The sequence below is a fragment of the Vitis riparia genome, chromosome 19 (assembly GCF_004353265.1).
Source record: "Vitis riparia cultivar Riparia Gloire de Montpellier isolate 1030 chromosome 19, EGFV_Vit.rip_1.0, whole genome shotgun sequence".
NCBI lineage: Eukaryota > Viridiplantae > Streptophyta > Magnoliopsida > Vitales > Vitaceae > Vitis > Vitis riparia.
In genome coordinates, this window is record NC_048449.1 from 18,968,129 (window position 1) to 19,040,217 (window position 72,089).

The 72,089-nt window shown below is 33.5% G+C and overlaps 3 protein-coding genes across 5 annotated transcripts; 1 reads left to right on the forward strand and 2 right to left on the reverse strand.

The window, feature by feature from the left end:
- The first annotated feature begins 262 nt into the window (after positions 1 to 262).
- Positions 263 to 8,912, forward strand: LOC117909494 (protein root UVB sensitive 1, chloroplastic). The gene is made up of 7 exons (XM_034823535.1): positions 263 to 1,402; positions 1,490 to 1,765; positions 3,832 to 3,888; positions 4,120 to 4,318; positions 5,140 to 5,255; positions 5,534 to 5,710; positions 8,128 to 8,912. The coding sequence occupies exons 1-7, from the start codon at positions 629 to 631 to the stop codon at positions 8,410 to 8,412; spliced, it is 1,884 nt and encodes a 627-aa protein (XP_034679426.1). The 5' UTR covers positions 263 to 628; the 3' UTR covers positions 8,413 to 8,912.
- Positions 8,913 to 30,145: 21,233 nt separating this feature from the next.
- LOC117908599 (NAC domain-containing protein 21/22-like) lies at positions 30,146 to 35,073 on the reverse strand. Its single transcript, XM_034822251.1, has 3 exons — positions 34,762 to 35,073; positions 31,681 to 31,955; positions 30,146 to 30,791 (listed from the first exon to the last, which is right to left on the reverse strand). Exons 1-3 carry the CDS (start codon positions 34,925 to 34,927, stop codon positions 30,330 to 30,332), a joined length of 903 nt encoding a protein of 300 aa, XP_034678142.1. The 5' UTR covers positions 34,928 to 35,073; the 3' UTR covers positions 30,146 to 30,329.
- Positions 35,074 to 48,431: 13,358 nt separating this feature from the next.
- On the reverse strand, positions 48,432 to 71,957 carry LOC117909415 (protein RRNAD1). 3 transcript variants are annotated; one of them, XM_034823461.1, is made up of 12 exons: positions 71,690 to 71,957; positions 71,528 to 71,611; positions 69,385 to 69,459; positions 68,856 to 68,936; positions 60,613 to 60,752; positions 59,586 to 59,846; positions 54,139 to 54,313; positions 53,056 to 53,139; positions 51,651 to 51,771; positions 51,075 to 51,280; positions 49,598 to 49,831; positions 48,432 to 48,859 (listed from the first exon to the last, which is right to left on the reverse strand). In XM_034823461.1, the coding sequence occupies exons 1-11, from the start codon at positions 71,915 to 71,917 to the stop codon at positions 49,646 to 49,648; spliced, it is 1,641 nt and encodes a 546-aa protein (XP_034679352.1). In that variant the 5' UTR covers positions 71,918 to 71,957; the 3' UTR covers positions 48,432 to 48,859; positions 49,598 to 49,645. The 3 variants fall into 3 exon arrangements, with proteins under 3 accessions (XP_034679352.1, XP_034679351.1, XP_034679353.1); XM_034823460.1 differs by having other exon boundaries at positions 48,432 to 48,921; XM_034823462.1 differs by lacking the exon at positions 48,432 to 48,859 and having other exon boundaries at positions 49,743 to 49,831; positions 51,651 to 51,722.
- Between the last annotated feature and the right edge of the window lie 132 nt (positions 71,958 to 72,089).

The following is a 72,089-nucleotide window of genomic DNA, read 5'->3' on the forward strand; positions in this document are numbered from 1 at the left end:
ACTAGAAGCTAAAAATGAATAAAGGCAAATGGTGAGATGGAGGGGCAAAAATTACTCATGGAAGCTTCGGTTTCTAACTATTATATAGTCGAGTTTGTCGGAGGATTGTCATGGTCAAACTCCACTGTAATTTCTCTTCTAAGAGACGACAAATTAGGGCTTTATTATCACATCCAACTAGAGCATAATTCTCCCAAACTTCCTCCATAACAAGTAAAAGAAAACCACTGAATTTAACATGGCCGGCAAATCTAATCTCTCGAAAAGAAGCTACTCTCCCTTTCTCATAAGGCAACTATTCAAAACGGCGCCGTTTCTATGTCCCGAAATAGGCATTTCATTGGATTTTTCTGGGTCCTGCCTCCTAAGCCGAAGTTGGGTTCTCTCAGCTGCTGGGTTTTCGTTCTTTCTGTCAACCACCTGCTGCTCTCTGCAATCCTTGTGTTGCGTCCCTTGTTTGTTTCTTAGGAATTTCAGAAGATTAATTTTTCCTACAGATAGTCACTGCAACAAATTGAAATTATAATTTTAATTTCCCCTATTTTCATTTTCCTCCCCGTTTTTTGGATTCTCAAACAACCAGATAGTAGAACTTAGCTCTGGTGGTGGACATGAGCCCTAGAAAATAATGGGCAGCAGTAGTCAATTGCTCCTTTCAGCGACTTGCTTTTCCACTCCTTTCAGCAATGATGGGTTTTTGTGCTGCAACAGCAATAGACTTGCAGCAACATCATCATTATCATCCACAGCCAAATGGCAACAAATTTACGAACGATTGTCATCATCATCATCACCATCGCAATCATCTGTTGTCGTAAGAAACCCCACTTCTCCATTTCATTTTCTGGTGCCAAATCATGGCTCCAACAATAACAACAACAACAATGATGGCGGTAATGGTGGTGGTGGTGGTGGTTGGAATTCCTCCTGGGGTTCGAATTGGAATTGGGGCTGGTGGGGTAATGAGGAAAATGCCCTTTTCATTTTCTTCTGCTCCCGTGTGCTCCATGAACACGGTTCTGAGACTGCACACAAGCTTAGGGCAGTTTTGTTGTTCGTCTTTTCGGTTTTGTATAGCTTCTTCCATTTTCAATTGGATACGGCGCTGTCCAAGGAGAAAGAGGAGGAGGGTGTTTGGGAAGTGAGAGGAGGCAAGTGGCATAAGATAATCCCGGATTCTTCCAAGGACGAATTTCTTGTTGTTACACCTTGGATTGGAGCTGTTGGTGCTCCCAAGTCCTCGACACTTCCCAATTTGTGGCTACAATGCAAGGAGCTCTTTCTGCGTTTAATGCTGCCGGAGGGCTTTCCACACAGCGTTACCTCGGATTACTTGGACTACACCCTATGGAGGGGTGTGCAGGGTGTTGCCAGCCAAATTAGCGGAGTCCTTGCCACCCAAGTTGGTTTTTTTGGCTGTTTGTTATTGTGTTTTGTTCTGTCTTGTCTTGTTTAATCTGCCTTGCTGATTCCATGTTGATTTTGACAGGCCTTGCTTTATGCGGTTGGATTGGGGAAAGGGGCCATTCCGACTGCCGCTGCAGTCAATTGGGTACTCAAAGATGGAATCGGCTACCTCAGTAAAATCCTCTTGTCAAAATATGGCCGGCATTTTGATGTCCATCCCAAGGGTTGGAGGTTGTTTGCCGATCTTTTGGAAAATGCTGCCTATGGATTGGAGATATTGACTCCTGCCTTTCCTCATCAATTTCTCCTAATTGGTGCTGTTGCCGGAGCAGGACGATCAGCAGCTGCGTTAATCCAGGTAATCGCTTGTTGGAAATTGGAATGTTAGGCCATATATATCAATACCTGCCAAGAGTTTCATTTCTTTTAAAAGAAATATGTTTTGATGTAGAACAGTTGCTTTTTCATACACATAACCATCTTTCATCTTTTGCATTACTGTTGTGATCATATTTTCCCTTGAACAATCCAGCTATTGGTAACTCCAAAAGGAAGATGCCAACTCATGGTGAAGGAGATGGTGGTGAAAATGTCACTGCCTTCATAGGAGGTCCTAGGTTTAAGTCCTAGGTTTGCCTGATACATTATTCTTGGGAAGGAATCATGTATATGCATTTGTGGTTTTCAGTGATCCTACAAAAGCAGGGCAATTGGGTACAGGTTATTTATTTATTTTTGAAAAATTCTTTCCTTTTGATGCATCTCTGGCAAGACTGACATGAACCTTTTATTCAACTACTATCCAAGCAACCCCTTTAAATTTCAGTAGCACTCTACAAGATTAAATCACCTTAGAAGAAGAAAATTTAGGAAAATTTGATACCTCTTCAGTGGCAAAAGCTTGAAAAATAATTTGCCACAGAAAGATCCATTAGGCTTGAGAAAAATCAAATGTTTGGTCTTGAAAAATTAGGGGTTGAATTGTCATCATTAAGAATTTGAATGACCAGCATTAGTTTGTAATTCTGGTTTTTGGTTTTGTCACTGGAGCTAAGGGCAAACTTATAAAGGAATGACTAGTTATTACCCTGACTGATGGCTTCTTAAGGGGCTTTGTGAGTCTCCTTAGTATGAGGATATGCAGTCTAGCTATTTGAATCTGTACCTGAGTTCATGGCAGCCATAAGCTATTAGAATCCCCAGGAAATTGCCACACAAGCTTTCTCGTTAATGGAACAAGCATCGTCACCATACTGCTACCTTGTAGCCGATCTAAGATCTTAGGGTAAAGCACAATTGATCAGTTGAAGGGTGATCTTTCCTATCTTTCCCAACTTTGATTGCCGAGAATGCACTTTGATATTGGTTTACAAGCAATCTGGCCTGACACTTAACAGCGAACATGAAGTAAGCCATATTTTGGAAGGGTGGATTTTTTCAGGGTAATTTCACCACTTAATGGAAACTTTATATTCTTCCAACTAGCCAAGAAATTGCTTATTATTCCCCCTAGTCAATTTCAAATATTTATTCTATGGTTTCCTCCAAATAAAGACCTAGAAGCATGAATAACCACTCAGTTATAACACATGCTGCTGGTGGGGTCTGACTTTTTGGGGAAAGAAGCTTGAACTACGTTTTCCTTGAGGAGTCCTTTTTTTTATTTTTTATTTTTTTTATTTTTTATCAAGAACAATATTTCATTTGACTCCATAGCTATCAACTACCCCATGTTCTAAGTAGACTATTATAGCTAGATACCAAGTAGGAAGTTGAAAATTTTAAACAAATTGCCATAGACTTTGGATAAAGATCTCTAGAGGTAAACCACAAAGAAGAACAATGTCTTGACGTATTATCCTCCTAGAATTCTCACTTCTGTGTCCTTGCATAATTGAACTCTGTCATCTTCACCATGATAAACTCATGGATGTGAGGAAATTTCCACATGCTTTAGATATAGATTTAAGATATGTAATTGGAAACACATCTTAATCTTGCCATGCTCTTCAAATGAAATATTCCATGCCTCACTAAAATGTGAGACCTTAGTATATTGTTAGGCTCCTTCTGGAGTGCCCCATCCAATTCAAGCAGTGTGGTTGCTTTCAGTTTTTCTCTATAACTTCCATTGCCTTTGGGATATGATATCTCCATGACTTTTCTAATCATGTCTAACATGCATTTTGGTTTGTCATTATTTATTTAATTTTACCCATGCAAAATCTTGTGTGTCACTAGACTGGCATGATTTGTTTATGATAGAACTGTGTAAATTTTCTTAATTAAACCTTGTTCTGAATCTTTTTATTGTTTAAGATAGTCCATCAGCATCTCAATATAAGATCACTGTTCACCTGTTATCATCCTCATATGGACCTTATGATGTTCATATCTTAAAAGTACAAACTGCTCATTTCACAGGCTTCTACGAGGAGCTGTTTCTATGCTGGCTTTGCTGCTCAAAGGAATTTTGCTGAGGTAAAATGAATTTACTTCCAGATAGCTTTGTTTAAAATAACAAGTGTGGAAACCTTTTGTGAAGCAGACAAGTATTTTACATCCATCCAACTTGCCTGTATTTGATTTTGTTGGAGAAATGGCTTGTCTTTTTCTAATTAGTTGTGCTAATTTTTTTTTTGTGTGACCTGTGCTTCTACCTTTTTATTATATCATTTTACATTTATTTCTTTATGGAATTACTGGTGGTAGGTAATTGCAAAGGGCGAGGCTCAAGGAATGGTGAGCAAATCCATTGGTATCATGCTTGGCATAGCATTAGCTAATTGCATAGGCTCCTCTGCACCTCTTTCCTTTGCTTCTTTTACTGTGGTAACTGCGGTCCATATGTTCTGCAATTTGAAGTCATACCAATCCATTCAATTAAGGACTTTGAATCCATACCGTGCAAGTAATATTTTCTTCTTCTTCTTCTTTTTTTATTATTTTTTATTATTTTTATTTTTAATTATAGTAATGCTATCTTAGTTTTGTTTTATATGATATAAAGTAATTTACTGTGCCTGAAATACGAAAATAGTGCAACATTGTTGACCATCTTTAAATTGGAATTCAGTGTGTTATAGGAGCATAGTGGTTTTGAAGGTTTTGGAATGGTGGAGCACATTGAAAGTCTTAGTATCCATATATGTACACCTAGGATCCAGTGCCCTAGTAGGATTACATAAAATTGACATTCCTACTCTGAGTGGCATCCACCACTTGTACCAGGTCTTCTTCATTTCCATGTCGTTTCTACCTCATCGTTTTCTTACTGTTTTATTCATGTGTCACATTTCTTTCTTCTGTTACAGAGAAGAGAAAGGAAAATTGAGTCCTTTCTTGTTGGTTTTGGCTTTCCGTTCTTTTTGTAGTTGTTACTTTTCCTTTAAGGATATCTATCCTTTTGGTACTTTCTATTCATGATTCAATGACTTATGTGTTGTTTCTCATTGAAAACGAGTTGTTTCTAATTAAAAAAGAAAAAAAAGGAAAATTGACAAAATACACTTTTTATTTTTATGGCCATCCCCAATAACTGTTTTTTTTTTTTTTTGGTGTTCCATAAAGCCTATCATGGGAACTTTGATGATTATGTGGTGATGTACAGAAAAACTTATTTGGATTATATGAAATTATTATTTGGGCTCATATCATTGACCAGTGCTAATATTGTTTTGCTTATTGGATTCATCTTATAATTGAAAACGTATTTCTTGATTGTTTTAACAGGTTTAGTCTTCAGCGAATATCTGCTTAGTGGCCAAGTTCCTTCAATTAAGGAGGTTAATGAAGAGGAACCACTTTTTCCAGTTGTACCCCTTCTTAATGCAAAGCCTACTTATAAAGTGAGCTGATTTTTGTTTCTTGTTTCCTTGAGTGTTTTTTATAATTCTTTTTCCCTTGATTGGGTAGACTTTTTGAAGATAATATGAGTTGCTGACCTCTGATAATACCCCGCCTAATTTAAGTTTTGACATGAAGTTGGCTTTGCTAGGTTCCTTCAAATTACTCAATATGTGATTCAACCACAATTTAATGATGTGTTTTATTTCATTTTAATTCGTAGTAGGCCTTTTGATTTCTAATTGTCTGAGTTGTGTGTGATTTGAAATGTCACTTTAAGGCACAATCAGCAGTACTATCCACTGAAGCCAAGGATGCAGCTGCTGAAATAGAGCGGCGGTTGCAGTTGGGATCCAAGCTCAGTGAGGTAGTTAGCAGCAAGGAGGATGTGCTTGCACTGTTTGATCTGTACAGAAATGAAGCTTATATTTTGACTGAGCACAAGGGACGATTTTTTGTAAGTAAATTACTAGCCCTGTTTTTAACACCTTGTTTAGTTGATTTGTTTGTTTATTTGTGTTTTCCCCCTCTTGTGGGTGGTAGTGAGAGAAGGGATGGGTTAGGCTGATTTCCCCCTCTATGCTTTTTAGTTTATTCTCATTGCATTTTATTGGTATCCCATTGCTTCTTAGGAAAAAATAAAAGTTCCTATTGTTACTTTAAAGGCTAAATGGTTAAATTAACTCATCAAATTCTCTTTTAATAATATTATGTCATTTTTAAATGTCAAAATGGCTGAAATATCAATTAACATTATTTTATTCCCCTATTTCTGAATGAATAGTCTGGTACCTAAAATTTTTAGGATTGCTTTTATGACAAGGATAGTGAGTTTGTATGCCTATCAAGAAAAAAAAAAGGATAGGCACTTTATATAGGAAAAACTAGCAAGTAGATAATGATGTCTATAATTGGTTATTGATGGTCTCACAACTTAGGATTAATGATGTTAATGTAAGCTGCAAGTAGTTCTGTTGCTTTCATGAATAGAGGAGGCCTTTACCTTATTAGACCACTATGCCCAATAGGAACAAAGGTCCCCTCTTATCCATTACCACAAGGCCCCAAATGAACTTTCCCCTGTATGAAGCCAATGTAATGCACAACCTGCACGCAAACCAGATGATGCCTCACTTTTTGCTCAGAGGTCCTAGGTTGATGGCAATCTTTATTGGTTCCTGTCAATGCCCACACACAGACATGTGTATATGTATATACAAGCATATATCTGTATATAAAATATGTATGGAGTGATTATCTGCTTACTCATCTCCTTCTTTGGTGAAGTGAGAATTCACTCTACATCCGTCCCTCTGTTGAAATATGGGATTCCTTCTCATGTATATTGTAGCTTGGTTATTGGGCATAACTACAACCATCCGTATCTTACCAGATTTGACTCACATCATTTAGCACAACAGATGCAACCTGGTACTCAGCACCTGAACTAGTTATTAAATTTAGTTCTGCAAAGGCACAATAGCTTATTGTGGACTTCAGGTGTGATCTCTCACCAACCCAATAAGCATATGAAAACCTAGTAATCTCTAAATCAGTTGATGGCTCAACAATAATGCTGTTTTGGTACATTGAGATATGATGCACTGCTTTTGCAGTATTTGGTGGGATGAATGTCTTAACTGACTAACTACTCTCATTAAGATTGCATGGGTTAAAACTTGAAAAACCAAGAAGGATAGTCAATTGACCGGTTGCCCGACTATAACAGGAGATGGGGATTTCTAGGTTGAATATTAAGGAGCAGAAGGCCTTTTTTTTTTTTTCCCAACAATTTTACGAGTAAGGCTGGTTTGATAAATCTCATTTAATGGGGTTCTTTTTTTCGTTATTCTATAGACATGGTCACATGGTCCATAGAATAATATTGTACACCTTTTTGTGGTAAGATCCTCAAACCTGCCTTTTTTCTTTAAACACTTTCTTTTGCTTATTCTTATTCAAAATGTTGTCCAACATCATACTCCCACTGCAAGCATAAAGTGTCTGTTTGTGTAAGTGCTTGCATATACTCACAAGTTTAAATTGATTTATACGAGACACTTATTAAGGAAGATAAGTAGCCTTGTGAGATTTGCCTTTTTGAACTAGTATATGCTTATTCTCCTTTTTTTTTATCGGACTTTGATGTAGGATTTTATACTTCTTGGAAGGAATCTCATCCTTCTTTGTGCTTATTACTTCAATGCAATGAATTGATCATTTCTTATCATGCCCCCCCTCCCCTTAAAAAAAATAAAAATGAAAAGCAAAAATAAGAAGTGGTGGCTGCAAGTTATCTCGGTGCATAAATTAAGACATATACAAAGCAAGGCAATATATGAAGAGGCTAACACTATGTTTGAATATAGGAAAGTACTAATAAAATTTAAAAAAAAAATTGAAGAAAATAATTTTCTCATATTTGATTTACTATGAAAAACACAAGAAAATAAATATAATTAAAATTGATTAGAAACTTATGCATTTTTAAATTATTTTATTTTTATAGGGAAGAGAAGAAATAAATGAAATGAGTTCGAAGAAGAATGAAACAATAATTTATTTTTCCTTTGCCTTTTCTTTTCTTCTATTTTCTTTCCCTTGTATTTTCCTTTTTCCAAAAACAAAACATGGGGTAGAAGTGTAGAAAACCAGAGGAAAAAGTGCTGCACTGGGTTGTTTCCATATCTGTAGCCAATCACAATGGTTCGGGTTGAATAGATCAGAAATTAGGGATCTTTGTTGAAAAAGGGGCTCTCTTTATTTTCCTTGTTTGTTTTGCGCTTCTTTCTTTCATTCTCTTCTTTCTTATGTTTTCTTCTCTTTGAAGTTGCAAAACTTATTTTATCAGTTGTGTTTGAAATATCGAACCAGGTGATACTTAAAGAAAGTTGCTCACCACAGGACATGCTGAAATCAGTGTTCCATGTCAATTATCTTTACTGGTTGGAAAGAAATGCAGGAATCATATCTATGGGTGCCTCTGATGATTGCAGACCTGGAGGCAGGCTGCAGATATCTTTAGAGTACGTGCAAAGAGAATTCAACCATTTAAAAAATGACAGCGAGTTTGTAGGTTGGACCACTGATGGGCTCATTGCAAGGCCTCTGCCTAATAGGATCCGTCCGGGTCATGTTGCCTCCACTCCGGCAAGCTAATATATAAATCGAAGGCTGTTCCCTTGTGTTATCACTTGCATGACTCCCCATGTGCCAGAAAATGCTTTGTGATCATTGCCCGGCTACCTATATCGTTCCATTTCCTCTTTTGTGAAGATTGTGATTAGAGAGTTCTGGTTGGGAAATACAGAATGGTAAAACCTTGAGGCTGTGACCTGCCAAAGAAGGCAGGCTTGTGACTTCCTCTGGACGTGGTTGGGTGGCAATTGGAAGGTGCTGATCATTGAGTCGGTAGAGAAAGACACCCTTGCCTTGGAAATCATTAATTGTTCATCTAGACATTAATACATTGATTCCTCCATTAACAAAACTAGACCCTGCAACATCTTTGCAAAGCATATACATGTTGGATCTTAAAAGTTCATTTTCCATGCTAACATGTCAAGACTAGTGCTGCATCAAGCACCATTCTGTCTTGATCTGTTTGGTTTTTTGCAATAAAAAGGGATGGTATCATTTCATTATTCTCTCTAGGAAAATGAGAGTTTTGTCCTGTTTCTTTCCATTTTTTCTTCAGTGCCAAACAAAGCTGGGCAAATGAATTCAGTTCTGGGCCAAGCAGCAAAAGCCACAGAACAGAAGAGGTGGGATTTTCGCAGTTGAAACTGAAGGCAGAAACGGGAGATGGTTCTGCTCAGCCCCAACCTCAATCAAGCTGGGAAACATTCTCTTCAACTTCTAGTTTGCATAAGGTAAATCTTGAATTGATAGTAGCAGGGTTTAGTTTGATGATAAATGCACAGCAAGGGATAAGAAACATCACTCAGTAGTGAATACCTATTGATAGATGAAGTCTTATTTGGTAGAGCTTTTTAAATATTTAAGAAATTCAAATATAATTTTTAACGATATTTGAATATAACTCCCCATATATATAGGTCTCATAAGTTACTCAACATAATTTATGAAAGTAGGAGAGAGATTTTGTTTGATGAAATCATCTAAATTGTCAAGAACATCCTTAATTTTATGACAGTTTCTAAACATACAATCATTGCATTATTATAATATTTGCTTTTATTTCTATTACCCCACATCATAAGATAAGACCATAAGAGCATGTTAGAACATTGGAATATATAATGAAAATGAAGAATCTATTCTATTTTTCTATTTATTACCGTATTTTCATTTTAATTAGAAATAAAAATAGGAATAAAAATTATTCCATTCACCTTTATTTTTATTTCTATTTCATAGTTACTAAATAGGCTGTAACTTGGATAAGTTGGCTTGAGCCACCAACCCTAATCCAATTCAATGTTTGAGTGGGTTTGGATAAATATTTTTAATATTTGGGTTGGATTTGGGCTAATGTTCGAACAACACGAACCTAACTTGAACCCGATTTAATTTTTGATAATATATCAAATATTTATATCCTATATAATAATATTTATTTTCTTTTTTGATTTTAAATAAAAAAATAAAATTATAATTATATCGTATACTTTCTCAATTTTTTAGAAATATATATAAGTTCATTTTTATTTTTTAGTTATCTTAACATTTTATCTTATATCGATTTTTTTTTATTTATAAAAAAAGTCACTATGGATAGATTTTAAATCATGCAACTCAATCAACCCGATTAATTCAAGTTTAACTCGATCAATTTGATTTTAACTCAACCAACTCAAGTTCAGAAAAATGAGATTGAATTGGGCTTGGGTTGAGTATTTCGAGTTAAAGATTGGGTTAGGTTGAGCTTGGGTTAGAGATTAGGTTAAATTGAGTTTGGGTTAATAATTGTCTCTTAATTTGGGTTGGGTTTGGGTTACTCATAAATCCAACTAATCCGCCTAAGTTGAAGCCCTAGTACGAAACCCATCTCCGAGAGATCTGTGTTGCATAAATAATAGATGAAGTTACCAACTTGTGACTTGTGAGGTTGCAACCTTACAAAGCCGGGATTTCTTTTGCAATTATGTATCTTAAAAGGAAATTACGATTTTACCTGAAAGAAAAAAATTTGTATTTTTATTTAACATTTTCTGAATTGTTGATTTTTCAAAATAATTTCTGAAAATAGTATTGTTTAAATCAAGAGACGATGGAGCGATTTATGGATGAAAATGCTCACAATACATGGTTGGGTTGGAAAAATCAATAAATGATATAAAGAGGTTAGGGTTGAAGTTTTATTTAAAAATATAGTTTAATTGTTTTAACACATTTTATCTATGGTCTCCGGTTCACCTTTTGAGCCGGAGGGGACATCGAACTGGCGTTGCACTGGATGAGCTGGCGATTAGACCGCTGAATCGGTGAGAACCGGAGACGGTTCGCTTCACCTATACTCCACTGGGTTTTTTGCGTTCTTCCTTTTGGACAAATGGGCCAGAACCTTGTTGGGCCACGCACGGCGCTTTCACAATGGCCCAAAGAATACTGATAGTAAGCACTGAAACATCCAAGACAAGGGCTTGAACCTTGGATTCAAGGAAAAGTGGTGCAACCACTTTGCTGCTATTACATTTCTGTTAAAAATCGTCAAATAATATATATATATATGTTATTTAAAAAATTCTTATCATGATAAATATGTAAGTAATATAAGTAAAATAATACATATATATATAAATCATATATTTATAATATTATTCGTTTAATGATGGTTCAACTATTGGTCTGATTTTCGAATCATGAACGGATAACTTTTTCGGTTTATCGTCCAATTTTCAAAACATTGATTTTTTTTTTTTTTTTGAAAGTAAGGATCTTAAGAGTAAATAAGACCAATTTATTTCAATTTTTTTATTAATTTAATATTAATATATCAAAGGAAATGAGTTACATAAGTCTTCTTGTTGTTTTTGTGTCAAAGAAATTTGATACAATTATTTAACAAGCTGTGTTCAGATAATATAAAAACGTGACTCAATAATTACCACCCTTACAATTAAGATATTAGATTTGAGGAAATAGCCAATAAAAATAGGATCTATAAATAATTCAACATCTCAAAATAGATATAAAAGTTGATCTCCATATTTTTAAGGAAAATGCTAAGAAAAATATTTTAAAATTTCTTTCTTTTTCTTTAGTATTTCCCTTCCTTCCAGTTTTTGCATGTTTTCATAGTGTAACAATTTTTTTTTTCTCGAGTGTCTTATTAAACATTAATTAAATTTTAAATTAATTAGTTAAAAGGGATGAAATAATCCTTATATTTGTAAATTTAATCTCTTTCATGTTTTTTTTATATTGAAAAATTGCTTATTTTTAACATAAATATCGTTTACCATTTCAAATATTTATATGTAGTTTTTAAAAGAAATTATTTTTTTTACCATAAAAGAATGAAGACATTTTTTGTCAAAATGTGGCTAAAAAAAGGATAAATGGTTAAATTTCCAAAATTGGGTTTTGAATTACTCTTTTAATCAAATAACCCTTAAATTTTTTTATCAATTATGACGTAAATTATTTTTAAAATAATTGATTAAAAGAGATGAAAAGATCTTATATTTGTAAATCTAACCTCTTCATTTTTTTTATCTTTAAAAAGTAATTTATTTATTTATTTACATAAATGCCTCTCAATATATTGATTATTTACATATATATTTTAAAAGAAAAGTTATTTTTGTAAGAAAAAAAATAAGGGTAGTTTTGTCCAAAAATATTTTTTAGGGTTACAAAAATTGAAGAGTTTGAAGGAGGATTTTCCCAAGCTTGGAAATTCCAATTTTAATATCTATGTTAAAATAATTTCCTTTGTATCAATTTAGAAGAACAGTTGGAGATGTGATACAAATAAAATTTGCATTATAATAAGAATAATGTAACATTCAAACTTTAGAAAAGATTGAGTCGGTCCAAAAATCCAAAGTCAATTCTCAATCTCCTGATTTTGTGGGATTTTTGGAGTTTAAATGGAATATTTTGGAGAACTATTACACCAAACATTGCCTTACGAAATGAAATGAAATGAAGTCATCAAATCTAAATGATGAGCTCGTAAGGATTCACCCTTTCTTTTTCCAATTAATTAAATGGATGAAAGCGACCGTCACAAGGTTTTAAAATTGGCCAAATCTATATTTTTTGGGCAAATGTGTTTGTCATTCTGCTTACTATATTCAAATTCCTTTTTTTTTTTTCTTTTCTTTTAAATAATAACAATAATAAAAGGAGGATAGAAACCGAGGATGTTTGTTTTTTATAACTTTTTACTAAAAGTAAATTTGCTTTCAGATTAAAATAAACACCTAGACATTAAAATAACATTCAAATATTGAAATAAGCTTGCAACTTTAAACCAAACATTTTATTTTATATGACCATACAACTTATACACCTCTTGATAGTTAAATAAAAATGAAAATGAAAATAAAAATGTAACACATAATCATACAATTCCCTGTTGTTATTGGTATTACAGGAAAATAATTAAGATTCCCATAATTTTAGGATGAGATTTGCTAATATGGGAGATATTATTTTTGATTGATTGTGATTGATCCGTGTACACATAGTTTCCTAGAATAGGCTACTTGATGTTTGTATATATGTATCTTCTTCTCTGTAAGTCAATACATTTTTCAATAAACTAAGATTCCCAAAATACTATGTTTTACCCTTTTTACACGGTATCAGAGCACCAAACTTGGTGACTCTGAATTCTTCCAAATGCTTTCGTAACCTAAACCCTTGTTACAACCGTTGCCATGGACATTAACAACAGAACGAGATTGACATTGTCTAAGGCTACCATAGAAGCCTCAAATCCCTTCTCTCTACCCCCCTTGGACCACCCAGTTATGGTACTCATCTCCAAGGTACTTAAAGGAGATAACTATAGCACATGGAGTCGGGCTATGATAATTAGTTTGAGTACTAAAGACAAGATTGGATTCGTCATAGGTTCAATCAAGTCACCTTCTTCGACAGATGATAGTTTTCCTTCTTGGCAACGATGCAACGATATGGTGATCTCATGGTTATTGAATTCCATTCATCCAAAGATAGCCAATAGTGTAATTTATATCGAAATTGCAGTGGAAATCTGGGTAGATCTACAAGAGCATTTTTCTCAAGGAAATGATTCAAGAATTTACCAGATCAAACGAGACATCGTGAAACATAGGCAGTAGGGGCAGTAGTTAATTTCGATTTACTATATAAAGCCTAAAGCTTTTTGGGATGAACTTTCATCCTATCATGAAGTGTTATCTTGCTCTTATGGAGGGTTGGCAAAACTCAAGGAAAGGGATGAGAAAAAGAGAGTTATGTAATTTCTTATTGTATTGAATGATAGTTTTGTTGCCATTTGTGGACAAATCTTATTGATGCAACCTCTACCTAATACATGTTGAGTTTACTTATTGCCCTTCAATAAGAAAAGCAGGTTGAAGTTTCTCCATCATGCCATGCCTGCAGATCGGGACAGTAAAGCCACTCCAGCACACTAGGTTCAAAGACAAAAGACTTTGCTACACTGCTCTTCTTGTGACCGTGATTATCACATCACTGAGAAGTGTTACTACCTACATAGCTTTCCAATAGGTCACAAGCTTCATGGGAAGAATGTGAAGCCTCCTAATCAGCGTCACTCAAATGCAAACAATGTGAAGGTGGAAACAAACAAGGTTGTGGAGACAAAAACAAAATTTCTTTCAATAAATGATTGACCAAGGCTCACAATTGAGGAATATAACCAACTAATGGCCATGGTTAAGAAAAATAATTATAGTAACAACATTTTGCAAATGCCATAGGTATAAATATGCCATCATCCAAAATTATTCTTGATTGCCCACAGTCGAATACGTGTTGGATTATTGATAATGAAGCCACGAATCATGTAACTTAGCTAAATGATTAGATTTGAAAATTTTGGTTAGGACAACCACCATTAGTTTGCTAGATGGTGGTTAGGCACATATTGAGTCAATTGATTCATTACATATTACACCTCACACTAAACTTGATGAAGTACTCAAAGTTCCAAAATTTCAAGTTAATTTGCTATCAGTTAGTAAACTAATGTAGGTATAACAATGTATAGTGATATTCTTTTTCGATTTTTGTGTTGTGTAGGATGCCACTACAAGGAAGACGATTGGCTTGGGCAAGCAACATAATGACCTTTACCACCTAGCACAAGACCAAAATCCAGCCTTTGCTTACGTCATTCATAAACATTCTAATCTTTGGCATTAACGTCTTGGGTACCCATCATCTAGCCATTTTCAAATTCTTGCTGAAATTAATCCTAAAATTTATTTTGATTCCAAGCATGTTTGTGAACTCTACCCTTTAGCCAAACAAACTTGTTTACCTTTTCCATCTAGTTTAATTTCTTCTCAAACACCTTTTGATTTGATGCATTGTGATATTTGGGGACCACATCGAATAAATTCCTACTTTGGGGCTCATTATTTCCTAACAATTTTTTATGATTATACTCAATACACATGGATAAATCTTATGAGTTTTAAAGATGAAACGCAAGAGATATTGCAATAATTCATTTCTTGGGTGGAAATACAATTCAATTGTCTCATTAAAACTCTTTAGATCGATAATGGCACTGAAATTTCCTTTATGAAACAATATTTAGATACTAAGGGGATCAATTACCACCATTCATATATTTACACCCCAACAAAATGGGGTGGTTTAGAGGAAAAATTGTCATATTTCAAATGTGGGAAAAACTCTTCATTTTCAAGCAAACTTGCCATTAAAATTTTGGAGGGAAAGTATTTAAACGGATGGCTATTTAATGAATCGCTTACCCACACTTCTTCTTTCTCACAAATCAGCATACCAACTTCTCCACAACAAGCTACCTACATGTAACCATCTACGAACTTTTGGATGTGTTTGTTATGCCACCAATTTCTTACCCATACATAAATTAGATTAAAGAGCTCATCATTGCATATTTGTTGGTTATTCTCTTGGTCAAATAGGTTATTGGGTTTATGATCTTGAAAGTAATAAATTCTTTTTTTTGTCTTTCATGAACATATCTTCCTGTTCCATACTAATCCATAAGAAGAGCAACATGATGTGGTCGTTCTTCCTTTACCACAAACCTCAGATGAACCCATAACCACAAAGATAACTGAAACCCAAGCTGATGATCAATTTTTTTCTTTACCTCCTTTATTTCCATCCCCTATGTCTACCTTCAATGAACCTGCACCTGATTATGACACCATTGTGACACCACCACCTCTTGTTACTCACAATTCTAATCGTATCAAGCAACCAAGTGTCAAACTTTGAAATTTTCATCTCTACCACACAACCAAGGTTGCTCCTAACCAGTCTTCTTCTTTGTTAGGTATGAGTCATCCTTTGACTTGGTATATTTCTTATGCACAACTCTCACCAAAATATTGAAATTTTGTTTGTGCCATCACCACTCTTGTGGAACCTACAACTTATGAACTAGCACTATTGGATTTGAAATGGTAGGAAGCTATGGATTCAAAACTCCTTGCTCTTGAACAAAATCACACTTAGGCACTCACACCTTTTCCTTTTGGTCATCGCCCAATTGGGTGCAAATGAGTGTATAAGATCAAACATAACTCAGATGGCACGGTTGAGCGATACAAAGCTCGATTGGTGACGAAAGGCTTCACTCAATGTGAAAGGATTGGCTATAAGGAGACCTTTGCTCCTATGACTAAGTTAAATATAGTTCGATGTTTCCTTGTTGTAGTCACTGTCTGAAATTCGTCACTTCACCAAATGAATGCTCAAATGCCTTTCTCCATGGTGATTTGCTTGAAGAAGTCTATATGCAGTTGCATCTTAGTTTTCATCGACAGAGGGAGACACCTATCGTATGTCAACTCAACAAGTCATTATATGGGCTTAAACAAGCCTCCCATAGTTGGTTTAAAAAATTTTCTACTATTATTCAACAAAATGACTTTCATCAATCAAGGGTTGACTATTCACTTTTCACAAAAATCTCTGGTAATTCTTTCATAGTCGTTCTCATCTACGTAGAGGACATGATCATAACTAGTAATGATGAGAATACAATTCCGGATCTTAAGGAGTCTCTGCACACCAAATTTTGCATCAAGGACCTCGGTCAATTATGATATTTCCTTGGTATTGAAGTTGCTTGTTTTATTTATGATATTTCGATATCCCAAGGAAAATACACTCTTGATATCTTAGATGAAGCAAGCTTGCTTGGGGCCCAACCATTGTCGACACCTATGAAAGAAAATATTAAACTCTTACCCATAGTAGGAGATTTATTGAAGAATCCATCCACTTATAGAATATTGGTTGGGTGACTAATTTATCTTACTATTATAAGGCCAGATATAAGTTATTAAGTTCACATTTTAAGCTAATTTATGCAAGAACTAAGAAAGCCTCATTTAGATGTTGTTCATCATCTTTTGTGGTATCTTAAAGGTGCACCTGGACAAGGATTATATTTTCTTGCCAAAGGAAATTTACTACTAAAGGGATTTTGTGAAGTAGATTAGGCTCGATGTTCAATCACAAGACGATCTATGACTGGTTATTGTATTTTTCTTGGATGAGCTCTTATTTCATGGAAAACCAAGAAACAAACAACAATGTCAAGGTCCTCAGTTGAATTACAATATCAAGTAATGACTTCCATTATGTGTGAACTTTCGTGGCTCAATCATTTGTTAGATGACTTGTGGGTAGAACACTCATAGCTAGCTTAACTATTATGTGATAGTGAAACAACACTCCATATTGTTACTAATCTAGTTTACCACGAACGTAACAAGCATATAGAGATTGATCACCATGTTGTTTGAGACCGAATTCAGTCAAGTGCCATAGTAACTACTCATTTTCCATCGGCTTGCCAGCTTGTCAATTTGTTCACTAAGCCACTTAATTCATCAACTTTTCATTCCCTTCTCAACAAGTTTGGTGTTCTTAACATACACGCTCCAACTTGAGAGGGAGTATTACAACAAAAGAATAAAAAATCACATAATTTTAGGATGAGATTTGCTAATATGGGAGAGATTATTTTTTATTAATTGTGATTGATTCGTGTACATATAATTTCCTAGAATAGGATACCTGATGTTCTTTATATATGTACCTTCTTCTCTGTAAGTCAATACATTTTTCAAAATATTGAAGATTCCCAAAATACTATGTTTTACCCTTTTTACCATCAGGCTTTTATTGAATGATACACGTCCATACCCAAATACACTCCTAATTCGGAGTCTTTTTTAGGTAAATTTTTGTGTTTTTTACATTAAAAATATCATTTCCTTCTTAATTCGTCATCTCCTAGCCTTTACTTTACATCATCATTTTCTTTTTTTATTTCATATAACCTTTTATCATTTTTTTTTATCACATAACCATGATGCAAATGAAATGCAATAAACCCATATATTAACAACTATTAGTTTCCAAACTGTACTTTTATTTTCCAAACATAATCCAATCATTCCAACAATCAACAAAAATAATTTTTCCCCAATCTATATATTATCAACAATTCATAAAAAAATCTAAACAATAGTCATATACTTAGATGACATGAAGAAAACACAAATATGAACATATTTATCTCCCAACAACAAGATCTATACTTTTTTTTTCTTCAAAAAACAATATTTAGTAAAAGTTTTAGGGTTAGACTACCCTACCACAAAATCTAACAGTTAAAACTCAAATTGGACTCCATAGGGATGCTCCTTATGAAAAGTAAGACATTTTCCTAAAATTTCATGCGAAACGGAGTATGTTTTTAGCTTGTTAAATGATATCTCAAAGACAAATGTTTTCTCCCATTTCCAAATGAACACCCTTTCTGTAAGTCCTGTTTTATTTTCTGTTTCATTTTTTTCTCCCATTTTTTTAACCTCTCTTCTAGTTCATGCCTCTTATTAACTTTCACATTTTTTTTTTCTTTTTATCTTATTCCTTAGTGCGTAGTGGCTTTTAGCCACTTTTCAATATTTTTCAATCACTTTTCTTTTTTAAAACCCCTAAACATAATTAAATTTTTCTAAAATTTATTTATTTTTTATAAAAAAATTTGTTTATAACTATTGTATCTAAACTATATTTCCCATTTCTTAATAAAAAATAATTTTTAAAAATATAAAATCCTATACTTAGATTTTTACCAATATAATTAATTCTTTGAAAAAACCAAAATTATCAATTCAAGTAATAGGTAAGATTTTTCCTAACTTCCAAAAAAAATTTCTACAATAAGGCTAACATGACACAAATTCAACTTACTTATTTGACCACTAAAGTTTGGTGAAATTCTTCAATCCAATTCTCTCAAGGTTGAGAGACAATACAATATAGTAACTTAGTAAAATTATGACTACTCGATAACTTTATGTCATGGCTCACTGTAGGTCTTATTCAATGTGTAACCATACACACTAGTGCACTTATCATGAGAAACCTATCCTAATGGCCAAGATCGACCATCTCTCCAATTAGGAGGTGGTGCACTACAACCTCAAATGGATTGCCTAAGTCCATGAACCAGTTGTGAACAAATGATCTACTTGTAATGAACCCATGACTTGGATCTTCCATGCAACTCCTAATGCACCTAAGTCATGTATAATGCAAGAGATGTTAGGTTAGAATGCTCATAAAGACATAGAATAAGGATAGATAAAAGCAAAAACAAAATATCATTACATGAATAATGAATTCCTAATCTATTACATCATATCATGCTTTTAAGGGCTTTATCTTAACTAAAATTGGGCAATAAACCAAAAAAAAAAAAAAAAGAAAAACCACTACAAAAAAAAAGGTAGACCACAAAGTGGAGATTACTTTTGTTATATATAATTATTTCTTTAATACAAGTAGATTTATAGGCTAGGTTTTGTAACCACAACACTTTATTTTAAGAGATTTACACTAGTTGCCTTTTATTTTAGGAGATTCATACCAACTGTATTTTAGGATATTTAAACCAATTGTAATATTACAGTTGGAAATAAGTATCACAATCTCCCATATTTAGAAAATAAACCAAATCTTGGATTTTATCCTTATTCAAATAATAAGAATTATTCGAGATTCTATACACTTCTACCTCAAGTTGTACTAAACAAATTGAATAGACCTAGCTTGTCAACCAAATTCTCAAATACTGGCTTGAATGAATCTTTATTCAACAAATCTACAGCTTATTGTGATGAAGGCACCTAGACAACACAAATACTCCTATCTTTGATCTTTTCCTTGATATAGTGGTTGTCCACTTCATATGTTTTATTCTATTATGATGAACAAGGATGTGAGAGATGGCGATGGCAACCTTATTGTCATAGTAAACTTTCATAGGCTCATTTCTCATAAATTTAAATTCATCCAACAATATGTTCAACCAATGTAACTCACAAATTCTGTCTTAGTATTACTTCTAGCCACCGTTGTCTATTTCTTGCTTCTCCATGTCACTAAATTGTCCTACACAAAGGTGCAATATTTGATTGTTGATCTCCTATTTATTTTGGTACCTTTTCAATGTTTTTTTTATGAGCCATTTAAAGTATTTATAGTTTTACTAGCCCTCGACATGTGGATCTCTTTAGGAGATGTGCCTGGTAATAGAAAAAAATTCCTCATTGTGATGAGTGTGGACTTGAACTCTCATTTTCTAATGAATACGACTCCTTGGTTTCGTGAGGAAATGAGATCATTATTCATTTTGTTGGCTTACTTGAGTTATGTGTTCGAAAACCTTTATCCAATACACTATCTTTCACTGATCTTGCCTAATCTGAATCTATAAAAGCCTCAATACTCACCTATTCACTTTTCTTACAAAATAAGCTTCATCCTAAAGTCCCTTTAAGGTATCTCAAAATTTGACACACCACTTCCATTTGTTCTTCATTAGAAGAATGCATATACTAGCTCATGACACTAACTACAAAGGTAATATTAGGTCTAGTATGGGAAAAATAGATAAACTTTCATACTAAACATTAGTATTGACCTTTATCAATTAGTGTAAATTTAGATTGTTCTCCTAGTTTCAAATTAAGATTTATGGGTGTATTTAGAGGATTACACCCTAACATCCCTATTTCTTCCAAGAGGTCTAGCACGTACTTTCTTTAAGAGACTAAAATGATGTTTTTATTTCTTGCTACTTCCATACTAGGAAAATATCTTAATGGGCTTAGATCTTTAATCTCAAATTTTGTTACAAAAGTATTTTTTAGTCTTTCCATCTCTATAACATCATCACCAATTAAAATCACATCACCAACATATATTATGAGAATCATAATCTCACATTTTTTTATGTCTATAGAATATAGTGTGATCAAATTGAGCTTGTTGGTACCTTTGCTGATGAATAACCTTCGTGAATCTACCAAATCAAGCCTATGGAGATTGTTTCAAACCATAAAGAGATTTTCTGAACTTGCAGACATTTCCATGAATTCTAGCCTTATCAAATCCTAGTGGTACTTCCGTATGGACTTCTTCCTCCAACTCACCATTTAAGAATGCATTTTTTTACATAAGTTGCTAGAGTTTCCAGTCCAAATTTGCTACCAAAGAAAAGAGTACTCAAACAATGTTTAGCTTTGCTACCAGTGCAAGCGTCATCTGATAATCAACTCCATAGGTTTGAGAAAAACCTTTCACCACTAATCTCACTTTATAGTGCTTAATAGATCCATCTGACTTATCTTTAATGGTAAAAACTCACTTCTAACCAATAAAAGATCTTTCCATCGACATTTCCACAACATCCCAAGTTCTATTCTTCTTTAGAGCTAACATTTCTTCTCTTACTACATTTTTCTATTCTAGTATTAACAAAACTTCCATTACTACCAAATTAGTTACAAGAACTTGAACAGATGATGACAAGTGACTGTAGGCCACAAACTTAGAGATTAGATGTTGAGTACAAGATCGGGTTCCTTTCCTAAGAGCTATAGGAACATTAAGATAATCACCTTCAAAAGTAACATGTGGGTTAAAAGTTTGAGTACCTGATATAAGCTACATTCATGGTTTTGCAAGAGATCTATCAAGTGTTCCACTTTTTGAGTATTCTTCCATCTTGAATAAACGATTGTCTAAGGAGATTGCAGTTGCAAGTTCCCCCCTATAGTTGAACCTTTGTTCATGGTCATAGTAGGTTCAACAGAGGGTGTTTGCGGCTGTTCAAGCTTAGGTAGTAGTGCTTGTGGCTATTTAAGCTTAAGTGTTTGTGGCTATGGCTGTTCAAGCTCAGGTGTTTATAGTCATATACCCAAATGACATGAAGAAAACACTAATATGAACATATTTATCTCCTAACAACAAGATCTATAATTTTTTTCTTTTATAAATAATATTTAATAAAAGTTTTTAGGTTAAACCACCATACCACAAACCAAGAATCCAACCAAACTCAAATCGCACTCTGTAGGGATGCTCCTAAAATCTCATGTGAAATGAAGCACGTTTGAATTCTGCATATTCCATCTTTGATAGAGATTTCATATCATTTTTCTTGAAGTTGACCAATGGTTATCAGGTTCATTTTCAAATCTAGAACAAACAAAACATTAGAGATATTCTAAATAAAATTTTCTTTGGTTTGGATTGTTTCCTTTCCTTTTCCTATAACAAAGACTTTAGAATTGTTTAAGTGCCATGAAAAGATTCATCTAAATTAGAGAATGAAGACTTGTTTCCACACATATGGTCATTGTAGCCTATGTTTAAATACCACAAATTCTTGTGGGTTTCCTCATTAACATGACAAGCTATTAACAAAGATATTTCTTCTCCATTTTCTACAAAATTAGATTTTTCAATACATCCTTTAAATAAATTAGTTCAACATTATGACTGATAATGACCATACTTGTGACATCGGAAACACTTAACACTAGATTTGTCTGTTGACTTTAGTCTATAAGTAGTTGAGTGATGACTGCCTTGAAAGTGTCTTTGTTGACAATTATTTCTAGGATAGAATGATCAATTTCTTGGAAAAAGGTAGTTATTTGCCTTTAAATCCTTTAGCTTTAGTCCTTTCATCTTTGTGATTTGCATATTCGTCACATATGTTGGTTTTTCTACCTAAGAATCAATCACTTGTCAATACCCTTTGGACCTCAAGAAGTCTCCACAATGTTTTCAAGTATTGGAGAAGTTATCCATTCACAGTTCAATGGTCCGATTGGTGGTTGAACCACAATCGAATCAGTGATGTCATAAACATATAATTTATATATTATTAAAATTAAAAATAATTATAAAAAAATTGAAAAAAATATAAATAATTAAAACTTTAAATACATTTCATCACTTTATTATTACTACTAATAGCCTAAATTATGATAAGCATAACATGAAGTTTTATTAAATTATTAGTATTTCTAATTTTATTAAATCTTATTAAATTTATTTAAATTTCAATTATTAAGGTAAAATAAGATTTTCTTATTTAAAGTTGTTTAAATTTTAATAATTATATTTTTATTATTTGAAAATTATTAGTTTTTTATTCACATTAGTTTGATATTTATTATCTATAATATATTGATAAATCATAATTATTTATATCTATTTTAAAGTTTTTTTAATATATATATATATATGTATATATTTTAAATGGTTTTTAATTAATGAATGTTGACTTGGTGCATTATGTTTTTTCTCACCAAAGACTCAACTTCAACCCCATCTACTAGATGGCTTTTTGCCCTTAAAAATAGTGAATCCCACATCAGAAATTTAATTAGCCAAAGCTACGAAGGCAAATTGTAAAATGGCATTAATGAGAACATTAGTTAACTCATTTTGAAGGTGTGATTATGTCCATGTATGTTGGGCTCATAGTGTGAGTTTTGGAAAACTAAAGATTGTTTCAATTGGGCCTATGATGTGGGTTATGGAAAAAAAGAAGTGTTTTAATTGATGAATCGACTAAGTCGGTCCACTGATTTAGCGGTTGGATCATTAGGTGGACTAGTTCAATGATAGTTCAACTTTATTTTGACCTAATTAAGTGAACTGAATTAGGTTAAGGTCTGGCCAACAATCTAATTGGTCGAACCAGTCCAATTTTTAAAACATTGGTTCTACATTAGCATGCTCCAATGGTGATAGTGACCATTGAAGTGAGGAATATTTGGTTGTACAAACTTGTTTGACACCATTGATCATTGTTGTTATTGTTGTTGCAAAAAAAAAAAAAAAAAAAAGAATAGAAAAACAAAAACAAAAACAAAACAAAATAAAAACAAGGTGAAAGAGAAAGAAAGTTATCACTTTTCTTATCTCACAAAGGCCTATTTTTAACTAGGCTTTAATACCCTTACTGTAAATTATAAATTATATAAATTAGAGCAAAGAAGAAAAATAGAGCAAAAAATAATAAAAATCTAGGATAAAAAAACTTTTCTTAGTACCATACTTCCATTCACTTGAAGCCCATATATAGACAAAGTTACAAATGACTCTTAAGCTAGAAGTAAGAAAACAATCTATTACACATTAGGAAATATCAACCCATAACCACTAATATATTAAACGTGGAGCTACAAAGAACTAGCTCCTTATTACCCATTGTTGGGAACACTTGAATATCTCCATTCCCATCCTTGAACCATTAGGTGCATGCAAAACTTTTCCTAAGGCTCTCTAAATTTAACAAGCCGAAGAAAAATCATATTAGTAACTTAGATCTAGAGGTTCAAAGTACTTTACCTAAGATTTGGATGTTCCTATATCGTTTCCAATAGTTGAAAGGTAAACATGGATCTTGTAAATTGAGAGTTCTTCCACCCAATCCTTCTTTTTTCCTTTGTTTCTAACACCTAGAAGTCTCACAAAGTGGCGGTGGCTAGGATTCTCTTCTCTCTAGCGTGAATAAGAAGACTGAATGAAAACCCTAACCCCTAAGAAGGGTTTATATAGACTTCATGTGGGTTTAAGTGACTTAAACCCATCTTGGGTTTGGTTACTTAATCCAACTCATTTGGGTCCTAATTGATTAATTATCTATATTAAGCTTTAATTAATCAATTAGTCCAATTTAAAGAGACCATTCACAAATTCTTGTGCAACCTTGTGTATTTACCAAAATGCCTTTATGCATACATGTGAATAAAGAATTTAAATACCCTTCAATAAATGTGCCATAGGCAAATATTGGCTCATTCAGAATCCAATTATCAAGTTTACTCAATATCCCATTATAAATAGTCAGCTACATTCTAATATTCTATGAAATTATAACAAAATACTAACTTTAGGTCTATGACCTACTATCCACGTACTATAAATAGGCTCCCCATAAATCGATATTAATAATTTAACAAGCTGGATGTTATCGACTTAAGATTACATCTACAATCTTTAAGTCTTAAATTTTCCTATTATTTGATCAATTAACATATTCTATCTCTCAAAGAACATTTGTCAAATTCCAATTAAAGAATTGTTACAATCATAGATTTCTTGATCACATATCTTTAGGATCACCCAAGGGGATATACTGTCTTAAATTCATGAAATATCATGGTCTCTATCTTAAGTGTACATATTGTCATCAGTCTCCATCCCCAGTGATTCATTCCATAAGGAATAATATATGACCACCTTAGGATCCCATTTGTAGGTCAAAGTCACTAAAGACCTTAACACCAACTTAGTATCCTCTCAAGGTTCAAAACCTATACAATATAGTAGCTTGGTGAGATCATAACTACATGATAGCCAATGTCATGACTCATCATATGTAGGTCATGTCTAATGTGTAATCATACATACTAGTGAATTTATCATGAAAAACCCATCTCAATGACCAAGATAAGTAATCCCTTCAATTAGGAGGTAGTGCACTACAAAGTCAAATGGATTGCTTAAGTCCATGAACCAATTGTAGATAAATCATCTATTTGTAAGGAATTTATGATTTGGATCTTCCATAGAATTCCTAATGCACCCAATTCCTAATGGATCTTCTGTGAAAACAATTAAAATAATTTCTCAAAGAGCATTTGTGTGAAATCGAGGTTTGGTTGATATTTGTTTTGATGATAACAAAACAAGGTTTGGAATAAATGTTTTATCTTAAGTGTGTTTTAAGCAAGAATATTTTCAAAGTGGTAATTACAAAGACAAAACAAGTTAAACGAAATTTAAGAAGAAGATGAAGACCTCAAAGAGAAGTGAAATTTAATAAGAAGATGAAGACCTAAAAAAGAAGTGCTTTTAAGACCTAAAGCTCCTTAGGATCTCTTTGTAAGGTTGTTGGTGTTCTAGGATCATGTATCTTATTTTTTATTCATGCACCTAAATCATCCAAGAGCTAAATTGTTTTAAAATCTTTTATATTTGGATGATTTCATGTTTCGATTAAAACCTTATATCAAATGCTTTCTAAACTTGTTTTAAAAAGTCGAAGACAAGTTACAAGAGATTCCAAGCCTTAAATCGAGGTCTTTTATGCACCTTACAGTGCAACTGGTTGAGGTAGGGAGGAATCGGTTGAGCTGGTTAGCTCAAATGATTGAGGTGCATTTGCAAATGCTCTCTCTTCAAATAGCATGTATTCAACTGGTTGAGGTTAAGCCTTAACCAATTGAGGCTCATTTGAAGCTCTAAACCCCAAAGATCACTTGTCAGAAGCATTAAATGCTAATGACTAGTGAAATCGTGAAATCGATGCTTGATTGGATGACTCTAAACTATGCCTTATGGCTAGTTTGGCCTCCAAACTCCTATAAAAAAGGCTCTAAACTTCTTTGTTTTCAAGTGTAGGAGTTCTAAATCTTTTATGAACATCATTTAACCCTTAAAGGAGTGATTTGAGTGCACTTTGTTTTAAAACTTTCATATCATTAGTGCTACACTCAACTCTAGTTTATTTTGTATTATTTATGTCTAAATTTTGTAATAGGATTTTGTGAAAATATTTTTTGTTATTTCTTGTAAACCTTTGTAACGGAAGATCAAGTGCGGGGTATCACTTGAGGAAAATCTAAGTATGAGATATTACTTAGTGTTTACTAAGTGTGGGGTATCACTTGGGTGTTTAAGAGTGAGGTATGCCCATTGGAGCCTACCAATCCAATTTTAAAGTTTAAAGACTTGGTTTGGAACCTTGAATTAATGGAACCTCAAGCTTAGGATTAAGGTGGATGAAAGTGAACATAATCCATAATTGAGTTGAACCACTATAAATCTTTTGTTTGTTTTCTATCTTCCTTAATCTCTTTACTTTATATGCAATTACTTTTCATTGTATTTATTATATATTTGCATACAGTTGTCTCTTACATCCATATAATTTAAATTTTCAAAAAGAACCCATCACCCTATTCACCCACCTTTTAAGGCGATTACTATAGGTTGATATATCTAATATCCTAATAATTTTAGAATAAGTTCTCAACAAAGCTATTATTAAAAACAATTGCGAAAAATACTTTTAAAATTTATTTATTTTTTCAACATATTAAACAAAAAGAAAACCTATCCATTTTATGATAACATATATAACGTCTTTAGGTTGATATTAGGTTCAAATTTGAACTTGCGGGACTTTCACTTCCAAAAATTAACCAAATATTTCTATATAATCAAAAGAAAGAAGGAAGAAAAATTGGAAGAACTTTATTTTACTCCACCAACATGAATGGTAGCCAAGAGAATAAAAAGAAGAAGATGAACAAAGAAAAAAACTTTTCATTTTTAGTTATTTATTATTTAGATAAATTCTTGTTGTTCTCACCTTCTTACAGAAACCTAAGTGACCTAGGGCTTAAGAGGTTTAAGACAATGCAAAGAAAAATCCAACTTAAGAGATTTCACATTTGTCTTATTGAGAAATTTGAAATGGTAGCATTTATAAGAATATTTGTGAGGGCCAATGTTAGAAGAATATGCCAAATTTATATTTTGGCATTGATAATCTCTGCCCAATGTAAATATTAAAATAATAATGTCAATTTATTTTTGTTAATGCTAGGAGAAATGCCAAAAAGGTGACATGCATGAAGTTGTCATTTGAGTGTTTTAAAAGCTATACCATTTCATGGAGCAACATAACCCATACCAATACACAACCTCTTAAACAACAAAGAAAAAACAATCAATAATGCATGTACAAGTATGAAAGTGTATAAAAGCACAAGGAATTTATGAAAAACCCATCTTAATGACTAAGATAAGTCATCCCTTCAATTAGAAGGTAGTGCACTACAAAGTCAAATGGATTGCTTAAGTTTATGAACCAATTGTAAATAACTCCTCTACTTGTAAGGAATTTATGATTTGGATCTTTCGTAGAATTCCTAATGCACCCAATTCCTAATGGATCTTCTGTGAAAACAATTAAAATAATTTCTTAAAAAGCATTTGTGTGAAACCAAGGTTTGGTTAATCTTGGTTTTGATGATAACAAAAAAGGTTTGGAATAAATGTTTTATCTTAAGTATGTTTTAGGCAAGAATATTTTCAAAGTGGCAATTATAAAGACAAAACAAGTAAAAGGAAATTTAAGATGAAGATGAAGACCTCAAAGAGAAGTGCTTTAAGACCTAAAGCTCCTTAGGATCTCTTTGTAAGGTTGTTGGTGCACTAAGATCATGTATCTTATTTTTTATTCATGCACCTAAAATCATCCAAGAGCTAAATTATTTTAAAATATTTTAAATTTGGATGATTTCATGTTTTCAATTAAAACCTTATGTCAAATGCTTTCTAAACTTGCTTTAAAAAATTTTAAAAAGTCAAATACAAGTTACAAGAGGTTCCAAGCCTTAAATTGAGGTTTTTTATGCACCTTACAATGCAACTAATTAAGGTAGGGAAGAACCAGTTGAGCTGGTTAGCTCAAATGGTTGAGGTGCATTTGTAAATGCTCTCTCTTCAAATAGCATGTATTCAATTGGTTGAGGTTAAGCCTCAACCAATTGAGGCTCAGTCGAAGCCCTAAACCCCAAAGATCACTTGTCATAAGCATTAAATGCTAGCAACTAGTGAAATGGTGAAACCGATGCTCGATTGGATGGCTCTAAACTATGCCTAACGGCTAGTTTGTCCTCCAAAATCCTATAAAAAGACTCCAAACTTCTTTGTTTTCAAGTGTAGGAGTTTTAAATCTTTTATGAACATCATTTGAGCCTTAAGGGAATGATTTGAGTGCACTTTGTTTTAAAACTTGCATATCATTAGTGAATTCTAGTTTATTTTGTATTATTTAAGTCTAAATTTTGTACTAGGATTTTATGAAAATATTTTTTGTTATTTCTTGTAAACCTTTGTAACGGAAAATCAAGTGTGGGGTATTACTTGAGGAAAATCTAAGCATGAGATATTACTTAGTGTTTACTAAGTGTGGGGTATCACTTGGGTGTTTAAGAGTGAGGTATCTCTTGATGTATTTGTAAGTGCCCATTGGAGCTGACCAATCCAATTTTAAAGTTTAAAGGCTTGGTTTGGAACCTTGGATTAATGGAACCTCAAGCTTAGGATTAAGGTGGGTGAGAGTGAATGGAATCCATAATTGAGTTGAACCACTGTAAATCTTATGTTCGTTTTCTCTCTTCCTTAATTTTTTTACTTTATATGCAATTACTTTTCATTGTATTTATTATATATTTGCATATAATTGTCTCTTACATCCATATAATTTAAATTTTCAAAAAGAGACTATTACCCTATTCAACCGCCTTTTAAGGTGATTACTATAGGTTGATATATCTAATATCCTATTAATTTTAGAATAAGTTCTCAACAAAGCTGTTATTAAAAACAATTGCGAAAAATACTTTTAAAATTCATTTATTTTTTCAACATGTTAAACAAAAAGGAAACTTATCCATTTTATGATAACATATATAACATTTTTAGGTTGACATTAGGTTCAAATTTGAACTTTCGGGATTTTTCACTTCCAGAAATTTACCAAATATTTCCATATAATCAAAAGACAGAAGGAAGAAAAATTGGAACAACTTTATTTTTCTCTACCAACATGAATGATAGCCAAGAGAATAAAAGGAAGAAGATGAACAAAGAAAAAAGCTTTTCATTTTTTTAATTTATTATTTAGATAAATTCTTGTTGTTCTCCCTTTCTTATAGAAACCTAAGTGACCTAGGGCTTAAGAGGTTTAAGACAATGCAAAGAAAAATCCAACTTAAGAGATTTCACATTTGTCTTATTAAGAATTTTGAAATGGTAGCGTCTATAAGAGTATTTGTGAGGTCCAATGTTAGAAGAATATGCCAAATTTATATTTTGGCATTGATAATCTGTCCAATGTAAATATTAAAATAATAATGTCAATTTATTTTTGTTAAGGCTAGGAGCAATGCCAAAAAGGTGACATGCATGAAGCTGTCATTTGAGTGTTTTAAAAGCTATACCATTTCATGGAACAGCATAACCCAATACCAATACATAACCTCTCAAACAAGAAAGAAAAAACAATCAATAATGCATGTACAAGTATGAAAGTGTATAAAAGCACAAGGAACTTTTTTAACTTTAGTAAATGCATTAGTGTTAATCTCAGGAATTTAAGGATTTAGCCAACTTTTATTCTCATTTAATCATTTTAATATTTGCTTAATTAAAAAATAGTAATAGAATTTATACAAATTCAAAGGAAAAACCTTCAAATTGCATGCATATTTAAAAAGTAGATTTAATGATGCAACGAGAAAAATGCTCAAAAGCTCCATGAGAGGATGGAGGGATAATATATTACCCAACTTCAAGAGCTCTAAGAGTAATCTATAATCAAGACTCAAATTACACATTCCCTTTTAAAGGAGTTGTCAAGACTCAAGAGGGGAAACAAAGACACATATATGTACAATTCTAACAAGAGAAGAAACCCTTCTCATGAATAAAATATTTCATACAACTCCTTTACAGGAACAGTACTAACAATAAGGGTTCCAAATATGGGGCAGAGCCACTTCAGACAAGTAGCTCTCTGATGAACTCCCTTCCCCAAAGCTTGGTGACTCTTCCACATTGGAGAGCTGGTTCAACACAGTCTTTATTTCCATTTTATCACAAGAGAAAGTACCCAAGTCTGGCATTCCTCCAAATATGGGTGCAATAGTTTTAGTGAGCAAGTGTGGCTCCATATGGGTGATGTGTGGGAACACTAGGTTTGATGGGTTTGGGGAGCACATATCGGAGAAGCAGGGCACTTGCTCATATTCATTGAGTTTGATTTCAGTTTGATCAAAATTGATGTAAGAATCCACTAGTGGTGGAAGAGTTGAAGAGCCCATGTTCATGTTGTCATAGTACCCATTCCCCATGTTGCTTGTTATTGCCTTGCCTGCTGCTTCTGATCTACTTTTGTTGAACACTCTACATAGAACCCAATCTTCCTGCAGGTTACATCAAAGTTGAGAGTGGAAAAAAAAATTCCATTAGTGAACTTTTGAAAAAGGAAAAGGATAATGCTTAAAATTGTAAGATGTATGAATAAATTACTTCTAAATTTATAAATAGTCACAATACTTTGTTCTTGAGTTTGATTTATAAAGTTTGGAGTATATATGATAGAATTACTTAATGTCACAGAATCATGGAATAATACACAAGATAATAAAGAAAAGAGTGAAAACTAACCAACCCTTAAAAAAATTAAGCCTTAAAATTGACTAGCACATGTTGGATCAATATAATAATTAAGCACTTAAGTTATTCAGACAGATTGCTAGATCAGTACTAGAAATTGATTAAGAACTTGGAGGATGAATAAGGTAAAAAGAAGCAGCCCAATATGTATAATTATTCACTATAATTTTGAAGTGGATTCTCACATAGCTGATGGGTCCTATTCAAATTAGATGAGCAAGCATATATGCCAAAGACTAAATAAAAGCTAAAAGCAATGATTCTTGAAGGGGACAAGCTTTGGGTAATTTTCTATTTTTAATTCTTAATTGCAAGTTGTTTGGGAACCTAGAATTCAGGCCCATAGTTGAGGCGAAAATTCAGGAAATTCGCCACAAAGGACACAAGTTGTCCTTGTTATTGAAAGTCTCCGTCAGTTGGTTTAATTTCAAACTGATGAGAGTATATACAACTCTTTGTCCACTTTTTCCACTGCCTATTAAACCAACTTGTGACTTAAATAATCTCGTAACTTTAGTGATTGAATTTCTATCTTCTACAACTCCTATATATAATAATATTATGTATAAGTAATGCCTATACAAATTAGTTCATCAATATTTTTGGAGAACAGGGATAAATAGAGAGAAGAGGTACCTTGAGAGAAGGAATGGCAGGTGGGGTGAGAGGGCCTTGGAGGCGAAACTCATGCATGACCCAGTCAGTCTTTTTGCCTTTGGGTGCCCTACCTTGGTAGAAGACCAAGGTCTTCCTCATGCCAACAAGGGTGCCCTTGCTAAGGATCGGCCTGTCCTTGCCTGTCGCCTTCCAATATCCAGATAGTGTTGCCCTATTTGTTCTAAGTCCTGTTGCATATTTCCTATCTCTCTGGTTGTAGAAATACCAATCTTTGCCCCCAACACATGCCATCTCTGCCCCACCCACATACACATCAACCATCATCAAGTTAATATCAATCCATAAATCAATAATTTAAAAATAAAAAGAATAATATAAGGAATATGTAGAATGGGGATGCATTTTTTTTTTTTGAAAATTTTGTAACTCAAAAAATGACAAATTAATTTTTCTAAAGTCAAAATATGTTGCTTGCAATGTTTAAAAAAGTGGGGTTCCAAGAAATTGAAACATCAACTTTGGAAGCAATTTTTTTTTTTTTTTTTTATATATATATAATTAAACTTGTTTCTTGAGTAAGGAACTCGTTTGTATGTGGATTATTCTATAAGTAATATACAAAAAAAATTAAAATATAAAAATAATAAAATATAATTTAAAGAAAAAGAGGAATCATGAAATGTCAATATTGATGAGTCATACATGATAGTGAAAGCTACAAGTAAGGATTCAAGGGCGGCTCACTGTTTGCAGGCCAAGATGTCAATAAATAGTGCGGGAATTATTGGAGCTCTTGGTCATATGAATAGAAGAAAGATAACTTTTAGAAAAAAATGACATTTCATTATCCTTCCAAAATATGAAAGTTGACTAGCTAATGATAAACCACCAAATTTAAATCCAAAATGGAAGGATTAAAAAGGAAAAAGGAAAAAAAAACTTATAAATTTTTTCTTTTATTTGATTTTGCATGGAAAGTTTTCACACTTTTCCTATTTTTGAAGGATCAAAATGAAGAAGAATTCTTTTTTTTTTTTTAAACATTTTTTTTCTATGTATGTTTTTTTAATATATATTTTTCACATGTTATCAAATATATATATAAAAAAAATATTATTTTCTCTTTACAATTTTTCCTTTTCTTAATATTTTCTAGCACTTTAATAGTTCTTAAAGTGATTAAAATAATTTATGATTAGTATTCATTTATATCATGGAAAGTAAAAAAAAAAAAAAAAGGAAAAACAAAAAATAAGTTTAAAACTTAGTGTTTGTTTTTTAACTTAATAAAAAAAGTCGAAATATTTATTTTAAACGTGATATTTATTTTTCAACTAGAAGTAACTTATTGATACAATCAATATAATTAAAGTGAATTTTTTATCGATAAATTCAGTTAAATTATGTTGATTGATATCAATAAGTTCATTTTAATTGAATAAAAAAACAAATACCACTTAATAATTTTACTACTATATCTTCAAAAGTAATTCAACTTTGAGAATAAAAAGTCTAAAAATATAATTTTTTGAAATAATTTTTATTGTAGTGTATTTTATTTTTCTTTTATAACAAATCAAATAAGAGAACTTTAATTTTTTTTACTTCTTTAATACTTTGGAGGCTCACTCAGAACCATAAATATCAATCATGCTAGCTAACAGAAGCAAGAATAAACCCCAAAGTTAAGAAATTAATATAAGATCCTTACCATTTATGGGGTTATTATAAAAGTGTAGAAAATTCCTCATAAAGTTAGGAGAGTGTCAAAGTGGCCCAAAAGAAAAAGAGAGAGAGAGAGAGAGAGAGAGAGAGAGAGAGAGAGTTTGTAGTGTTTTCATTTGTGCATGAAATTAATAATGAAAGTGAAACATACGTGAAGGATAATCCATCGAAACATGAGATGTAAGTGAAGTACAGGTGTGTGGTAGACATATAAAATCTAGAGCATATATGAATTTTGGGTCTGAATTGTTATCTCAATATCACTCTCACCACCTCTTTGCCTTTGAATTATTTCAAACTGCCAAAACTGTCCGTTTCTTCAAAAAGGAAGGGATGCATATGAGGTATCTATCAGTGTACTGGGTCTTCCTTGAAATATTTGTTTCATCTAATCAAAATGCACATTTAAATTTTCTTTCCTGATTTTGAAGCCATATAAAAATATGGAGGAATAAAAAGGAAATTGAAGCTTCAAACCCTAAAAATAGTACTAGATTGGCATGGGATAAATAAATAAATAAAAAATGATTTCAAGACTGTTCTTTGTCTTTAAAACAAAGAAATGAAAATAATAGCTAGAGAGATATATTTTCTAAAATAAATGATTTAAAAAAATTGAAAAAATTATTTCTGGAAAATTATTTAACAATAAAGACAAACATGATGAGAGCTGCATTCTTATGCATATCATACACAAAGAGATTTCTGTTTTTATAATTAAGAAATTTTAGTAATTGAAAACCTACGATAAAAAGGGAAAAAAACCGAAGTAAAGCGAGGCTATTTGAAGGATCATCATAATTAATTGCTATATTATATGGTGTAACATGTATTATTTGAAAAATAATTCATAATCCACTAGAGGCAAGAGCTATATAAACTTTAAAACTTTTGATTTTTTTTTTCAAAAAGGAAAAAATGAAATTAAAGAAATGAAGAAAATTTTTATTGGGTGAAACTTGAATATATGTTCTCTCTCTCTCTCTTTTTTTTCTTTTTTCTTTTACCCTTTCCCTTTCATTATTATTTTCTCTCATTTTCTGACAAAGATATGTGAGTGGAAGCTTTTTCCATGCAACAAAACAAAAATATTTCAACATACAGCTTCAAGATGAAAAATACCTGAATTTTCAACAATTTGGACACCATGTACAACATCTAGATAGAGATGCACACCAAAAGAAAGAAGAAAAAGGAAAAAAAAAGCTTTACACCCACTTGTTTTTTGTTCCATCTTTCTGATAACTATTATTTTTTGCAAAAGCAATAGAAATATATATGATGAGCATGAAAATATGCAGAATCAGTAAATATATAGAAGATGAGGATGAAGATGAAGATGATCAAGATAGTGGATATGGAGGGTGGACTCACCAGGAATATCCCAAGGCTCACACTTGTTGAGATCAACTTCAATGAACAGAGAAGATTCAGAGGAAGTGACCTTCTTCATCAGGTAATCACATATAAGCTCTTCATCTTTTGGATGGAACCTGAAACCTGGTGGCAACCTTGACTCAACCATCTCAATAATGCTCATTTTGAGTTGAGAGAGAGAAATGGCAATTGCCCAATTGTGGGGTTGTTATATATAAATAAAAAACAAAAGTAAAGGGATTGTTTATGTATGTATGGGATCTCAAGTCAACTAGTATTTTTGGTATGAGGAGGCACTTATATACAAGAAGGGGAAGAGGAAGATGAAGAGGAAGAGGAATAGTTATGGCAAGGGTAATGTTGATGTGGGCTAACCAACTACTGCCAACCTGCTGATGTAGTCATCGCAAGTGATTGGTTTTTGGAATTTATTGTGGGGTTGGATGGAGTTGGCACCCAAACCAGACAATTTGAATGAGGACAAGCCCACATGATGCTCCTGTCCTCACTCTTCACTGTCCCTTTCACCTCTTTCAATCAATATCTTTAGTTTTCATTTTCTTTTTTTCCTTTCTAAAGGAAATGTTAAACCCATCCTTCTAATCTTTTTCCACGCCCTTCTATTTTTTCCTTTTAAAAAAAAAAAAAATCAGATAAGAGTTATAATGCTCTCCTGCCTTCTTCATCATACACCACCTAAAATCTTAATCCTAAAAAAATTCCATTCTCTTCGCTTTACCTTTCTTTTGCTTTATTTTCCATTTCCTTTCTTTTTCAAATCTATTCTCTTCATCTTTTTCCTCTTTCCTCTTTTAGGGTTTTGCTGTAGTATTAAAAGTGTTTTTGATAATCACTTTGGTACAGTAGAATTTTCCTTCTTTCAAATTAATTAACTAATAATGACCATAACATCCCCCTCTTTTTTTTATTAAATAAATATGGAGGTAAGATTAAGAAAAGGGTATTTTTGTCTTTCTATACAATCTTTTGTTTAAAAAAAAATTGATAGGTGTAAAGAGAGATGAAGCCAATGTTTTCAACATTTCTCCCCTTTTTAGTTAAAGATTGATGAGTCATAATTCATCCTCAAAATACAATGATTGACACAATATAAGAATATTATAGATCAAAGTCTAACCTATCAATGGGTCAAGTATGGTATTACTATTACTGCGTTCATGTTGCGGTGGAAAAATTTCATGCTTACCATCCAACCCATCACAAAACCCAATGGGAAAAGAGAAGCATGATTAGAATGTTTAGATCTTAGTATTATTTTAATTGGTGAAATTTGTTATAATGATGTTGATTGATGCTTTGGAAGCATATGTTGTTGATAATTTTCACACACACCAAAATATACTAAAATTGGAAGCCATAGATTGATTGTACCTGCACCCATAGCAATTAGATTAAAATTTTTTGTCAAAAATAATCATATTCTTCAATATATTAAATTTCATATTCTTCAATATATTCTTCAATTTATTAGGACAATTTGGATGATTTATCCAAGATCTATTATCATGTAATGATAGAAAACTCATACACTCGTTTGTAAACTAGACTCTCTAGTCCCCCCTTTTTTTTAACATGTATATATATCTTATATATCTTCTTCCTTTAAAAAAAAATATGAGCTAGATGGACAATTATCTCTTATCAACATGTGCCCATAGAACTTAATAACATGATATTTAATGAATATAATTAACTTTCAAATATTATAGATGTGCCTACCATTCTCCCACTTGGCCCATACCTTACAATATGTATTAATACATAACAAAAAAAAATTCCTTGGATATTAAATCCTTTTACCCAACCTAGAAAATTTAAAATGGCATAAATTATAGCAATAAGTTCACCAAAGCCAAGAATTACCTCCTGCATATTATAATATAATTTTTCTTTTTTGAATGAGAATCATAAGTAGTACATATCTTTATGAATGAGCTTCTACATGCTCATTCAAGGTCTACATAATGATGTGATTCTTTAATAATCGGTTATTTCTAGATTGTTGAATCCTGGTGACTCTTTTGAAAAACAATTAATCTATTTGAAGACTTTGGAGTAGGTTCAATACTACGATTTTCCTATCAAACACTAAATTTTGAGGTTGGCCACTCCTACTAATCTTATTATTCTCTAGAAACCTTACATTTTGAGATTTGATCATTCTTGTTGCGTAAGGACAATAAAATCTATATCCCTTAGACTTCTCTACATGGTCAATGAAATATCCATCTTACTATTCTTGAATTTGACATTCTCTCTTGTGGGTTATAAACCCTAACCTTAGTTAGGCAACCTTATATATGATCATGCCTTAAAATGGGTTTCTAACCTTTCCATATATCTTAAAAGACATTTTGGGAACCATTTTAGCATGTTTAGGATAGATGCCATAGTTTTCACGGCTTCACTCCTCAAGGATAGTGAAAGGTTGGAGTTATTAATCATGCTCCTCACCATGCCTTCAAAGTTCAATTTTATATTTTAGCCACACCATTTTGGGATGGTGAACTCGACATTGTGTGTTGAACAACAAGGCCTTATTCTTGTAGAAACCTCGCAAATGGACTAGTTAATTGTCCTATTTTAGTGTACCTACTAGAATATTCTTCATCTCTATGTAACTTTATGATCGTAACTTTTTTATCTAATACTTTCACGAATTTTTCTTTATAAGTTTTGAAAATATATCATGCTTCACTTTTATCACAAAACAAATAGAGATACATATATCATGAGCAATCATCAATAAAAGCAATGAAATATCTCTGATCATTTAAGCACATATCAAAGGAGACATACATATTAGTGTATACTAACTCTAAAATATCAAAACTTCTTTTGGCACCCTCCTTGGTTTTGTTAGTCTATTTTTCTTTAAGAAAATTCACATACAAAAATTAATAAAATCAAGAGGCTTACAGATTCCTTAATTTATCAACATTTTAATCCTTTCAATGAAGATATGATCCAATTTCCTATGTCATAATATGGAGGATTTCTCATTTATAACATCATGCTTAATGCTAACATTACCATTGATAGTCAAAAAGTTAAAATCCAAAGTGGGATTCAAATGAAGTATGAAGAATTCATCCAAAATAGCGTCACCAATAATAATATATGATATCTTTTAATAAATAAAAGAAAGCATTAATGAAATTGAAACTAAAACCATGATGTAAAAGTCTTCAAATTGAAATAAGATTCTAAAAAAAAAATGATGGAATATAAAAAGTTCTTTCAAGGTATAAAACAAAGTTAGATCTAAGATAAGTCTATGAGTCTTGGCCATTTCCATATGTGAATGTATTCGGTTTTCTCAATAGATAAAACTTTCACTTTCCATTGGTTTCTTTTGGTTTATAAAGCTTTACATGGTATTGGCATATGGATTGTGAAGCCAAAGTCAATAAACTAATTGTTTTGAGAATCATGAACCATATTAGACTCTTGACACACCAAAGAGATGATATTATACACCTTTCTCTTCAAGCTAGTGCTTGATTTGGAACAAGTTTTCTTTATGTGTCCCTTTTTCTTATAAAAGAGGCACTTGGCACTACTCATATTAATTTCCTTTCTCTTTCTTGGTCGATTTCTTTTTATGAGTCATTAAATGAGCACTTTCAATCCTTTCTTGATTTAGTCTCCTTTCCTCTTGAACACACATTGTTAAAAGTTCATTGATTGACCATTTTTCTTATGTGTATTATAATAAATCTTGAAAGGTCCATATAGAAATGACAATGAGTTAAGGATGAAGTGAACCAGAAATTAAGCAGATATTTCAATCTCTAATGACTTCATCAGGTTGGGCAGTAATATCCTTTGTTTCCATAATATGCTCACACATTCCTTTAGTACATGTAAATTTCATGGAATACATCTTTGTTGTCAAGGTGGTAGTCAATGCCTTATCAAAAGTCTTAAATTGTTGCTAAATAGCATTGGGATATTCTTTAACCTTGGTATAGTTAGGAATCAAACATGAATTAAGTTTCCTAATGTGAGACTTAATAAATATCCAACCTAAGCAATTAGATCACTCTATTGTTCATATGTTTTCTCACTTTAGGTGCTTGATGTTATCAGAGTTGTTGGTTCATACGTGCAAAGTGTTAAATCAAGATCCATGCACCATAATGCAAGGTGAATTTTCTCCTTCCAATCAATTTAGCTATTGTAGAAGAAAAAATGGAAGGAATAAAAGGTATAAAATTCTTTTCCTTGACTTTTAGCCTGTATAGAGACCTACATATACACAAAAATTCCTAGCACTAAAATTTGGAACTTTCTTAACTCAATTACACAAGATCCCTTTGATTACGGGATTGCCTAATGCTCTCCTTAATTAAAAAATCATGGCTTTCATAATTTCATTCTTCCACACTCCTTCTCAAGCTGGTGAATAGATGTTTTCCATTCACAACTTGGATTGTTTAAACCTTTTATGAGTATATTTGCAAGTTGGTGGTCAATAGATGTATAAGAAGTACCAATCAATCCATTATCTAGTTTCTCTATGATAAAATGTTTGTCTATTTCTATTTATTTTGCTCGATCGTGTTGCACTGGATTATGTGTGATATTGATTACAAATTTTTTGTTGTAGTAAAGTCTCATTGGGTCATCCAATTTAAGCTTCAAATATTTCAAAATGATTTTCAACCATAGTAGTTCACAAACTCTTTGGGCCATTGTGCAAAATTTTGCTTCTACATTGGACCTCACCACCAAATTGACAAGTTTATCACTTCTCCATATCACCAAATTCTCACTAAGAAAGGTGCAATACCTAGTCGTTGATCTTCTATCAACCACAGATCCAACATAATCTACATTTGTGTATGCTTTAAGTGTTAGTCTCGAACTTGATTTAAATAAGATGCCTTTTCTTAGAGACCTCGTAAAGTACTATAGCCCTCAATTAGCAGCTTGTAGATAAACCTCTTTTGGACTATGCATGAACTGGCTAATCATACTCACAACATATGTTATATCAATTCTTATGTGAGAAAGATAAATGAGTCTTCCTTCCAAATGTTAATACATCTCTCTATCTATTGCAACATCTTCCTTAGCCTCTCTAAGCTTATGATTAAGATTTATTGGTGTGTTTGCTAGTTTACACACTAACTTTCTTGTTTCTTTGATATGGGTTTTTTTTTTTTTTTTTTTTTTTTTACATATTTCTACTAAAAAAAATAAAAATTTCCTACTTAGAATGTGCAACATTGATTCCTAGGAAGTATTTCAACCTTCCTTAACTTGTTAATTTCAAATTCCTTGGCCAATCATTGCCTCAAAGTCTTTCTCTCCATTTCATTCATTTTTTTTTTGTCATGATGATGTCATCTACATATACCAAAAGGGTTGTAACTCTCCCTAAATCTGAATGCTTGATGAACAATATATGATATCCCTAACTTTGTCCATATCCAATGTTTTTTTGTCACTTTAGCAAACATTCCAAACCATGCCCTTAGAGACTATTCAGTCCATATAAAGCTTTCTTTAGTTTACGTGCCTTTTTAGAGGCTAGGTTGTTTCCAAATCCAGGAGGAACTTCCATATAAATTTCTTCTTCTAGATCTCTATTCAAAAATTCATTCTTGATGTCGAATTGTTGTAGATCCTAATTATATTTTGTTGCCAATGATAACAAAATTCTTACTATGTTCATCTTAGTAACCAAAGCAAACGTCTCTAGATAATCCACTCCATTGCTTCAATACATCCTTTGGTCACCAATCTTGCCTTGTACCTCTCTAATGTCTTATTTGCTATATATTTAAGAGTATAGATGCACTTACATCCTACTATCCTCTTTCTACAAGCAAGTCTACCAACTCCCAAGTTTTATACTTCTCTAAGACCTTTATTTCTACATTTATGATTTGTCTCCAATTTTCATTAGATAAAGCCTTGGATAGAGTGGTAAGAATATAAATATTTTTCAAACTTGTAAGAAAAATTTTATAAGATGAAGACAACTTTTCAAATGATACAACATGGGAAAATGGATACAAAGTATGTTTAGTGCATTCTCTTATTCCCTTCTTGATGGCAATAGAGAGGTTTTGATTTATGATATTTTTATATTGAAGTTCATACTCAGTTTGTAAGGGAGGATGAGAGAAGATTACCTCATTTCTAGAAATCGATTTAGATTCTTGAACTTATATAAGCTTAGGAAGTGCAACTTTCTTCCTTGAGTGACTTTTCTAGTCATTTGATTCTCAAGAGCAAAGTCAATGGATGACAACTCAGGTTCAAATAAGAAAGACACAAGTACTAGATCAAACACTTTAAGAGGGTCAATGAGAAATGGATCAATGAAACAGAAATCCTGATCCTTATCTTCCTCAATGGAATTCTCCGAAAAAAGATAAGAAGCGGGAAAATAAGACTCACTTTTGTTGAAAGTAACATCAGTGAAGACAAAAAAAAAAAAAAAATGATGGTGGATGGTAATACTTTCCCTATTTGGACTGTGAACAACTACAAAGGACACATAATCAAATATCTTAGGAGTAAGACGGTTTGTGGTTCTCATAATAGGATAAAACGATGAGAGTATTTCCATGGAATTTTGAAACCTAAGACTTTCAAAGGTAATCGATTTATAAGGTGTGTGGTGGTTAGGACAACTTTCTCCCAATAAGATTTAGGCACATATTTTTGGAACAAAAAAACTCATGTTGTATCAAGAAGGTGACTATTTTTCCTCTCAACAACTCTATTTTGTCGTGGGGTGTTTGCATATGATGACTCATGAATTACTCCTTCATATTGAAAGTATGGAGTTAGGACTTGATTGGAATAATCTCTATCATTGTCGGACCGAAACCTCTTGATAGAAATACCAAATTGGTTTTTTTTATCTATTATGGAAATTTGAGAGAACAAAACTCACATTAGATTTGTGTTCACATAAGAAGATACCCTATTACAATCAAGAATGAAAGACATAAGCCCTAGATATATTAGGGATAAGGGAAAGACCTAAAATATCACTAAGGATTAGATGAAAAGACTTTGAACTTCTTTTATTATTGGTGGGAAAGATTAAATGCTTGTGTTTGGTGAGTTCACATACATCACAATGAAAGATCTCAACATTAAATTTCCTAAATAGAGAAGGAATTAAGATCTTAAGAGTTCTAAATACGAATGTCCAAGTCTAGTTGATGAATCTAGTTTTTTTTTTCTTTATTGAAAAGGTGGTGGTTATAAAGAAAAGACATGAATGATTTGCTTGGTGTCTCAAGCTAGTATAGCTCATTCCATTCCTTAGCAAGTCCAATCATCTTCCCCAAGTCCTGGTCTTGAAATAAATAGTGAGTAAGGTAAAAAGTGTGAAACCAAGGTTTGGTTAATCTCGGTTTTGATGATAACAAAACAAGATTTAAAACTAATGATTCTATTTCAAGTGTGATTAGGCAAGAAGATTTCCAAAGTGGCAATCACAAAGACAAATCAAGCCAAAGAGAAATTATTAAGAAAAAGAAGACCTAAAAAATAAGTGTTTTTCAAGACCCAAATTTCATAAGATCTCTTTGTAAGGTTGTTGGTGCACTAGGATTTTCATGCATTACATTCTTCACTTATGCACCAAAATCATTCAAGAGTTATTTTATTTTAAATATTTTAAAATTGGATGATTTCATGTTTTCAACTAAAACCTTGTGTCAAATGTTTTCCAAACTTGTTTAAAAGATTTTTAAGTTGAAAAAGTTGGTTGTTACGCCAAAAATAGTTTTATTGGTTGAATCGAATGAGGAACTGGTTGACCCCTAGTTCAACCGGTCGAAGAGTGCAAAAAAAATTTCTCTTTCTTCCAGAATAGTTGTTCAACCGATCAAGGTTGAACCTCTATCGGTCGATCCTTAGCTCAATTGATCGAGGAACCGGTCGACCTCCAACTCAACCGGTTGAAAGGGGCGGTTGAGGTCCAACGGTCACCTGCCAAGCATTAAATGCTAACGGGTAGTCAACCGGTCGAACTCCCAATGGCTAGTTTGGTCTTTTTCCTCTATAAAAAGGCTTCAATCTTCATTGTTTCAAAATTTTAACCTTCCTAAACCTTTATTGAATATATTTGAGCCTTGGGAGAGTGTTTTTGAGTGCACCATTGTTCTAAAACTTGCATATTTTTAGTGCACCATTCAATCCTAGCTTTCTTGTATCATTTGAGCCTAAAGTTTTGTACTAGGATTTTGTGAAATTATTTGTATATCCTTGAGAGGAAGAATCTAAGTGTGAGGTATCACTTAGGGATTCTCAAGTGTGGGGTATCACTTGAGAGGTTGTTCAAGAGTGGGTATGTCTTGAGGATTGTAAAGGGTGCTTGGAGCCAAAAGTCTAAGAGGGTGGATTGGAACCATAATCCAATTGTATTGCTTGAAGGCTTGGTTTAGAAGCCTTGAAATAGTGGAACCTCAAACTTGGGATTGAAGATAGAAGAGAGTGGACGCAGGCTGGGTTGCGTCGAACCACTATAAAAATCTTGTATTTGCATTCTCTCTTCCTTATTATCTTAATTTATATGCAATTAAAATTTAATAATAAAGATAGTCTCATTCAAGTTTGGGAGCTCTTTGCTAAGTATTTGAACTCTAACTTAGTCAAACTCAGCATTGAGATCAACTAAGAAATCATAGGTTCAATTTTTTTCGATATAATTCTTCATGATTATTGCATTTTTTAAACATTTTGTCTCAGTGCATCAATAGTGATCAAGTTCTTGCCATAGATTTTTCAAATATTGGAATATTCTATAATTGTCTTGTTTCCCTATTTCGCTAGTTTAGTTTTAACTTTTATCTCGTATACTTGGGCTATATCTAGTGCCTTTAAGTATGTCTAGTGAACTATATCTTAACAGTTGTCAGGAATATACATGTGTCACTAATTTCAAGTATCATTGAATTCTACAACCATACCATAATCATTAAGTCTTACTCATCATAAGCATCAAACCAAGGGTATCATCTCATTGGTCCAATTCCTAGGAGATGACTTGATTTCTTTTTTCCCTTCAGAGAGGTACGAACAAGTTGTGACCATTTTAAATCATTCTTCCTATTAAGCCTGTATGCCACTTGAAGATTTTGCAATTCTCTTATGTTGTGATTAGTTGTCACTTCTTTAGATTGAGTAGCATAGCGGTATTTCTAATATCTCACATATTTTTCATTCCTTTTTTTTTTTTGGAAATATAAAAAGGCTCCTAAAGACTACTCTTAGGGCTTAAAACTGTGTTAGAGTTCCCACTAGTGTCAATGTAGGATAGTGGCAATTGTAGTAATGGTGTCGGAGGTTTGCCACTCTCGATTTCCAATAAAATCTATAGTGCAAGGAACACTTCTCGTTGTCTATTGTTCTTTGCAATATACATTTGCACTAGCAATGAGAACAAGAGACGATACATGGAGAAGGAAAAATCTTCACTTGTAGCAATGGTGAGAAAGAGAATCAATGTGAGGAGGAGACGTTATGTGCAATGATTGTTGTCGTTCGCAAAGACAATGGCAATGATGATGGCATGATTTCTATTTTGCAATGAGTTTGTAGTGGTGCAAGGGTGGGAGTTTGAGGTGAAGAGAATGTCAACGTCAAGGAAGATCCAAGGGCGATGGTGAGAAAAGTTGAGACAAGAAGGTGATAGTGATAGTTTTGTTGAAGTCTTTGGCTGCTTTCACAATTTTTTTTTCTTGAGGCTTTGCCTACAACAATGGCGCGATGCAAACTAAAGGCAAGTTCTTAAGGTCAACAATAAAGGTCAACTATGATCTTCAACTTGATAATGAAGGCCAAAAATATTCTTCTTTTCCCAGTATTAACAACTTTGTTACAATTGTGTTATAGTTGTGTCATAGTTATACTACATTTGTATTTCCAATTCTAACTTATTCCTTGATTTTATGAGAGATTTTCTCTCCTAAAATTAAGGATTAGATTTTTTTTTCTAAGGTGGATGGTCTCAACCATTAATATCATTAGTATAATCAATTTGAATAATAGAGAGAAAAAAAATTCTCCCTCAAATTTCTTTGGTCTATGTCAAAAATATTTTGTACATTACCTATATGAAAATTTCATCAAAAGATAATCAATAAAGTTCATATATATCACAAATACATCAACCGTTCTCTATGTTGACATCCATAGATATATAGCATAATTTCAAAAGTTGTAATCCATGGACTATCATTGAAACAAAATAATTATAGAAAATAAACCCCATTAAGCACACCATCAATATGAGTGTGTCTATCTATCTATCTATCTATCCATCTATATATATATATATATATATATATATATATATATATATATATATATATATATATATATATATATATATATATAATTCAAAGATATGAGTATATAATTTATTCCATAGTAGTAGTGAGTTCAAAATAATGTAAATATCATAATTTAATATTTAAAATCTCAAAACGTATGTCTATATATATATATATATATGTAGACATCTTATATAGATCTCCAAAATGATGTATAAATATATATATATATATATATATTTCGATAACAATCATTAAAGACCCAAACAAAATAAACATCACAAATGTGATTGACAACAATGAAGTTTTTGCAATGGTAAATAATTTTCAATGAAGCAAAAAGATAAAATCGAATGCCAAACTAGAAGTATAACTCTAATAGCAAATGTTAATGATTTTAAAAAGCACAAAAATATAATAAAACCAAAAGCCATAGATTGTATCTCCAATCATAGTAATCAGATTAAAAAATTTGTCATAAATAATCACGATCTTAATGTAATAAAAATTTGAAATAGGAACAATTTGACTAGTCTATTTAAAACCTTTATATATTTTCCTATATCTTCTTTTTATAGAATAAGATAGAAAGGTAGTATCTCTTGCCAACACGTGCCCACGTTATTAGGGAAAAGCTAGTTATGTCGATGATAAGTTAGTGTCTATTTAGATATACTTTTTACTTTTTTGTTTTTAAAATTGAAAAGTAATAATAAATTATATATAAAAATATAATCTCTTATATAAAAAAAATAAATTTATCTTTCATAATTTCAAAATTTTAAATTTTAAGATAATAATTTTTTTTTAATACCTCAGTTTTTTAAAACGGTTTTTAAATCATTACTTTTTCAATATAAGTCTTTAAGAATTTTTATATCTTATATGAAAGTTGTCATAATCTCTTATATAAAAAACATAAATTTATTTTTTATAATTTCAAAATTTTTAAATTTTAAGATAAATTTTTTTAATACCTCAGTTTTTAAAAACGGTTTTTAAATCGTTACTTTTTCAATATAGTCTCTAAGAACTTTTATATCTTATATGAAAGTTGCTATTATTTCCTAATTTTAGAAATATCAACAATAAAGTGTAATCAAAAGAGCATTTAATATTTTATTTATTTTTATAGTCGATAATATAAAGTTTAATATTATATGTTAGAAAAAAGTCAAGAGAAGTAGTATACGATTTCTCTTGAACCGAATATTCCATATTGTCCAACATTGATGAGAGCTTTTTGGGAGAAAAAGGGTAGTTACCTAGCAAGCACCCGCTTGTTGATTTCGACAAGAAAACATGCCAATCATAGTTTCGTATTCAACACACCATTGCCTTACTTGACAATACAATCGTATGATAAATATCAACTTTGGAATTGGTCACTTCACTTTTATTTTATCCAATTTAATCGAGATTCTACTTCATCAATCAATCTACACTAAAGAAACAATAATAAATAAATAAATAAAATATGTATATCAGTTTTATCCATAAAGTAGCCTTAAAGATAACATATAATAAAAATTATTTATAACTGTTTCGAAAACAATTTTAAAAAATAAGTTTTAAGAACAGTTTTTAAAAATTTTATTCGATTTTTGTAGGAGAAAACTATGTTTAAAAACCTATCTTTAATATGTTTAAATATATTTTAAAAATAAATTTTATATATTGTGTTTTATTTTTAATTATTCTACGTATTTTGTATGATTATTTTTTTAAAAAATTTTTAAAAAACAAGTGAAAATAACATAAAATAATTAAAATATGTTATTTGAAAACACATTGTTTCTATCTTTAAGAACTGAAAATAGAAAACAATTTTTTGTTATCAAATGTATTTTCTATATTTTTTATTTTGGAAAACAAAAAACTGTTCTGAAAAACAATTCTCAGATAAACCCTCTTTAAAAAAGCTTACGTATATTCAAATTCTTCACACTTCTATGTGAAAATTTTATAAATTAAATTATTTTTTTCCTCATTTTTTAATCTTTTCTTCTTACTTTTTTTTTTCACTATTTTCTTTTTTTTTTTTTTTGTTCCAATGTGTTAAAATCCAAATGGGGCTTAGAAATTCAATACTTAACAAGATTTTTGTGGAAAACTCAACTGTCACCAACTATTCCCACTACAAACTATTCATTTCATGGCTATATTAAAGTAAATGGCGTAAAGCAATGGAAGTTTGAATTAAAATTTGACACCTAATGGAAGAAGTTCCAAAAGATGCATTTCCGTACTAAGATTTACCTCCAAAACTCCACTAAAATATCTTCATTCTTTCTTCCAATATCTTTGTTTTTCTTTTTCCAAATATGTAGTGAAATTTTCATAATCAAACTTCAATCGACATCCGTTTATTTATTCCTTATCCAAAACTAGAAAAGCCCAATCCACAAGCTGGTCAAAAATGGAAGTCCAACCTAAATAATTTTGAAGAAGACATTGACACTATCATCCAACTTTAAAATGACAGTGAAAGCAAAAGAAGAGGAAGAGAAAAAAGGGAAGCTTTCAAGTTTCAACAGTCGTATTTAGCATAAATGGCTAACCTTTTGAGGAATCTTTTAAGAGATAGACGATGAAGTGGACTCCTTTGTATTTTGCTTTTCTCCTCTTTTATTTCTTTGAATGACTCCTTTTCTAGTGATAGCAATGGTTCATTTCATCTTGCTCTCATCCAAACTGCTAGCCACATCCTTACTTATCGTCCAACTACAACCCAATTCCATTGGTTACCTCAAAAGTCTTATGTGTCCGTATAAGTGTTCTTTGCTTAAAGTCTTTAAAAGAGGACGTGGAATCGAGAACAACGTTGGTTTTTCTCAAATCTTCTTTTTTCAGCACGAAAAGTTATTTCATATTTAATAAAACTTTTTCGTAGTATCAAAATTATCCTTTTAAAGCTACGAGTTCAATGTCAACCTCAACATCGAGTTAAAGTCATAGTCAAAAGCTCAAAGAGTTTCCCTCTTTTTTTTTCACTTGTTTGGTTCAATCACATGCTTTGGCTTTTGCTTTCAGATATAAGCTTTTTTGGAAATCAATAATCAGTTTACAAAAGCTTAACAAAGAGCCCTTTTTTTTAAGCATAGTAAGAGCTTTTGAATTTATCTGGGTAATTCAATAGGAAAAAAAGAAAGAAGACTTATGAAAAGGATTTATAAGAAAAAAAATATCACATTCGAGAGAGCCCAGTTCATTATCCTTGGCTTGTATAGGGAGTTGTTTCAAATTTAAGGAGACTTCTTTAATTGGTCATTATCCTTTCAAAATCATGATTTTAGCATCGGTTTCTATCAAAACTAAAAATCATCAGGTAGAAGGTTTCACGGGCAAAAATACTACTTGGATTCCAAAGACTAATCCAATCAAGACTACAACTTTCTAAAAGAGACAAAAAGTCAGTCAAATGTGAACAAGTGTGATCCCCCTATTAGTTTAACAAAATGCAATGTCTTCCTCTCCACAAATTAGTTAGAAGAATCTTCTTCCTCAGATACAGACCAATAAATAAATCAGACTCTACCATCTGTCTACTTCAGCTAACGATTAAACTAATACAATGTACCAAGTTGATAGTACCTTGGCTTGTGTTGTAGTTTCTTTGAAAATTTTATGAGTTCAAGAGGAATTCATGGAATGGGTCAAGCTTCAAAGGTGTTTCTGGTGAAAGTTGGAATGCAAACAAAGCCGTCCTACTCATTCCAACCTCCTAAGCAATAGAGATTTGTAGGGGAAGACTGGTCATACACCTGTTCATTCCCACCAGAAGAAACACAAGACAAGCACACTCCAATGAAATTCAGCAATCAACCTGTTGCATCATTTTGTTTTTAGACAAATACAAACAACTAACGGCTTTGGAATTGTTTTGGTATTTAATAACAGAAGCCTTAATTGAATAGACCGTAAATAGCACCTAAAATAGCATATTAGATGCATAAGTAACTCACAATTTGTCTTTGCCAGAATGCAATGAGGCCATGAGGACTCTGAGCTCTTGTGCTTATCTTATTTCAGGCCATAATGGCCCATAATGACAGGGACATCGCCATATTTTTAATTTCAATAAAGTACTATATTATGGAATAAACAACTACAACACCTTAACAATTAAACCACGGGTTCTGGGCCCTGACAAAGAAGTTGAAGGAAGCTGACTCAACAAAAAAAATATATGCATGAAGGATGATTGAGTAAAACATAAAGGAAAAGAAAAAATGGTGATCCTCAGAACCTAATAGGCAGCTGCTGAATTTAGATTTCATGCCTAGAAGAAGCCATGTAGTAGCTTAAGACATGCAGAGGGGGAAAAAAATCTGAGAGTTGAGGTGGGGTTCGTGGGGAGGTTCCTGCTTCAATTCCATGTAATGGTAATACTGAATTTTACCTATCAGGAAAAGAAAACTACATCTTCCCATTTTAACTATATAATATCAGATAAATAACCACCTGTAAGTCTGTGAAGGTTAACAAAAAGAAGGTATTACCTGCATGCAAGTTGCACCGTATCTAACTCAATGCTTCTCAAATTTGTGTCAATTTCTTTTCTTTGCAATTATGGCGACATTCCTTGGGGATAATACAGGATCAAAAATAGGCAACATGACTGCCTCCACTGAACTGCCTTGCTCTTGGAGGAACAATAATCTATCAAGCAGAATAAGTGTTTCCAAAAGAGGTCCTAAAGCAGCACGAAGAGACCAATAAGGTCCAATAAATTCCTGCATGGAATTGTGATGTTAATCAGTGCTTACCCAGCTGACTTATATAAATAAAGTGAATGGCATGCACACTGTTATTTATTTCCACAAGGAAGAATCTGTATGAGAACAAGTGATGAATTAGGACAAAGTATTATAGTATAACAGGATCTAAAGTATTTCATAATTTTCAAACTTATTGACACATGCCTTGAAATAATGATAACAAATAAATAAATCATATTGCTGGGGCTTTAGCTGAGGTGGCTTGATATATATTTTGATCCATTACCTATTAGCCTATTCTTTTGGGTCAAATTGGTAGCTTAACATGATACTAGAGCCCTGATTTTTAATGTCATGAGTTCAAAAGTTATTGCTTGTTTATTCCCCCCATTCATCAAGCACAGGTGCAAGAGCAAGCCCGAAGAAGGCTGTTTGTCTGGCATAGTGTTTGAGCTCTAGCCGAAGTTGGGTTGATATACATGGTTGGTGCATTAGCTGACAGCTTAAGCTTTTGAGTTAAATTGGTAGCTTAACAAATAACATATTGCCATACAATATAAACACTAAGAAGACACCAACAATGTACCACAATTATAAGAATGAAGTGCATGTATAGAAATTTTATAGAACATTTTTTTCAACATGATTTATGAATAGACAAGCTCACTCATAAAAGAGAATGTGAGATTTAGTTCTTTTTCTTTCATTAGAAACTGTATAATCTCTTTAAGTTTTGGAAGTTAATTTATGATGCTTCTAAGTATATTCATGATTCTTAAAAAATCTAACACCATAATTGAGAGAACCATAATCAGAGATGAGGTTAGCTTCTCTAGGTAAGTTTAAGGGTAATTAAGCAAGCTGGAAACATATCCCATACCTAAACCTTGGTCATGTCATTTCCATGACAGGTATTTAACAAACTTTAAAGTGCTCATCTAATATCAATATAACAAATCAAATCATTGGACTTTGTAACAACACATCTCATTACAACCAAAAAACCATATGCTATGAATGATAAGATTCATCACCATGGATAAACCACAGGGGTTTCCATAATTTTACATGGGCATCCTGCATAGATGCTGATGTAAAGGTGAAATACCAACTCTGTTAATGAAGCATAGAGTTGAAAGAATATGATACACTCGAGTTTTGTTAAACATCAAGCAAGTTTTCTCTTATAGAAGTGAAGTGGAATTGTTACATATGTAAATATGCGAGTAAAATCAATTAGGTACTGAGAGTAACATACAGCAAATGGTGCAGCTTCCTCCCACACTTCTTTAAAATTCACATCTGGCAAAGGTTTGAGATCAAGGCGGCACAACCCAGACTTGCAAAATTTCTCAAAGAGGGAATACTTATCAACAGAATTAATTGCATCAGATATGGTAGTCTCACCAGAAGAAATCCCTTGAAATAAGGAATCTTTCTCCATTGCAAAAGCTGCTTTGTCATCTGCAGCACATGTTTCAATAGTAACTTGCAGTCATCTTGACGGGTAGTTCAAATGTCTCCTCGTAGCACATAAATAATCATAAAACAACAATCATACGCACTACACTAATTTAGTCCCACAGAGGAAGCTGAATCACATCATTACAATGGGTCTAAGTTCTCCTGGACGTACACTGCTTGTACAGATTTGCTTTGGTAGGCCTTTAAGGGCTAATCAATTCCAAGACAAAGGGGGAAAAACCGACAGCAATATGGAAGACTTATTAGCAGTACACTCCTTATTCACCGGGTTAAAATTTTGTCAACTTGGTTGGGCAGCTTCTTTTCATCCTACAGTGTTATTGAGATTGAGACAAAGGTAAATGTGTACCTTTTTCAGGATGCAGGGAAGACTCCAAATTCCTCCTTTGCTGTTGGCGGCGCAAAGCTTTCCCTTGACGCCCTATAGCAAGGCTTCTAATCAAAACTTCTGGATAATACCTATAGAGAACCTTCACATGGTACAAAAAAAAAATGATGTCTTCATGGTAGGAGAGGCAAAAAGGTGATATTCCTAAACAACCTATAAAAAAGGAATTGAGTTGTATTGGGAAAAAAAAAAACACTAAAAAAAATGGATTGCATTTCCTAGCATGTCACATGAACGCTGGGTAGTCTTGATTTGATTTTGCATGCATGCTTGTATCAATGTACATAAACTATTCTTCGGATCAAAGAGTATTATATCATGAAACAATGCATGAAGTCCTTGTGGCAATTGAATTATGGTGCAAGAAATGGTAACTGGGCTTTCTAACATCACAATTATCAGGTAAAAAGTTCACAAAGGTTCCCATTTTGTTTGTTTGTTTTTTTGTGTGTTTCTTTCTCTTTTTTTTTTTTCTTTTTTCTGAGGCAGCATAAAATAAGGTTAGAACTTAGAACAGAGAAATAAAAGCTTAAGATCAAAACACATATCTGTAGCAACTGTTGTCAAGATATCACTCATACTTTCAATGTAAATTGGGGATATTGTTGATATTCCAAACATTTTTCTCCTGACAGCTTTTAGGGAGAAATTCATGAAATATCCCAACATATCTTAGGAAATTCCACAATAATATATTGCAAAGTGCATTGATGGAGCTTCAAATACAAAGAACCAGATAACTGATGGACATATGAATCATGTGCCTTGCACTGAAAGGAGACCAGAAATAATAGAAGCTAATAAATGTCAAAATTGCAAGGCATTTGGTTCTATGTTTTCTAAGGATAAGCAGCAGGGTAAGAGAGTGCTATCAGGTCAGTCCTAAATAAAATAAAAGGTTCTTTTCTAGGTTTTTCTATTAAGGCTTTGAAGACATGGGCTTGGGTTAGTTCGGTTATAAAAAATTCCTACAGCAACCAAACAGAACTTAATTGGTAAGAGAAAAATCTAAACCAAACCAAACCAACCAAGGGGCACTACCAAAACCAGCCAGTGAAAGTTGGTTTGAATTAGTCAGGTTGGTTTATTTATTTATTTTTAATAAAAAGAAGTGCCAAGATCTCTTGATATTGCTATAGATGAGTTAGACCAACATAATACTACCACATGAATACATGCAAATATTGGCCTCAAAAATATCAGAACCATTAAGATTTTCAAGGTAGCACATATAGACACAAAATATTATAGTTTGCCTAGAATATTTTGAGTAGTTGCACTAGACAATTACAAGTCTGACAATAAGAAACAAACAATAACACCCAAAAAAAAAAAAAAAAAACCAAATGAAGGGGATAGCACATACCATCTGGAAGGCAGCCCGGAAAGCATGCAACTCAAAATTATGAAGACCAGCATCCTTTCCCATGACTCTCCATCTCTCTGCACTCTAATAAGAGCAGTGAGGTGAATGGATATATCTATATAAGGCTAAAGTACAATGCCTAAAAAAAAAAAAAAGACTGATCAGCATGGTTTTCCAACAAAATGCAAAGCATAACCCAGTGACATTTGCAAATTAAGACTCTAAATGCAACTTCATTTCATTAAGAACTATAATTTTTAAGACTCTAAAAACCCTAATCACCTGATTGAGTGAGAATGACAACCCTTTTATTGTTGCCTCACCTGAAAATGGATATTAACTTCATCAATCATCTATGCTCTTTCTAATGCCTAATGAGTAAAAATGATTTCCAATAGGTCAATTAAAAAAGAACTATAAACTACTTACTATTCAACTCTACCAGTTCCAATTGCCAAATATTTAACTCCTTTTGGTGGTCCAAAATTCTCAGCATTTAGACAAGTCTTCAAGCTTACTTAAATGAAGACATCAAGGGCATCTCAGGTTTGAAGTGACATCTTACCCTCCCTTCTTGAAGATTTTCTTTGAGGTAAAAAAAACACTGACCAAAAGAAGAGATTCTTCCTCACAAAGCTCAGATAGTTCAGTTTAACAGAGATCAGTCAACTTCTAAACCTACACAATATCATTCTCTCAACAATTTTACTTCCAGCTTTAACTGTTTGACATTAGAAAGTGTCACTGATCAAAATTCTAGTAACTCAACCAAAGGGGCAAGACATGCAAGGCTGGACCCAGAGAAAACTCTAGTCAGGGTCATCTACGACATAATTGCCTAATAAATTATACACCTTTGCTATCTGCATCCATGTGGAGTTAAATTCCATGAAGCCACTGATGTGGTGCCTAACCTTCTTTCAAGTTCATGATCCAACAAATAAAAATGAGAGAAGGTACCGCATTTTGCTTACAATTCTTAGTAATATGCAAAATGTTGACACAAACTTGGATAAGTGAATATCTTTGAAGGCCTTCATTGCAAACTGAACTGATAAGAAGAAAAGCAAGATAAAATTGTACCTGACAAGCAAGGTCACGTGAACTTTTTCCAAGTGATAAGCCAGCAGATTTAATACCAGTACTCATTGGAAAACCACATTGGGAAGAAGAACTCTCACATACTTCTTCAGATAGTAAGTTGTAACAACAACCAATGCTAACCACTGCTTTAACTTCTTTGCACTCCAAAAATGTCCTGATTCAATATATACAATACATGAATATAGGTATATAAATAAATACCTAGATATGTATATGTGTGTGTGTGTTTTTATATTTCCCTCGTATATGTTAGGTAATTAAAAAAAGCTTGATTATGGGGGCTTCCCACCCCTTGAGTGGTTGCCTGGATTTGCGGTCCTTGTTTGTAGCAGGGAGATTTAGATTCACAATTGTATGGATTGTGATTAGGATGAATATGTATCCCTCAACACAGGTTGTTCACCATGGTATTATTTTTTTAAAAGGCAAAGATCAAATCTATTAAAAGTACCTAACAAAAGAGCGCACAAAAGTATACATGGTGTATACAAAAAGCCAAAAGGCCATACAAAGCAGAGGGAGACACAAAAAACAATACTCTTTTCCTACTTAGAGTTCAGCCAATCAAATGGTCCAAAATAAACACGATGGAGCTACTTCCTAAGCTTTCTTCCTTTTTTTTCTTAACAAAGGATCCATGTCAATTCAAAAGGATGTTTCTTATTGAGGAATACATCATACTTCAATAGAAACACAGGGCGGCTATCCCTCAGCCTCTTCTCCCTTTCTTTCTAATAAAACACCCATGCTAACCTTTAAGAACCTCTTTCACTAAATTGGAGAGAATATAATAGATGTCGAATAAAGCCAATATACACATACATACATACATACATATATGATTGAGTATTGGGATGAAAAGAAGAAATATGATGTTTTAAATATGGAAGATAGTGAAGCAAGAAATGGAGCAAGGGAGGCCTACAAGTCTTGGGTGATAAAGGAAGAGATTTTCTGGAGGCAAAAGTCTAGGGAGTTGTGGTTGAAGGAGGGGGATAATAATACCAAATTCTTTCATAGGATGGCGAATGCTCATAGTAGAAGAAATTGGCTGTCCAAGTTGAAAGTTAATGGCGTTTGACATTCAGAGGAAGATAACTTAAGAAACAGTGTGGTGGGGGCGTTTCAAGAGCTGTACCAGGAGGAAGTGGGGTGGCGCCCTAGTGTTGAAGGGATCTCTTTTATGAGGTTAGATATCAGTGAGGCTGAGGGGTTGGAGATTCCTTTCTTGGAGGAAGAGGTGTTAGCAGCTCTTACGGACCTAGGCAAAGACAAAGCCCCGGGGCCAGATGGCTTTACAATGGCATTCTGGCTTTATGGGTGGGAGGTGGTGAAGTTTGAAATTATGGGCTTTTTCAGAGAATTCCATGAAAGGGGCAGATTTGTAAAATCCCTAAATGCAACCTTCTTCGTTTTAGTCCCTAAGAAGGGAGGGGCAGAAGATTTGAAAGATTTCAGACCGATTAGCCTTGTGGGAAGCCTCTACAAGTTGTTGGCCAAGGTGTTGGCAAATAGAATCAAGAAGGTTATGGGAAAAGTGATTTCGGAACCCCAAAATGCCTTTGTGGAGGGTAGACAAATTCTTGATGCAGTTTTGATTGCTAATGAGGTGGTAGACTCCAGATTGAAAAGCAATCAAGGGGGCGTGATGTGCAAATTGGATATAGAGAAGGCTTATGATCATGTTGGCTGGAAGTTTCTGTTGGCTGTGTTAAAGCAAATGGGTTTTGGAGAGAGATGGATTAAGTGGATAGAGTGGTGTATCTCAACTGTAAGATACTCCGTTCTGATAAATGGCTCTCCTTTCGGATTCTTCCAAAGTTCAAGGGGTTTGAGACAAGGTGACCCTCCATCCCCTTACATGTTCGTGATAGCTATGGAGGTGTTTAGTTGCTTAATGAGAAGGGCCATCAGTGGGGGCTTTTTATCTGGTTGGAGGGCTAGAGGTAGGGGTGGAGAAGGGATGTTGATATCTCATTTGCTCTTTGCGGACGACACCTTGGTGTTTTGTGAGGAGTCCCAGGATCAGTTGACGTATCTAAGTTGGCTTCTCATGTGGTTTGAGGCTTGCTCAGGTTTGAAAGTTAACTTGGAGAAGAGTGAGCTTATACCGGTGGGGAGGGTGAATGATATAGAGGATTTGGCTCTGGAGTTGGGTTGTAAGGTGGGCGGTCTGCCTTCCAGTTATTTAGGTTTGCCTTTGGGGGCACCTTTCAAATCAGAGGTGGTATGGGATTGTGTTGAAGAGAGGTTTAGGAAAAGGTTGGCTATGTGGAACAGACAGTATATTTCCAAGGGGGGAAGACTCACCCTTATTCGGAGCACTCTTTCCAGTTTGCCGGTTTACTTCATGTCTCTTTTCCTTTTGCCCAGAAAAGTAAGGATGCGGTTGGAGAAGATTCAGAGGGACTTCCTGTGGGGTCAGAGGCCTCATCTGGTTAGGTGGAATCTGGTTTGTTTGGAAAGGAAGAAAGGTGGTTTGGGGATAAGAAACTTAGTGTTGATGAATAAAGCTCTCTTGGGTAAGTGGAATTGGCGTTTTGCCATTGAAAGAGAGGTGTTGTGGAAGAAAGTGATCAGTCACAAATATGGTGTAGAGGAGGGGGGTTGGTGTACTCAGGCCGAAAGAGGGAGGCATGGTGTAGGGCTTTGGAAAGCTATTAGAAAGGAGTGGATGGGTATGTATAGCAGTTTAGCCTTCCGAGTGGGCAATGGTCGGAGAGTGAGATTTTGGAAGGATAAGTGGTGTGGAGATGAGCCTCTCTACAAATCCTTCCCCTCTCTTTTTGCCATTTCTCAAGCGAAAGACGTGTGGGTATCGGAAGTGTGGAACCAAGATGGTGTAGGGGATGGGTGGACCCCTTTGTTCTCAAGGGCGCTGAATGATTGGGAAATTGAGATGATGGAACAGTTTATGCTTAAAATCCAAGCTTTTAGGGTGCAAAGGGAGAACGACGATAAGATGGTTTGGACAGCATCTAAAAGTGGTGTCTTTTCAGTCAAGTCGCTCTACTCTATTTTGGAGCCTGGTGGTTTAGCTATGTTCCCGTATGTTGGTATTTGGAGAGCAAGTGTGCCGCCAAAGGTAGCCTTTTTCTCGTGGGAAGCATCCTGGGGCAAAATCTTAACTCTAGACCAACTTCAGAGGAGGGGTTTTTCTTTGGCAAATAGGTGTTTCCTCTGTCTTGCTGAAGAAGAAACAGTGGATCATCTTTTACTCCATTGTGTTACAACGAGGACATTGTGGAATCTTCTTTTTTCTCTCCTTGGGGTGGAGTGGGTTCTCTATGGTACAGTTAAGGAAACTCTCCTGGGGTGGCATGGAGCTTTTGTGGGGAAAATCCGTAAAAAGGCGTGGCAAATGGCCCCCTTATGTATATTTTGGACAGTTTGGAAGGAAAGAAATTTGTTGGCTTTTGGGAATGAGGTGTTGTCAATCCAAAGGTTGAAACATTCTTTTGTATGTAATCTGTGGTCATGGGTGAGGATGTTTATAGTTTTGAGCCCGCGGTCTCTGGTTAGCTTTATTGAGTGGCTAGGCTTTTGTTATAGGTAGGGGTTCTGGCTCGCTTCCTTGGTTTTGAGTCGAGGGGCTGCTTTTGTATACTCTTTGTATACCTAGAGGACACTAGTTTGGTGTTTCCTCTTTCATTTTAATATACTTCTCTTTACTTATCAAAAAAAAAATATATATAGACAAATTGCTTGTTTGCAATGGACAAGGATATGATTAGTTAATTCTTCTTCTCTTATATATGTATGATGTAGCAATGTTAGAATCCTTCCTTAACTTCCTCCTAAACAAAAAAGCCCACTTTAGACTCTTAAACCTCCTTAGAGGGGAAAGCCTCTCCATCATCCAAAGCATGATAGAAGGATTGAATAAAGAGCTTCCCATCTTTGGTGCCATCCCAAACCAACCTATCCTCATCTTCTCTAAGTCTTCCCCCAAACTTATTAAACAAACTCTTAATGTTATCTAACTTGGAACAGCCTAAAGTAATATGGGTCCCAAAGCCCCTTCCCACTCAAATATTCTCAAAAATCAGCCACCTAAGAAGCTGCAAAGGAGTACTGAGTAAGAAAGGTTCTCTCAACCAAGAGTTGCCACACCAAACATCCTGTTAGAATTTAACTCTTCTCCATTAAGTACCTCTAGCCTAGATTTCTAATGGAACATTCCCACCCTCTTCTAATAGCTATGGGCAAACCAACACCATAGCCTCCCTTCCTTCATGGCAACACCAACCTCTCAATTATTCCCTAAACTTTACCTCAATCATCCACCTCAACAGAAAATCTCTTTTTGAAGAAAATTTCTAACACCTTTTTCTATGTAACACTTTGTTGAGGGTAGACAAGGCTCTAACACCTAGACCCCCTTTCTTTTTATCTTACAAAACGACACCTCATAATGCCTACAACCTACCTCATCTACTCGAGCCTAATTGCTTAAGCTTGGCTTGTTGAGAATAGTTCATTTGACTAGTAGCCTAGTTGGGTGCTTATTAAGTTGCCAATGAGAGTTGTTGGCAACTTAAGTCCATTTCACTTCATAGTGCTATATATCATCATAAATCTATTATAATAACTTGCAATATGGATTTCTATGGTACATGGATATAAGAAGTAGAAATGGATCAAAGGTATGTCCCATTATTTACTATGCTAGACTAGACTGATTATAAGGTGCATGAATAACATTGAAATGTGGTACATTGTGGATGTCCTTATTTATTTTAAATATGGTACATGAATAGCTTTATTTAGATCATTTAATTGAAATCGGCTAGTTTCAAATGCAAGACCAACTTTTTACTTAGCAACAGAAGAATGATAAAAGAACATTATTTTTGTTTGGCAACTATCTAATCAAGTTATGACCAATTTCATTGCTAAGAGAGAGAATTTAAAAAGGAAAGAGAAACTAAGGAAAAAATAAGAAGAAACTTACAGATTGACAAATTTTGCATTTTGGAATGAAAGTATCCCAGATTTTATATTGAGTCCATTTGCAGATCAACTGGTATAGCAATTGGTAGTGAACCTAGGTGTACCATATAAAACTAGTTCGAGCCATTTTAGAGCCATACATCATCTCATTACTTTGGACTGATGTTAGCCACAATCAAGCCTCATTAACATCTCTAAGGGAACACCCAAGTCAAAGCTTGCCGATCTTTTCCAGCCCTAAAGATTTGATAGAAGGTGCCACTCCCAAAGAAACATTAATGGATAAACTCCTCTCGCCAAAGTGTTATGGATGAAGTGAAGCATTTCATTGTAACAACAGGAGGCTAGCATATATTTGACACAAGTTATCTATTAATTTGCATCTGTAAGTCAATGTTGAGGGGGGCTTCTTTCATTAAATTCCAGAATTGAAAAAACCAAGTTTGAAAATCTAAGCATGCCTCATTACTCACCTAAGCATTGTTACTGAAAGGTCTCCACATGCATGAAGTCCAGCAAGAACAAATGAAGACTCATTATGTACATCACACAAAGATGGCAATCTTCTCTTATGTAGTCCTGCATGAGAAGGTTGGCTTATGCTTTGTCCAATCTGCTGTGGACGCTGAACATCATCTTCATACAGTAACATGTCATTCACGGCTTTCAACATGTCAGCAGACATTACACGGCATGTTACAGTCTTTGGCACATTCAAACTCCTACTCCCTGACCTAATAGAGCAAAAAGTATCAGTATCATTGAGAACTACAGGAAACATAGAAAAAGAATCTAAATTTAATAAAATTTAATTATTGAAATCTAAGGTACCAACCAAGTTGACCATTTATGACAAAATCAGGGTACCAGCACCATGCATTTAGTGAGTCTCACTCATGTGGTTAATATTTAGCCTAAATTCAATGTTAGACTAGCTGGATGGTACATACAATCTAACAAACTCTTTATTTTTGTTAAGCTACAAACTGACCTAAAAGCTTAAGCTGTTTGGAAATGAGCCCACAATGTATACCAAGTTAATACCCTCCTTACATGTGGCTCCACACCAGCTTGTGGACGGACAAATCACAATTATGAACAAAACAGATGGTGGAATAAAGAGAAGAAGAGATTCGAACTTAACAAGTGTAGTGAACCAAAACTCTGATACCATGTTGAGTTACCAATTGATCTAAAAGCTTAAGCTGTTAGGAAATAGGTCCACTCACAATTTTATTTATTTATTTATAAAAAAAATACAATAGGATTTGTACAATTACATGTACTTGATAAAAAATGAGTTAATAGATAATTAACCAAGTAATTTTGTGAGAGATTCCTAAATAAGACCAGATAATGAGCTCAACTAAGCATGTAGAACATGTACTAATATACTGCCAGTGGCCTGAAAGGTACCTTAGGCTCCATTCTGCAATAAAAAAATTAACAAAAAACTAAAATAAAAAAGAAATAACAATTTTAGGTGATCATATCTTGTACCCAGATTTACGCATCTGAGCTGCATAGTGCTTCTTGATTCGTTCTGCACGTGCATTTGTAACATTTCCATGATGAGAACAAGAATCAATTGCAACCACAGAGAGCTGATATTGAAAGGAAAGTACTTGTGCAAGATAGCCCTAAAAGAAATTTTGAATCACAAAAAGACAACAAAGTTATATAGGTAAGCAAAATCATTTTTGTTTTTCAAATAAATATATGCAATTTTTAGAATTCTCCACAAGGGAATTCTTTTGGGTTAATTCCTTCCCCCCCACCCCCAACCCCAACAAAAAGAAAAAAGGCCAAATGGAATAAAGGAAAGAAGATTGATAAAATATCTTGTTCAATTGACAGTTAAGATTACACCTATCACACAGAATTGATAGTCAGATATCATTTTTTTTAATCTGTAGTTTAAATGAGGCTATTTAATAGGAGAAAATCCATAAAACACCATAAGATGTATGAGTAGAGACCACTAAAAAACCAAAACCTTCATCAAGTTACAGTGAATGAGTAAAAGAGAAAAAATGATTTTCAAGCTCTTCTTCTCCCCTTCCATTCACTTAGAACCCATCATTGTTTTACCAGCAATTGCTTGATCAAATGTGTTAGGGTTTTAGCCAAAATTGCTTGATATTTACTATTTGTCCATTACCTAATAGTTTAAACCTTTAGGTGAATTGGTAGCTTAAAATGGCATTAGAGCCTTGGTTTTTGAGAAGTCATGATTCGAACCTGCCAGCTTGTTTATCTCTCACTTTTATCGAGTCTTAAGTAGAAGCCCAAAGGAGCATGCCCATGAGTCGGAGTGTTAGGACTTTAATCCAAATTACCTTGATGTTCATTGTTTTTTTATTACATAACAGCTTAAGCTTTTGGGTAAATTAGTAGCCTAACAACATACAATGTATGAGGCTACAATGAAGTTAAAATTGCATGATCACATTTATTAAAACTTACCATTCATACAGGAATTATGGGAGTTGAATATAGTTATAAGAACTTTCTGGGTGGGTTTGAATATTTAAAATATATTATAAACTTCCTATTTTTAAAATTAAAAAATAAAAAAGGGAAGAAGACAAAAAAAATGAAATTTGTAAAATTATAGATAAGAAAGCATTGGGAATTCACTCACAAATAAACAAAAGGGGTGAATGGGGTGATGCATGGCAGCTTCCTCCCACCACCTCGCACACGTTTCCACAGGCATAATAGTTTTTGTTTGCTTTCACTCTTCCAACAAACTTCTCATCAAATGCTGGAGCAAGAAAAAGGGTGCTCTTCCTTTCTATAGATTCCCTATTTTTGGCTCCGGCCTAAGAATTTCACCCTTCTCTAACCTAAGAACATTCCCTAGGCTAGAGAAGGGTGACACTCACTTAACTAAGTTGTGCAGGCCAGCAATATTTCTACTGGAGGTTCAAGATCCTTTGCAGAGGTAGTGAAGCAGGGATTGCATTTAGGATCTATGGATGGTGATTTAGCTTTGGAAGCCATGGTTCAAAGTCGCAGTATCGATCATTGACTCAAAGGGTCACGAGGCATATTGGTATTGGTGTCTTGGTTCGGTATCGGGCGATACGTAAAATTTTCAAAAAATTATATAAATTAAAAATAAAATAGATATAATTAAATAAGCTGAAAATTTTAATAAAACGATTTTTTTTCACATTTAGCTCAAAGTTATTTATAATAATATTAAAAATTGAGGATTTAATTCTCACTTTGCCATATAAATATTTTAATTTATCATTAAACCTCATATATACCTTTCATATCATTTTACTTTAACAAATCGGGTACTCAATTTTCCTAATTAGTTATTATTAAATCATATTAAAGTGTTTATATGAAAGGTATTTTCCATGTAAATTGGCCTTAATTCTCCGTGTAAATCCGTATAAAAGGGACCTTTTTTACTTTACTAATTTGAGCCCCCAATCTCCTGTCCTCGCCACCATTGCTATCAAGACCCACAACAAAGCTCCCAATCTCCCACCCTCGCACGCCACCATGCTGTCAAGACCCACAATAGATGACACCACCTGCAATCGCAAATTTGTAACCGTTCCTAACATGGGAGGGGGAGCAATCTAACTGTGAGGGGTTGTCTTGCCGACGTCGCCGATGAAATATTCAGTCCACTTGACGAGTCACCACCGCCAACACCAAAGCTCCACCTTCCGGTAATGCTCGATTTTGAGGAAAATCAGGTAAGTAAATCCTAAATCATGCCCTCATCCTTCGGTGGTTTCTTCGCTTATTTTCGAACGGGTCACGGTTAGGGTTTTTTCTTCTTCGTCTTCTTTGATCTTCTCATTGATGGTTTAAAATTTCAGAATAGGTGTTTGCTTTTGGAAGGGCAATCTTTGATTAATTTTTATTTTTTTTAATTTTATGAAAATTTTGAAAATTCTCTGTAACCTACCCGAGTCAATCGAGTTAACTCGAAAACTCAGATGAGTCAACCGAGTCTAACCGATTCCCAGTCGAGTTCGTGCATTATACCGTATCTGGTATCGGTCTCGTCGCGGCAAGTGTCGAGGCGGATACGACTCGGCCGAGTCGTACCGGACTCGACCGATACTTTGAACGCCAAGTTGTATCCGCCTCGACACCTGCCGTGACGAGACCGATACCAGATACGACATAATGCACAAGCTCGACTGGGAATCGGTTAGACTCGGCTGACTCGTCCGAGTTTCCGAGTTAACTCGATTGACTTGGGTAGGTTACAGAGAATTTTCAAAATTTTCATAAAATTAAAAAAAATAAAAATTAATCAAAGATTGCCCTTCCAAAAGCAAACACCTATTCTGAAATTTTAAACCATCAATGAGAAGATCAAAGAAGATGAAGAAGAAAAAACCCTAACCGTAACCCGTTCGGAAATAAGCGGAGAAACCACCGAAGGATGAGGGCATGATTTAGGATTTACTTACTTGATTTTCCTCAAAATCGAGCATTACCGGAGGGTGGAGCTTTGGTGTCGGCGGTGGTGACTCGTCAAGTGGACTAAATATTTCATCGGCGACGTCGACAAGACAACCCCTCACAATCAGATTGCTCCCCCTCCCATGTTAGGAACGGTTACAAATTTGCGATTGCAGGTGGTGTCGTCTGTTGTGGATCTTGACAGCATGGTGGCGTGCGAGGGTGGGAGATTGGGAGCTTTGTTGTGGGTCTTGACAGTAATGGTGGCGAGGACGGGAGATTGGGGGCTCAAATTAGTAAAGTAAAAAAGGTGCCTTTTATACGGATTTACACGAAGAATTAAGGCCAATTTACATGGAAAATACCTTTCATATAAACACTTTAATATGATTTAATACTAACTAATTAGGAAAATTGAGTACCTGATTTGCTAAAGTAAAATGATATGAAAGGTATATATGAGGTTTAATGATAAATTAAAATATTTATATGGCAAAGTGAGAATTAAATCCTCAATTTTTAATATTATCATAAATAACTTTGAGCTAAATGTGAAAAAAATCGTTTCATTAAAATTTTCAGCTTATTTAATTATATCTACTTTATTTTTAATTTATATAATATTTTTATAATTTTTTTAAAATTTTAATTATCTTATTTTACGTATTGCCCAATACCGAACCAAGACACCGATACCGATATGCCTCGTGACCCTCCAAGTTAATGACCGATACCGCGACTTTGAACCATGATTCTTCCCCAACTAATCGTGTTGTAGGTGTTTCAGGAGCAGTGTGTGAGCTCTGAGATGTGGGTTGGATTAATTAGGCTTCCTATACATTTTTGGAGTTAGATCTGTTCAAGACAATAGGCAAACTGTGTGGAAGTTTTGCCTATAGAACTTTGGGGTTGAGATCAGTCATATTTTAACAACCAACCCTTCCTTTATTCACATCTTTGTTAAAAGTATTCCTTTTGTAATCCATTGCATAATGATTCAAAAAACACCAGGTCCCTCCCTATACAACTAAAGCATTGATAAACTTCAAATGTCACTATCTTTTGACTGAATCTTTTGTTCTCCTCATCATTCAAGAAGGACAAGAAAATCTTATGACAACAAAGACACTAGCATTTCCCCTAGATTCAAAACCATACTTGGTGATAGAACTAATAAATCTTTTTTGTTTCATGGTCACACAAGCCTATAACAGAAACTTTCTTTTGGTGGAAACCTTTTCTCTCCTTATCTTTCAGGAAAGACAAGAAAATATCAAGATGTAAAAATTCCCAAACACTTCACATAGATTCAAACCCATAACTAATGAAAAAAACAGAACAGATATTTTTTATCTTTACTCCTCACAAGCTTATATTCTTGCTCTTTTATCCAATTTTAATCTTCCTCCCAATCCAATACTAGGGTGCTTGTGTAGACTGATATTCCATTATGGTAATTAGTCATAAATGTAGCACTGTGCAATCCTCTATTTGATAGGTAAATAATTTGCATTTAGAAGGTCCCTAGAATTCATTGGAGGAAATGCAACAAAAATGATATTGTAACAACACCAACAGAAATTAATCAAATTTTGAAAGGACATGTGACTGGAGGGCAATCATTAAATTAATCAGGAAGGAGACATGTGCCCCGTAGCAACACAACTGAAAAAGAAATAGTCAAAGGGAAAGAATATAAGCTAACAGCAGAAAAAGATTGAACAGATTGAACAGTTTTAAAGGAGATATAAAATAATTGAAGTTAGCAGTAAAAAAAAAAAAACAGGAAAGACAGGTGGCATCTGTTCAACCAAAAAATAAATGCGCAAGAAGTTGTCACATAGAGCAAATAATGAGGAAAGTGGAGCAATAATGGAGGCATGAAGTCAATATTTCCATGATAGGAAGAACATTTTGCTATGTATCTCAGCCATATGTTGTGTACCAAAAGGGTGTCCCAAAAGACAACAAGGTGAAAATCAGCCACTAAAAATGATGGTGAAGCCAAAGTAATTCAACCAAAAGCAATTGCACAAGATCCCAATAGTATAGAGTAACTTTTTTTTTGATCGGTAATCCCAATAGTATAGAATAACAAAGAAATTGATACACCTAAGAAAGAACAAGTACCAAAGTGTCAGAAAGCAAAAGGCATAGTCAACCCCATCAACCATTAAAAAAATGTGAGAGTAGGAGTGTTGCAAAGAAATTGGGAGAGTTCGTACTAACAACAAAGTCATCACCATAACATAAAGCAATGACCTCCATAACAATGGTAGCATTTACTTTCTCAGGTCTCTCTATATCTTAGTGAATTAAGAGTTAGTTTGGGAGTGATTTTGAAAGGTTAAAAGTGCTTCCAAATGCTTGGAAGACTTTCATTACCAAAATTAGACATTTGAAAAAGTTTTAAACATGTAGAGAGACACTTAAGCTGATTATTAGACTAACACTAGATAGGTGCTTCTTTTAACAATCAGCTTTCTGTTAACATACATATCACCAAAAACCACTATCAAAGCACTTGTTTTCACTCATTTCCAAACATTAATTGATTCTTCATAAAAATGTTTTTGTTTGAAGCACTTTTGACAAAAGAGCTACAGGATAAAAACGCTTCTATGATAATCACTCCCAAATGAGCTCTAGGTTCCAACATCATTACAGATTTCTTAGAATAGGTTTTTTATCACATAATTTCCTTTGCAGACATGTACATACATTTGCTAACATTTCTATTTAGCTTATCAATACTCTTTAATTTCAACACTTTGACTTTATAGCACATTCCAATTTCTTGCACCTCATCTTTTATAGTTGTGTAACTCAATTCTCAATTTAACCCCTTGGTCAAATTATCAAATCCTTATGTTAGGAGGGAAGAAAGAGAATCGAACATCCGTAATGTTCATAAACAAACAATTGATTAGAAGCCAGTAGATCACATTCCACCACTCAGTGCTACTCACTTTATATGTCTCCAAGTCAGGGCATCTGGATCAGTCAGTAAGCTTTAGCACACCAATATACATTCTACTTAGATTAGTCAAACTAACTGCAAAAACCCACTAAGTTGAAGTTAAAACTAAGAACCAAAAATGAAATAAGCTAGATGTTTTGAAATGTGAATGTGTAGATGTGAAATTAATATACTGAACCAAAAGCATGTGATAACAATAAAGGAAATTAGTGCTAAGAAAGTGAAAAAGATAGAAATTTAAAGATAATAAGAAGTAAACAATATTTCTGCTGAACAGTAAACATTATTAGACTGATGCAGAAAATTAAACATTGCCACTGGACATGGAAAATAAAGTTGAAAACTGAAATTGATAAAGATATGATATTGGTATTAAAAGGAATCTCTCTCAAAAAATATATATATATATTGATATTGAAAGGCAAATTATGAATTCATACTGTATGTTGTTGAAGATGACTTCCTTTCTGGAGCATAGGGAGCTATTAAACTTTTGATTTTTTTTAATAGGTAAAGAGAAGTAGTATATATAGAAAAGAGGAGACGCCAAAAACAGTGCACTCAAAGTATATAGTAAGTATATAGTATAAGCTTAAAGGCTCATCCTGGAGGGAAAGAGAAAGAAGCAAAAAACATCACCTGACTTTACTTTGCGCCTAACCAATCAATGAGGCTAACAAAATAATTAGTGCTCATATCTATAGACACCCTAGACCAAGACCACAAATTACATACAAAAGAACTTTTCAATCTTTGGATCGATAACTCCTTATTGTCAAATGCTAACAAGTTTCATTCCTTCCACATTGTCCAAAATAAAGATAAAGAGACCACTTGCCAAGCCTTTTTACAAGCTTTACCAATAAAAGACCCATGTCACCCAAGAAGAGATTCCTTCACCAAGCAAGAGGGAACCCAAGACGCCCCAATGAGGGAAAAAGGCAGATCCCAAAGAACCCACAACTTTGCACAGTGAAGAAGAATGTGATCAACTATTTCTACTTCAGAGAGGCAAAGGAAACATCTATTTGTCAAATAGAACCCCCTCCTTTGGATTTGATCCAGAGTTAAGACTTTCCGCCAAGTTGCTCTATTAAACTTTTGATGGAGATACTTTCTCTCTATTACATTAATATGGTATCGTAGTAAAAAAATTCCTTTCTCGTGTCCTCTATAACTGCTTGATGATCCCACCTTTAGTAGTTTATGGTTTTGACTCAGTCTCTTTGCTTCCTCATGTGTAAACAAATGTCCTTTCTTTGCCATGTGATCCTGTGTACCATTCTTAACCATTTGGGCTACGTCCAAAGCATTTTGTTGAATAATTATGCCCTCGCTATCCTTCTTAGCTACTGAGTTCATATTTTCTTTCTTTTAGGGGCCTTTCTGGTAAATGAAATATGTCTGGGACAGGTGATAGTCATTCCTTCCATTGTGGGAGCAGTTACTTTATGTCTTTATTATTGCTTCATGTTCCACATGGTTTGCTACTTCAACCTAGGTGTTTCCAGTGTTCCTCCATTTTCAATGTTCTAAACATGGTTCTATATTTCTATAGATACATTACAGTAGCTTGTTTTCCCATCATTGTTAACAATTGATCTTTTACTACTCTCCTGGTGGTCATATACTGAAGTATCACTATCTGTTGTGGTTTGTTTCATTCAACTTAGTGTACCTAAACAAGTCCAAGGATAAGGAATGATATGATTTAATCTTTCATTGGTTAATCGAGGCAATTTAAATCATTCAGATTTGCAATTCAGACAGAGTAAAATAGTTCCTTTTCATTACATTTACTGTAAAAACTATAAAACTGTACCTGTTTATTAATAAGAGGAAGAGAGAGAGAGAGAGAGAGAGAGAGAGAGAGAGAGAGAGAGAGTAAAGAGACCAATGAGGCTGTGAAAAGAAGGATGATTGATCCCAAAAAGAGAGAATGAACAAAACAAAGAATACACATTTCCTCTCAAAGGACAATATAAAAACAAAAGCTGAAGCAGCTCCTCAAAATTCTTATCAATTGTTGCAATTCTACAAGTAGGAAATGGCAACTTAAACAGTTAAAATCATTCTAAAAAACCACATGTACCTACTAAACATCAAAACACACCTAGATTAACCAAATGCAGTAAGATATTTGAACTCTTAGAATCAGCATGCATCAGCTAAGATGGCATATAATGCCTGGCTAATGATTGATTGCACGAACATGTTCAAATGGAAATGAGAGGTTTAAAAAGGGAAAAAATTAAGCAGTCTCAACATTAGGATCACATGTACAAAATTGGAAAACAGAAGAAGAAAGAACAGGACCCACCTGACCAGCACCAACATCTACTATTGTATCAGCTCCCACACTGTTTGCAATTGAATCGACAACAGCAGAAAGAACCTCTACCTGTCCACAAAAACCATTCCTCCAAATCTCAGAATCCTTACAGATTCAATGTCTAGAAAGAAAAGAAGGAAAACTGGGAATTTGAAATCTTTTCCTTAGAAGCCAATGACCAAACATAAAAACCATATCTAAAAATCGTGCTGGACATGAATCAACATTTTCAAGCTGTTTCCCTAGAAGCCAATCAAGTAAATTGATAAACCCTGATCATCCGTCCCAAAATCTATCGCCTGAGTTATTAACCATATATATCTTGACAAATTAAAATAATTCAAGAAGCAGGACCTGCTGACGTTTGGATTGTTCAGTAAGGAGTTTATCCAAGTGTAACCTTCACTTCAAATTTTTCTAGGGCATAGATTCCAAGAGATATAGAAAAAAGAAAATGAAAAGGAGAAGATGAAAAAAGAAAAATGAAGTTTAAAAACTGAACAGTTCAATGACCTACCTCATGTTTTTTCTTCATATTCATGCCCTGAGTAAGAACACTATCAAGTGAAGTCATGCCCATGTTGGCCAATATCTACAAAAGTCACAAAAGATAAAAAATTACTGAGTCTAATAACCAAAAATAATAAAATAATAAAAATAAATAAATAAATAAAAGAGAAGAAACAAACAAACAAAAAGCCAAGTCAAACTACTCAATTTGAGTAAAAGGAGCTACCAGTATGATCCTTGAACAATTTCTCAAATAAACTATTTCCAGAAGGAACTAGCTAGGTTTAAATTTCAGAGAATGTACAAAAGTCCTCTTTTCTCCTCACTAATTAGTCTATAACATAATAATACTTTCTCTAGCATTATGCTGAAGTAAAAATAAGTCTATATAATATCAGTTTTGTAGCAAAGAATGCCTTCCTAATTTGGATGTGAAAAAGCATCATGTATTGTGAGCTTCATGAGGAAGTGTATATACTTCCTCACCCAAGATTTAGAGCTTCAGGAAGTGAGGGAAAGTGTGATGCCTGATAAAAGCTTTATATGGCCTAAGACAATCTCCCAAGGCATGGTTTGAGACATTGAATGATCCTTTAACTAAGATTTGATTTGTCCAAAATTGGAGAGGATTAGAACCTTAATTGTGTATTCCAATTTTAATATTATAAGAAAAAAACTCATTAAATGAATTAGTACGTACAGTGTAGGACAATAGATCCTTACCAAAGAAAAGAAAAAAAGAAAAAACAAATAACTGATAGAAAATGTAAGAACAAGTCCAAAATACTCCAACAGATAGTTGAGATAAGCTGCAATAGCATGTTAGACAGAATTGTACGGTGGCCATTGCACCTTGTTCCCACAAGGCTCCTAAGGCATCCCATGTGGTATGCATGTCATGGATCAAGCACCAAATGAGATCATTTGACTAAATTGGTTCCATACAACAAGTCTCCAGCCTGCATTGTCTTCAAGCAGTGTTTGGATTCTTCATTGGGATAACACAAGGCTAGTTGAGGTATGTATTCATGGAAGGGGCATGTAGATTAAATTGATTAGTTAAAAGAAAAAAAAAAAAAAAAGCAATGGTTGTTGGACAATCAAGCAGTACTAATGGCCCAACCAAAATGCAATTCTCAAAACTGGATTTCGTCAACGGGATACAGAATATGAGAGACCTTGAAACTTTTCCTTAAGTGGAGCAGTGCCTTAAGGCCATTCATATTAAAGAAGCAAATGATTTACCAGCACAAGAAGGCATTGTACAGTTCATGCCAAGCTCCACTGGAGAAACCTAACAAAGGATAATAGAGTGCCAGGTCGCACTTAGATCTTTCCCTAGATGGTGCCAAAGAGGCAATTAAGAAACCTGTTCATCCCATTCAACACCACATTGTTGACACAAAAGTTTTCAATAAAGAGATAATAGGCATGCACTATGGTTGATTGTGTCAACAAGTTCAGTTTGTTGGGGCTGGTCATAAATAACATGCCCAAAAGGTCAAGTGTGTCAATTATAAGAATGGACTCCAAGGGTTGGCTTATGCAAAACTTTATAGGCAGGGGGGTTTTAAGACTTACCCACACTCAAGGCAGCAGCAAGTTGCTTGGTGGATTACAAATTAAAGGCTGAGTTCAAATCCCAGAGAATGGGTAAAGGCAAGCCATGAAGAAATGCCATGACAAGAAGAGGAATGACCCAATAAAGGCAACAGAAAAAAAAAAAGGACAACAGGCCAAGGGTTGTCCCAAGAAGATAAACTTTTTCAGCAATAGCTGCTGCTAATGTTGAAGAAGACTCAATACTCAGGCTCAGAGGGACTAGTCAAATAATTCAATCCTCTACAACTATTGAACCTTTTTGGGCTCAGCCGTTATCTAAGGTGAACCATACAAATGTATTAGCTGTGGTAATCACAGAAGCTAAGCATAATTTTGTTTCATTCAGGAAGCTAAAAAGGTATGATCTAAAGCTTGTATGACAACAATGAATAGAACAAAGTATTCACTAATCCATGAAACACGTAGAACTGAGAATTGGAATTACTAAATTACATCCAAAAACTACCAGTTACAAAACAAAGTATGCAGTAATCCATGAAACAAATAGATACAAGAGTTGGAATTGATATAACAAATATGAAAATTACCGACTGCAACCCTGCCTGATGTCGAGGAAGCACAAGGGAGCCTAAAGCAATGACAAATTGCTGAAGCGAAGGAGGCCAGTGATCCTGAAACCAAATTTGGGAGATTTCCAGCACTTGGACAACTCAATCATACTTGAAACCAAAAGTTATTGAAGTTTTTACCTGGAATATTCCAGATGGGATCTGGAGAAGATGGTCCACAGGCTCATTCTTGAGGCAATCAATCCAATCTTCATCGATAGCTTCCCAGAGTCGATCATTGAAGAAATTGACTACGTGAGCATTGATTAGGAAAGAATATGGAGTAAGAAATTGGTGAATAGCGTGTATCCATTCTAGGGTTTCAGAAGCACTGCCGCAACTGTACTTGCTGGAGCTGCCACCTCCCATTTCCCTAATCTTCTTCCACTCCACGCCCCTTGATCAGTTGCACACTGCACTCTTCCAATGGTATGGCTTTCCCTTTCTATTTTTAAAATTAGATGTTAAAAATATTAATTATTTAATAAACTCCTACTTCCACTTGTTACCAATTTTTTATATTTTAGATCTTTTAAATCAA

Bases quoted from the DNA above. Each gene is read 5' to 3' on its own strand.
- LOC117909494 (XM_034823535.1), top strand. From the start codon at position 629: ATGGGCAGCAGTAGTCAATTGCTCCTTTCAGCGACTTGCTTTTCCACT. The intron at 4,319-5,139 runs GTAATATTTTCT...TTGTTTTAACAG, and splicing joins TTTGAATCCATACCGTGCAA to GTTTAGTCTTCAGCGAATAT. The intron at 5,711-8,127 runs GTAAGTAAATTA...ATATCGAACCAG, and splicing joins AGCACAAGGGACGATTTTTT to GTGATACTTAAAGAAAGTTG.
- LOC117908599 (XM_034822251.1), bottom strand. From the start codon at position 34,927: ATGAGCATTATTGAGATGGTTGAGTCAAGGTTGCCACCAGGTTTCAGG. The intron at 31,956-34,761 runs GTGAGTCCACCC...TGGGTGGGGCAG, and splicing joins TGAGCCTTGGGATATTCCTG to AGATGGCATGTGTTGGGGGC. The intron at 30,792-31,680 runs GTACCTCTTCTC...TGTAACCTGCAG, and splicing joins CTGCCATTCCTTCTCTCAAG to GAAGATTGGGTTCTATGTAG.
- LOC117909415 (XM_034823461.1), bottom strand. From the start codon at position 71,917: ATGGGAGGTGGCAGCTCCAGCAAGTACAGTTGCGGCAGTGCTTCTGAA. The intron at 54,314-59,585 runs GTGAGTAATGAG...ATATTGAATCAG, and splicing joins CTTTCAGTAACAATGCTTAG to GACATTTTTGGAGTGCAAAG. The intron at 53,140-54,138 runs GTACAATTTTAT...TGCTCTTATTAG, and splicing joins CACGTGACCTTGCTTGTCAG to AGTGCAGAGAGATGGAGAGT.